Genomic DNA, 72,089 nt, shown 5'->3' on the forward strand with positions numbered 1-72,089 from the left:
AAGTGGCAGAGCTGGGACTGGACACAGTGTGTATTCCTCCTTGCTGCATCATTCATGCGCTCATGGTGTCACCAGATGTTCCTCTGTGCAGGCTTCGGTGACCCCACAGGTCAGCACCCTCTCTTCTCCCCTGGGAAGAGGTGGCTTATGGAACTGCCATTCTTGATTTGACATTGAAAAGCTTAATCACTGAGTACTCACCCCAGTCTCCAAATACTCCACCCAGAGAATCAAGGGAGCCACACTCCAAGGTGGGAATCTATATGTCATTAGTGACAAGCCCCATCAGGCACTTGATCTGTGCAGGTTCTCCTCATCCCTTTAGGCATTGCCCAGAATGTGGAGGGCTGGATATCTCCAGGTGAGAGCAGGGTTCTCTTCCTTCTGAGAGCCCAGGGTCTGGAAACTAAGGCTATCATTGGGAGCTGGTGGGATAATCCTTTTGTAAGAAACTTCTAAATTTCCTAATAGTGCTAGGACGCAATGTCGCTGAACATGTGTGCTCAGTCATTTCAGTCATGTCCGACTCTTTGCAACCCCATGGATTGTAGACCACCAGTCTCCTCTGTCTATGGGATTCTTCAGGAAAGAACACTGGAATGGGTAGCCATGCCCTCCTCCAGGGGATCTTCCTGACCCAGGGATTAAACCCGAGTCTTTTAAGTTTCCTGTGTTGACAGCCAGGTTCTTTACCCCTAGCACCACCTGGAAAGTCCCCACTGAACATGAGATGATATGAAAGAAGGTTCTGGCTGTGTTAATGAGGACGGTAGGCACGGGCAACTGCTTTATGCAGGGACTTTCTCAGTGATTCTACAGACTGGGGCATTCTTCCAGCTTGGCTCTGGGCTTACACTAGATGGTCAGTTAATACCTGTCGACCTATTTGTCCTAACAAGACTTGGCTTAATGGAGGTATGTGGCCAAACCCCTCACTGTTTCAAGGGCCCTGCTGTTGAGTAGGAGGAGCCCGGGAGCCTGGAGCTCACCACCGCAAGCCACATCAGTGATGATTCTGCAGCAGCTCTGCCATCTGAGTGGCCTGCCCTGCTACAGGAGGTCATGCTGGCTGAATGCAACTAGAAAAATAACCCCTCAATTTGTCACCCACAGGCCATCCCCCAGAAGAGCTCCATCAGTCAACGCAACTTCAAAACACAAGAAAAAAATAAAGGAACATCAGATTCTAGTAGAAACGCTGTATTCATTTTGAAGACTGCTATGTTTTAAGGCAAGAGTCACATATTGAAAACAGAGATGAACAGCATTACGACATGTTAGAGCAGGGGACACATCATCAGACAATGAGAGGGTGGCATTTTCCCCCAGCTGGGTCACTCCCAGTCTGATTCCTCTTTCGGACAGAAAAACAGGGAGAAACCAGGGAAAGGGGAGCGATCATCATAGGGGTTTTACATGGAAGCACCCTTGCCTAGGCCATGTGCTCCCCACACTGCACTCCCAGGTCCCGGAGAAAGTGTGTGCAGCCCCTGGGTCAGACTGTCCATGTTTTGTGAAATTCACCTTTAGGAACAGGAAAATCAGGATGCCAAATCCACACAACTTGCAGTTACTTCACCTCTGCCCCCAAATTCAAACTTGTTTAGACTGGAGCTAAAATACACAAACACACATGTAGATATAGATGCTAAACACATGTACACCCCACACGTGCTACACATATGTGTGTACACACAGAGTTACACGTAGAAGAGGGAAAGGTAAGATCCAGCGAAGGCTGAAAAATAATGAATGTTCACTTGCAGTTTGGAATCCAGCCATGTGATTATTTCTCCTTTAAAAACAGAAGGTATCAACAAACAACAAAACAGAGGGTAAAGGCTTCCATGTACTGCTGAGCCCAGCTCCTGGTCACTCCTGCTTCACAGGAGTGGCTTAGCTTGTTTTAAAGAGGGCTAGAGGGAGCAGGCCTGCCCACTAGCGGGGTCTTCCCTGGGCCCCTTGGCTCTTCCCCACCACTTCTGCTCAGGCCCATGCCCCATAATCTTAAAATAGGGGAGCTTCACTGTCTCTGTCCCTGCCCCTATTCTAGCTGTGAAGGGACACGCACCATAATGGTGTGCTCCCCTTCTGCAGGGCCTGGGTGATAGCAATAGAGAAAACAGGGGAATGAGCAAGGCTGAAAGTTTGGAAGCTTTGAATAATGGCCAGCGTCTGGTGGCAGAAACGTGCCTGGGTCTGGGAGTCACTGGGAGGCCAGGGACCCAAAAGTGGGCTGGGAGGTTAATTCACAAAAAGATGAAGGACAATAGGAAGAGGCTGCATTTGATGCTCACAAGACACTGCCAAGAGGACAAGTGATGTGATAACAGTTGCTCCTGCTCATAAAAGCTGTCCTCCCCAGGAGAAGGAGCCTCCTGGAGAACTTAGGTAACAGTGAGGAAGGTACTTAGGTATCACTTAGGTAACAGTGAGGAAGGGACGGGGTTAAGTGTTAGCACTTAATAGCCAAGATGCGAAATGGTCATTTTCCACAGATTCACTCAGTTTGCCTCACCAGATTCCTCTGAGGTAGGTAAAAGGCAGGTGACGTCAGCCCCATTTTATTGATGGGGTAAAGTGAGGCCCCAGGACTTGCTGTAGGTCACCCCACACACACACACACACCAACAACTACAGTGAAACAGCAGTCTTGTGTCTTTCAGGTCTTTCTTCCCTGCCCCTGGCAACACTGGTTCTCTCTATAAACCTCTTCTCCAAGGTTCAACCTGAGTCAGCAGGTATCAGGTAGACCATTTGACTGATAATTTTAAACTCTGATGTACTGGAGGAAAGGGAAACCATGGCTATCAAAATTAGCAAAAGCCAGGACATCTGGTTTCACCCCAGTGAAGGGTGGGTTTGTGGTTTTTTAAAAAAATTCGTTTTGCTTTAAGGGAGGGTCTAGTTGGATTGAAATCTATTGCTAGACCAGTCAGGGTCCTGAATGTAATGACCGTATCACACCTCCCCAGAGGCAGAGGCTCCTCTGTGGCCTGTTTGCCAAATCAGAGTGGAGGTGGATAAAGCTACAGTGTTGGCAGAGGTCCAGGTCATGAAAGCAGAAAACTTTCCGGGGCTGGGGCCAGATTGGGGACATTAATATACGTGTGTGTGCATATGTGAGTGTGTGTCCTGACCCATCGGGCTGCTTCCCTTTCCCCTGCAGGCTACACTCCCCCTCCTTTCTTTGACCTCAGAATGTAATTGTTTACTTAATGCCGCTAACCAGAGACACCAGCAGTGCTAACACCATGGAGTATTTCTAACTTGATGGGCACGCAGTGCCTCCAGCCCAGTGACCCAGAAGCCAGCCATGCCTAGTCAGAGACTCTTAACAACCTGAGTCCCAGCTCAGAGAATTCCAGCCAAGGATACGAATTTGGGAATTTTTCCAATTATTCTGGTTCACAAGGTGACAGATGACTGCCACCCGCCCAGGTCTGTCCAGGAAGTAATCAAATGCTGAACTTTCCTGGGTGCAATGAAGTAACATGTGCATCTTCCAAGCTTTAACTGCCAGGTCTCTGTGAGCCTGTTACTCTCCACCCCGGCGGCTCGAGGGTGTGTTTCCAGACAGAGCCGGGGTGCGCACAGTTGACCTGGACATGGTCGAGTGTCAGAGTGTCTTGGTCCTTGGGAATCGGTTCTCACTGGGAAACCCAAGCTTGTGCCGAGAAGTAACCCTCAAACCAGTGGCTGGGCCAAAGCACTGCTCGGGAGGCGAAAAGTTGGTGAGGGTGGTGCCAGGGCCAGGTGGCCAGACTGATGGGGCGGGCACCCCCGGTGGGTGAGCTGTAAGCCCAGCCCCATCACAGAACCGACTCCTTGGACTCTGGGGTGCTGGCTGCTGGGCCGGCGGGGTTCGGGTGTGTCACCAGGGGCGACGTCTCCTCCTCCGACTTGCAGTTAGGGACGGCCTCCACTTTGACCTCGCTCAGCTCCTGCTCCCCTCTCTTCATCGCCTTCTGATTCAGGTGGTGGAGGATGCCCGCACCCAGGGCATCGCCCTCCACGTTCACCACAGTGGTAGTGCGGTCCCTGCAGGGAGAGAACAGGCAGGCGTTACAGTCGATGCCGCCTGGAGCCACCAGGGGGCGGACGTCACTGCGGGCCGAGGTACCAGGAGGCTGTGACCCTGAGGGAGAGCAAGCTAAGGGCATGGGGTGCTGCTTGATGCTAAACTGATTCTCTCCAAATATTTTTCATTCTTATGAGACTAACAGACCCACTCATTGTAGAAAACTTGGGAAGAAGAGAAGTATAAAGGAAAAAACAAAAGTCACTCCCCCGCCATCCTCTGCACCCTTGAGTGAACCAGTAGTGACATCTGGATCTGTTTCCTTCCAGAGATCTCCCTATGTGTGTACTTCATGCGTGAAACACCATCGGGTAAAAGTTATAAGTAACTGGGATGACGAGGGCTTCCCTGGTGGTTCAGATGGTAAGGAATCTGCGTGCAATGCAGAAGACCTGGATTTGATCCCTGGGTTGGGAAGATCCCCTGGAGAAGGGAATGACAATCCACTCCCGTATTCTTGCCTGGAGAATCCCCATGGACAAAGGAGCCTGGCAAGATGCTACAGCCCACGGGGTTGCAAAGAGTCAGACACGACTGAGCGACTAAGTACCCAACAGACAACTGGGGTGATGGCGCAGATTCGGTCCTGGGTCCAGCTTCCCTCCCACTCACCGTTACCCTGTGGGAACCTCCCTCCCGGTCTCGCGTCCACACTGCATCTCTACTGAACTGTAACCTTCATGTGCTTCCCATGGCTGTCAAATACCATGTCACAGGGAACAGCACTGTCCTTTCCAGAAGCTTTGTCTTCCCAGAGCCCAACAACCAGCACTCCTCCCTGGGGCTCAGAGGAAGCATCATGCTCATTCTGAAGAAGGAGGGAAAACAGGAACTTGCCTGAGGTGCCGGAGAAGCTGAGGGTTGTGGAGTCAGAGGTTGTGGGTGGTGGGTCCCGCTTGGTGCCAGACCTCCCTTATCCTGACCAAGCACCCCTTAAATGCCTGCCTTCCCCATGGAGGGGAGCGGTGAGGAAGGAGGCGGGGTGAGGAAGGAGGCGGGGCCTCTGACACTGCCCTGGTCCCCCTCACTTACCACCGCAGGGACTGCGTCCCTCCGATGTGCTGTCTGAACACTGTGCATCTCCAAAGCACTTTTCATCCCCAAGAAGCTCAAGGAATTCTGAGAAGTCCCTTCAAGTTTCCAGGGCTTAAAAATAAGGTTGGAACCCAGCACTCCTAACCACCGTGGGCAGATCCACCAGCCCAGGGCCAGGCTCTAGTGGTCAGGATATCCATACCTGGCTCTGACCAGCCTGGCCAGGAGTGTCTTCCTAGTGCTGGCTGAAGGCACTTCCATGTGCTGCGCATGTGCTAACTTGCTTAATCTCCACTACAACTCTGCTGTAGGCCTCTGTTCTTATCCCCTTTTGAGAAGACTGGCAGACTAAATCACAGGCAGTTCATATCACACAACTAGTAAATGATGTGGAACCAGGCTCCAGGGCTCATTTCTTTTTTTTTTTTCAGGGCTCATTTCTTATTCACGTGCTCTACCTACTGTCCAACATCAGTCCCTCACTGACCTTCCCTATGATACAGGTATTGTTTGTATCTGAGAAAAGTGTCATGGGACTCAAGGCAGCAACATTTAGAGCCCTGGTGATGGTTACCCAGATCACAGCTCCTTTCTAACTCCGCCCCTGAGCCCAAGCCCAGGCACTTGCATTAGCAGCGCTCATCTTTTCTCCCCTTACAGAAATCACTCCTTGGACATTCCAGGCCAAGGACAATCATTCCCAAAGATTCACTGCTCCAGTGGTTATGACCCCTACGCAGCCAACAATCTTCACAGACCCTTGGGCCTCTGACTTTCCTCAATGTTCTAAGCAAGTTCTCAGTAATGGCATGTTTTAAGTTTCTCTGAGTGCCCCAGGCCAGTGCCAAGCTCCTAGGGAGCTCAATACAGACTTTCTTTTATTCAGTGCCCTTAGGACTTGCTACTTACACAATCCAGTCCACAGCCAGGATCAGAGAGAGGTCATGAGTGGGCAGCCCGATGGCCTCCAGGATAATGGCGATGGTGAGGACCCCTCCAGCGGGCACGCCTGCTGCTCCAACACTGGACGCCGTGGCGGTCACTCTAGGGGATGGGACAGCAGGATCAGCCATGAGCCCGGAGCACCGAGGGGACACACAGACATGCAGAACATGGCAGCCATGGCTTGGAACTGAAAACCACACAACCTGTCTGTCGGCTGCACCCTTGAGAGAGGATCTACTTTCTTCAGGTAACAAATTCATGCTGTCCTCATTTACAAATGAGACACCCGAGTTATGGTAAGATTGTATTCATGAAGTTTTTCAAAGAAAATCGCAATTAAAAAAATCTCAAAGTTTAAACCAGGCCTAAAGATGGACGAAAGAATACAGAACTTACAGAATGGTGAAAATCTGTCCAGCTCTCAGCTCCACGTTGTTGAGCTGGGCAATGAACACTGCGGCCACACACTGGAAGATGGCTGCGCCATCCATGTTCACAGTGGCCCCGATGGGGAGAATGAACCGGCTGATCCTCTTGTCTACACCATTGTTTTCTTCAATGCACTTCATCATAGAGGGAAGGGTTGCCGAGCTGGGAAATGCAAACAACCAAATAAGAGAATAGTCCTCCATGACCAGGCTAACCTATTACTCAGCTCAGACCCAGGAACAGAGCAATTAACACTATCCTAGGTTATGGCACTCTCCCCTTGAAAGAAAAGAAAAATCAGAATTGTTGCAATTTCTGTCACACATGGGGTTTTGTCAATTGCTTTCCCACAGTGTTCAAAATTGGGCTTTCTAGACTTATATTATTTTTCACCTGGATACACCCGTTCTAGATTTCCCAAGAACCACACATTGTCTCACAGTGCAAAATATTCTCAAGAGAACAAAAAACTATTTACGCTACACATGCATCTCCTCTCTTGAACATGTTCCCCTCCAAAACGGTAAAAGGCAAACTATGTTTTTTCTTCTAGGCCAAGAAGCAGAAATGTCTCTGACAGGACTTCCCTGCTGGTCCAGTGGTTAAGGCTCTGTGCTTCCACTGCAGGGGACATGAGTTCAATCCCTGGTCAGGGAAGTTCTGCATGTCGTGGGAGTGTGGCCAAAAAAAGAGAAAAAGAAATGGCTCTGAGAGTTTGGAAAGAGGAACTGCATCCCAAGATAATGAAGAATAAGACCCGCTCCCCGCAGTGGGTTCTGCAGACTCTGCAGTGTGTGGCTGGCATAGCTGAAGTAGGCTGGTTTCTGTCAAAGCTGGAGAAACTTACCTCCTTCATTCCTCCACACCATAATCCTGTCATAGACACTGCAGGGCAGGATGGTGGGAAACATGCAGCAGAGAGGCAAAAACTAAATGTGTGAATCAAATGATGTGCTGCCATCCTTTGAAAGTTTTCTTTGTATTTGGAAAGCCCAGTGTTTTTCTGGAAGAGTATCAGCCGTGACAAAGTCCATCTTTTGTGCTAAATTAGATAATCCCACAATATTGTGGACTCCTAGAGAGCTGAGCACACACCCCTCACCAGAATGCCTTGTGTCTTGGTCTTATTTTCTAATTCACCCATCCAAAGGGAGAACTAAGCAGGTATCATTCTAGAAACTTCCCTGCAATGCGTTTTGAGTCAAGTGATTGTCTTCTTTTACTCAGGCTGAGGTCTAGTTAGGGTGAGGACCCACAGCTGGGTAAAATTATGATCTAACTGACCTCTAAGAAGCGAGGAGGAGAAGGGAATGAGGCAATCTCTCATTCTGACAATCCTAAAAATCTACTTCCTTAAGAGCTATGGGGCTGGCAGTGCAAAAAAATCAGATGAAACCAATTTAGAGTTTTCAAGAAATTAAAATTTGTCAAGATGCTAGTTGTGCATCCACCACGGGCTCATCTGGTTCCAAGCTCAAGGGAAGCCAAGGGCACCTGAAAGCCACTCACCTGGAGCAGGTGGCAAACGCTGTTGCAAACGGTGTGAGGAGGCCCAGGAGGAACCTGAATGGATTTTTTCTCGTGAAGACAAAATAAATAAGTGGCAGAACAATTCCTCCGTGAATAAAATGGCCCAATATAGACGTGAAGATGTATTTCCCCAGGCTGGTCACCAGCATGATGATGTCCTTCATTTCTACAATCTTGCTTCCAACCAGGAACATGATGCCCACAGGTACATACCTAGGATGTGAGCACAGGGCACAGGTAAGCAAGGGTGGGGATGTTGGGGGTTGAGAGATGCAGGCCCTTCCTGACATGGGATTTGCGGACTCTCAACCAGGTGGTCTTCATCTCTCCCTGGGATGACCCTGAGACATAGAAAATGATGGGGATATGCCGTGCCTATTTTACAGGCCATGAAACTGAGTAAAAATAACATGATCGCTCATCGTGGGTGTGGAGTCAGGGCGAGGGCCCAGACTTCTTTCCCCTTGGATATTGTATGTTCTTAACAGCTGGATGCTCCCAACCACGTGGGCTCCCAAGTGGAAGGAACTCTCTGAGATTAAAGCCTCTGCGACTGTGGGCTTGACTTTCAGCTTTGCTCAGGCTTGCTCTGAGAACTCAGAAACATGAAAGACTAACAGCAGAATTGCTGTGATACAGAACTGAGCCAAAGCTGGAACTTTTGTGAAGTTTCAAATTCTCTGTGGATTGGAAAACATGATTCCGTGGGAAAAAGTCACTAACAATGACCTTCTGGGAACACTCTTGGAGCGTGAAGATTTTTTTTTTAATGGCCGGGTGGAAGGAAAGGAGGAAATGAACTATGGGAGCTACAAAGGACAAAAGTCTGCTGTTTTGAGATTAACTGAGGATGAATTTTAAAAATATTAAAAAGCAGAAACATTGCTGACCAAGGTCCATCTAGTCAAAGCTATGGTTTTTCCAGTAATCATGTATGGATGTGAGGGTAGGACCATAAAGAAGGCTGATCACCAAAGAATTGACGCTTTTGAACTGTGGTGTTGGAGAAGACTCTTGAGGGCTCCTTGGACTACAAGGAGATCAAACAAGTCAATCCTGAGGGAAATCAGTCCTGAACATTCATTGGAGGGACTGATGCTGAAGCTCTAATACTCTGGCCTCCTGATGTGAAGAACTGACTCATTGGACTGACTGGTTTGAACTGACTCCCTGATGCTGGGAAAGACTGAAGGCAGGAGGAGAAGGGGACAACAGAGGATGAGATGGTTGGATGGCATCACTGACTCGGTGGACATGAGTTTGAGTAAGCTCTGGAAGTTGGTGATGGACAGGGAATCCTGACATGCTGCAGTCCATGGGGTTGCAGAGTTGGACGTGACTGAGTGACTGGACTGAGCTGAAGAATTTTATAACTATTGACTTTATTTACAAATTTTAATTATATAGATAATAATGTCACACAGTTCAAATTTTGAAGGGTACAAAAGGATGCGGTCTACCTGCCACCTCTGTCCTCCCAAGTACCAGGTTTCCTTCCAAGGAGAGATAGCCAGTGTCACTGGTTTCTTGAGACTTCTTCCCAGAGGTATTCTAAGAAGCATTATTTTTAAATCCTATAGTAATACACGAATACATTCTCCTTTCAAAAACTTAAAACATGAAAACTAAGACCAAAAGCTTTAGGCCCTATCCTCAAGCCAGCCCCCTCCTCTAGTAACCAATCCCACTTCCTATTCTTTTAGATACATGTGTTTAAATCTGCATGTTTTTTTTAAACTCCCTAAAAACTACACTACACCAGGATGCCCAAGATGCTGGACCTGATTCGTATGATCATTTATAATGTTTTCTTGACTTCTTAGACCTCTGCATATAAATCAAATGCTTTTCTACCATAGGCCTGTTTTATGCTAGTTTTAGAAATTAATCCAATTGTCGGGTTTGTAGACATGTAAAAGCTCATTCTGTTTATACAAAAACTCTGTTAGACTTGTGCCATCCTAATGTCCTTAAACCATGGCAAAAGTCTGCTTCTAAATTGGAAAATGAAAAACAATAGCTGGAAATCAGAGTCAGGGCTATGGGAAATCCAAGAGGGCTGCTTGGCTTTTCCCAGCTCCCTGACAAACCTCATTTTTTATTTGATGGGTTAAAGCCTCCCTGGCTACAGGGCCTCCATAATGAAAAATCACAGAATATTAAGTTTTGTAAATTGTTGAATTAAGTTTATAGTTTTGTTAATGTCTAGTGTTTACTAAGACTCACTGCTGAGACAGTTCCTTGTTACATGATACTGCTAAAAGATTTAATTAAGTTATTAAAAAGGACACTCTAGGTTAGTTTCTCTTGCCTAGAAAATCCCATGGATGGAGGAGCCTGGTAGGCTGCAGTCCGTGGGATCGCTAAGGGTCGGACACGACTGAGCGACTTCACTTTCACTTTTCACTTTCACACATTGGAGAAGGAAATGGCAACCCACTCCAGTGTTCTTGCCTGGAGAATCCCAGGGATGGGGGAGCCTGGTGGGCTTCCGTCTTTGGGGTCACACAGAGTCGGACACGACTGAAGTGACTTAGAAGAAGAAGAAGAATTATGTCTTTGAGACCTTTTCATATCAATACATAGACATCTATCTCATTCTGATCTTTTTTTTTATCATGGTAAAGTATGCAAAACATAAAACTGACCATATTAACCATTTTAAGTGTACAGTTTAATGACATTCAGTTCAGTTCAGTCACTCAGTCATGTCCAACTCTTTGCGACCCCATGAATCACAGCACGCCAGGCATCCCTGTCCATCACCAACTCCCAGAGTTCACTCAAACTCATGTCTATTGAGTCGGTGATGCCATCCAGCCATCTCATTCTCTGTCGTCCCCTTCTCCTCCTGCCCCCAATCCCTCCCAGCATCAGAGTCTTTTCCAGTGAGTCAACATTAAGTATATTCAAAGTCTTGTGCAACTATCACCACTGTCTATCTCCAGAACTTTCTCATCATTGCAAACAGAAACTCTGTATTCAATAAATAATAACCCCATGTTCCCCCTCATTGCTGCCTTCAGAGACCACTGTTCTACTTTCATTCTCTATGAATTTGTCTATTCAAGGTGCCCTTATAAATGGAATAATACGATTTTAGCCCCTTTGTGTCTGGCTTATTTCACTTGCAGCTTCCCTGGTGGCTCAGACAGTAAAGAATCAGCCTGCAATGCAGAAGACCTGGGTTTGATCCCTGGGTCGGAAAGACCCCCGCAAGGAGAGCATGTCAACCCATTCATGTCTTTAAGGTTCCTCTATATTGTATCAGTTTTCAGAATTTCATTCCTTCTTAAGGCTGAATAATATTCCATTGTATGCATACACCACATTTTCCTTATCCATTCAGTTTGTCAATGGACATTTGGGTTGATTCCACCTTTATCCCATTCTTTTAAAATAGCATCCTCAGAACTATACTATAGATTATTTGCATTGCCCTGTTGATGAGCATTAAATTATTCCCAGGTTTTCATCACCACACAGAACACTGCAAACAGGCCTCTTTGTGCCATATGACTATGTTCCAGGTAGAGACATCACGAAGTGGGGCTACTGAGTCATGGGGCGTGTTTTAAAGTTCAGTAGATCCTGACAAATTGTTCTCCAATGTGGCTATTCTAATTCATGTTTCCAATGGCTTCTAGGAGAATAATCCTTTCCCTGCACCACCACTGCTGCTGCTGCTACTGCTGAGTCGCTTCAGTCGTGTCCAACTCTGTGCAATCCCATAGACGGCAGCCCACCAGTCTCCCCCATCCCTGGGATTCTCCAGGCAAGAACACTGGAGTGGGTTGCCATTTCCTTCTCCAATGCATAAAAGTGAAAAGTGAAAGTGAAGTTGCTAAGTCGTGTCCGACTCTTAGCGACCCCATGGACTGCAGCCCACCAGGCTCCTCCATCTATGGGATTTTCCAGGCAAGAGTACTGGAGTGGGGTGCCACTGCCTTCTCCCCCTGCACCACTGGTTCTCATGCAATGATGACTTTGTCCCAGGGGACATTAAGTAATATCTGGAGATAGTTTTGGTTGTCACAGCTTTGGTAGATGCTACTGGCATCTAGGGGCTAGAGGTGAGGGGCTAGGGGCTAGAGGCCAAGGATATGCCTAAATATACTATGGCGCACAAGACAGCCCCCCACATCAAAGAACGTCAAAAGTGCTGCTAATAAAGGGTACATTGTACAGCATAATAGCCAAATACTGGAAAGACAGCCAGTATTTTATAGTAACCATAAATGGAATATAATCTGTAAAGACTGAATCACCATGCTGTATACCTGAAACTAATATAACATCATAAATCAACTATTAGTGATTAAGTGAAAGTCACTCAGTCGTGCCCAGCTCTTTGCAACCCCATGGACTATTCTTCAGACCAGAATACTGGAGTGGGTAGCTAGCTGTTCCTTCTCCAGTGGTCTTCCCAACCCAGGGATCAAAGCCAGGTCTCTTGCATTGCAGGCAAATTCTTTAAAAGCTGAGCACCAGGAAAGCCCTAAATCAACTACATCTCAATAAAAAAGAAACAGGTTTTTATTGTTGAAAGTGGGAAATGCAGAAAAATGAAAATAAAAATTCCTGAAATTCCAAAGGGAAAAAAATAGTGCTGCTGTTGAGAAATCTTAACTTCACCCTTATCAGTGCCTGATAGAAGCAAGCTTTTCATTTCCCTGATTTCTAATAAATTGGCCATCTCTTAAAACGTTTACTGGTCATTTAGGTTTCCTCTTCCATGCACTGCCTACTCATTTCCTTTGTTCATTTTTTAAGAGTTTATTCAGTCTTTTTTTTCTTTTTCAGTAGTCAGGACTCTATATTAGTTCTTCTCAAACTATCTTTGGTGAAAGACTGGTTCATTTCTACCTAGTTGGTCATGGACCAGCATTCTTAGAAAAGACATACACACACAAAATAAAACAATAATCATGGCTCGGATGCTGAATAATATGAAACTGCTATAAAAGATTTTTAACACTTATTCTCAAGTTCTCTATTCATTTCACTACAGAAAGAGTAACCTTTTTGAACTTGTACGAGTCCTTTCAACCCCAATGCTTTGAGTGTGAGTGTGTTTGTGTGTGTACAGAGACTATCACTTTTTTTCAATAAGTGTCTTGTCTTATAACTTCATCCAAGGTATCCTTTCCATGCAAACATTTTTATATTCTGGTGGTATCAAATTTGGCAGCTTTTTATGGCTTTTCCTTTCTGTATTTTGTGTAGGAGGACTTTCTCTACCCCTGTGTTTTCTTCTTATACTTTCAGAGGACTCCCTTCCCTCCTTCCTCCCTGGACAATTTAATGCATGGGTTGGCACCATGAGTTTTACTGGAATACAGCCAAGTTCATTCATTTATAAATTGTCTATGACTGTTTTTGTCCTGTGATGGCAGCATCGGCAGTTATGACAGAGACCACATGGCCTGCAAGGTTTGCTGACCATCTACTGAGAAATTATTTCTATGAACAGTACAGGCTAGGCCGGTGCCTGATATTATAGAAGGTAATTAGTGAAGGAAAGAAAGAGCTACTACCGAAGATCCCTCCCACACCTGGGGGAGATCCTTTAACCAGTTGTGTGTGTGTATTTGTATATGTTCCAGTTAATAAGTCATGTCAGGCTCTTTCGGGATCCCATGAACTGTAGCCTGCCAAGCTCCTCTGTCCATAGAATTCTCCAGGCAAGAATACTGAAGTGGGTTGCCATGGCCTCCTCCAGTGGATCTTCACGACCCAGGGATTGAACCTGTGTCTCCTGCATTGCAGGCAGATTCTTTACCACTGAACCACCAGGGAAGCCCCTTTAACCAGTTAAGGCATCCTAAACCCCAGTTCTGTGTGGGATGCACTTTCTGGGCAACAGATATCCCACTGCAGTTAAGACACTCAGCTGGGTCTGCCTTTCCAAATGTCTGCTTCTGTAACTAACACGTCATGTTGAAGGAATGACTGTAAATTGGTTTCAGATTGAAAACAAATGTCTTCACATAGGAACATCACTTTCCTGCACAGTTTCCTTTAATACAACCTTTGGGAGGATTTCAGACTAAAAAAAATAAGCCAGGGAAAGAACCTAACAGGATGAAAATACTTTTTCCTTTCTGGAAAATATTTTTCTCCCCAGAACAACAGGAGTCATATGAAGTGTCATGTTTCTGATGTAGACTCAGACTCTGGAGTTTGGGGCTGAGCAAGAAAACTTGGTTAAGCAGGATAAACACTACTAGTGGAGGCTCTGAACTTGGCTTCCAAACCAATCTCAAGCTTTCCTACCAAATTCCAGGCTTCTCTCTTAAAATCAGTCCAGCTGCCATCCCAGTATCATCTGAGAGAGAGACATCCTAGGATATTTAAGGGTTGACAATAAGGAACAAGTTTTGTGCATGAAAACATAAACTAGTTTCTCAACGAGTAGGTAGAAACTAAAACCCGCCAAGTCTGGCTTCAGTAAAACAGCAGGATAAAGCTTACTGAAGCACTGGCGCTGAAATTGGTATGATTTCTGAGAAGTTACTTTGACAGATCTTGTCAAATTTTTCCTTGTTAGCCAGAAATCAATCTGGTGGTTTTTATTAAACAAGTACCTTTTCATTGCTTTTATATAAAGAGACATTCATGTAAAGACCATTCCAAGTTTACCTGTACGTATGGGGTAAAGATGGATTTGTTCTCCATGTTGTAATACTATAGTAAGGGGCCCTTCTGAAGCTTTAATCTAGTCTTTAAAGAGAAATAAGCCTTATTTTACATGGAATTCATTGCCCCACAAGATGTGGCAAGAATAATGGTGAGACTCATCAATAAATCATCAATGATAGAACCCCAGGGGTCACTGTGGGTGACAAGGAAGTGACTAGTAACCATGGTGCATGCCTATTTCTCTGAGATCCTTCAACCCTTGTACCAAGACTGGTCATGGTAATCATCCACAGACAGCTGGGCCAGGTGGCCCCACGGGGTGACCTGGAACGGCTAAGTGGGGTTCTTTTCTGGATAGCAGGAGAAATGAGAGAGAGTGGGTGGCAGGGTGACACTCACCACATAATCCATGACACCAGCACCATGGTTGCCTCATTGAAGGCGTTGAAAAAACGGATGAGCTCTTCTCCTTCAGAGCCGAGTTTCTTCAGGGCCACTCCTAATACCAGGGCAAAAAGGACCAATCCTAAAATGTTCATCCCTTCAATTTCGGTGCCAATGGGGATCTGTAGGATCAGAGGGGACACAGGGTCTAAGTTCACAACAGATGAGTGAGGACTAAAGAATGCCTTTGCTCAGGTCTCCGTCAGACTGAAACAGTGTGCCCAGAGAGAGGAAAGGCTCATGTTTCCTCCCACACTCAGTGATTTCACAGATCAAGGGGCCGGAAACTCAAGGGGAGACGGAGTCTCAGGATTTGAAAAGTCAACAAACAGGATTTTCACCTACTTGTTAACTGTGAAAGCTTTGGAAATGGGCACAGGTTGAAGCAGAAAGTACTGAGCCTCTCCTCACCGGATGTGCTCAGCTAGAGGCTAGACAATCATTTCAAAGGGTTGCTTTTAAAAGACAGGGCTTCCCTGGTGGCTCAGTTGGTAAAGAATCTGCCTGCAATGCAGGAGACCTGGGTTCCATCCCTGGGTTGGGAAGATCCCCTGGAGAAGGGAAAGGCTACCCACTCCAGTATTCTGGCCTACAGAATCCCATGGACTGTATAGTACACGGGGTTGCAAAGAATCAGACATGACTGAGCGACTTTCACTTCACTTCACTTTAAAAGACAAGCTGACTGGTGAAAAGGTCCTTCAGATCAAGAGTCAATGATTGTGAGGAAGTCCCTGATAGTCTGGGTCTAGTGATTAGGATTCAGTGCTTTCACTGCTGTAGGCCCCAGTTCAATCCCTGGTCAGGGAACTAAGATCCCATAAGCTTCAAGGGTGTGGCCAAAAAAAAGAGAGTCAGTGATTCTAACTTTGGCTACTAATTCTTTGTTGCTAGGTTCTTACCATAGTCTCCTCACTGACAAATTTCAAAAATGATGTTCAGAATCAACATGGATATTTTCAGGATATTCTTTCCTAAATCAGCGACTTAAAATGTATAAATATAATGTGTTCTTTTTTTTTTTCCAGCAGTACTGAATCTCACTACTATAAGCATATATGTTAGACAAACATTTTATTCCATCACAACAGATTATGAAATTCTGAATAGGAAACATGTCAGTGTGGTAAAAACTGAAAGAGTATTTTTACAATCATTCTAGTCGGAGCCCTAGTCCCGGCTCTGATAATAAAATAACTTCTCTGAGCTTCAGGTACTTCATCTGCAAGATGAAGTGAAAAGGACTAAACTATTAGCTTTCAACTTTCTTTAAAAAAGTAGAACTTTCCTTCAATCAAAAACAGGCTGGTAGAACTCAGAGCCACTTAGCCCTGGGGAGGTGTATGGGGGATAAGGGAAGGGCAAAGTTCCTCCTTCTTCCCATGGCAGCTTCATAGCTGGACTAAATAATCCTTGAGGTCCCTCGTCACTTTTAGCTCCAGCATGAATACTAGGACTTAGCTCAGTGTCTGGTAAACAATAGGCACTCAAGGGACTTCCCTGGTGGTCTAGCGGTTACTCTGTGCTCCAGCTACAAGGGACTTGAGTTCAGTCCCTGGTCAGGGAACTAAGATTCCCACATACATGCCTCGTGGTGTGTCCAAAAAAGAAAAACAAAAAACCATACACACACACACAACAAAAGAAACAACAGGTACTCAAAACATACTTGTGAATGAATGATGGTTATAGTGAGTTAAACCCCTAAGACAAATTCTATGGGCAAGGGTAGGTTAAATCACCTATTATTTATAGTTCAGAGAAACAGAAGGGATGCTACACAATTTTTTTTTAAGAAAGGGAACATTAGTTTCAATTCAATGAAATGGACATCCTAAAGATGGTAAACGGCCCAAAGAGCAAACCTAAACTGTGTGATTCAAACCCCAGTTTCAGTCCTGCTGAGAAAAAAATAAGCATCATATATGCTCCTTGCGCTCAGAAGCATTATTTGTGTTATAGGATTTGTCGTAAGTGATCTCACAAAAACCCTTACTTTTTCAACGGTCATGTTTCCGGTGCTTGTGTTGTGGGTCACTTCTCTGTAGTCAGTTGCATACTGTGAGTGAGAGAAAAAAAAAACCCCGTCAGTTCCCAGCTGAAGACCTTTCCCAAGAGGTATCCAAAGGACTGCTGGGCCCCTTGCTACTTTGTTGTTCTTCCCTCCAGGTCTGCTGGCATTCCTCACTTGCTTGGCTGGACAAGGGCCTCTGAGGACTGTACCAAAGTCACTTAAGATCAGGGTAACATGCACTCTAGGAGACCGCTGATTATTTAGGAACCCAAGGGAATAGAGAGAATTTCCTCGGTCCCCAGACCCTGGCTTGGAGAAGGTCTGTACGATATCAAGCTGATATCTTAAACAGCTGAGAATTCATATTATTTGAAGAAACTTGGTATTCACTCCATAATACTAAAGTTCATTTTTTTTGATGTGTCATTTTATTTTCATTCATTTATTTATGCTCCACTCTGTTTCAAAACTTACTTGAGCTTGACTGCTTTTCAGCATCTGTTTCTAATTCGCCTTCAGCCCTCCACCCCTCAAAACAAAGGACGGGGGGCAAGATGGTGTTTTCTGGCTGAGTCTTCTGGGAGACCCACTCATCAGAGGGGAAATGCCTTTCCAACTCTGGTCCTGTGGTTGACTTCACACACTGCTGCCTGACACACACAGGTGTCTCCCTGCAGCAGTGTGCACTAATGTTTAGGGACTCTGTTACATGACACCCTTCCTCACCCTTCTAAGGACACGAGACTTTTAAACTGTTAAAAAGGGGCCCGTGAGGCAGTTCAGACCCAGAGGCCCCTGCTTTAAACCTGCCTTTAAAGAGCTCTGGTCTCTCTCAGCTTTGACTTATCAAGCTTTCAGACAGGCAGAGATGATCAGCTGTCCTGTGATTAAGGGTGGCAGGGGATACAAAAGCCACCCCACACCTTCTATGGCAGGCAGTGAAAGCCACGACACTTTTCATTTTTCTGTTATGTCTATCTCACATTATACATACAAGCCACAGTTGTATTTTTACCCAGGGTTTTTTGGTTTGTTTTTTAAAAGAGCAGGACTGAGTGGAAACTGAAAAGACAGTGCGTGAAAAAGGCAATCAGTTTAGTCCATCTAATCGAGACCTTTATATTCCTTCTCTGTGTAAAGTTTGGCTGTAGGAACATTACATTCAGGATGGCTAAAGTTAGGGGAAAACTAGAAACAGCCATCCACATGGGACTGACTGAATAAAATTATGACATGTTCATACCACAGCCAGTAACTTATGCAGAAGGATGTTTACCGACATGAGAAAATGTTCACAGTAAGAGCTGGTTACTGAATAATATGTGTATACAGAATAACAATGTATGTAGTATTATTTTAAAATCCTGTGTGCCTGTGTGCAGCCGCACACACACATGTATAGAAAAAACATACCAGAGAGATGGAGAACAAGATGTTAATGGGTAGCTCTAGGTAGTCACTATGGGTGATTTTTATTTCCTTCTAGTCTTCTGTACTTTAATTTTTTTTGGAAAGAGCATATATTATAATCAGAAAAAAAAAAAAGATAAAAATGCATTTTTAAAAAAAATTCTAGGGAATTCCCCTGGCAGTCTAGTGGTTAGGATTTAGCACTTCCACTGCCATGGCCCAGGTTCAATCCCTGGTCTGGGAACTAAGATCCCACAGGCTGTGCAATGTGGTCAAAAAACTTAAAAAGATTTAAAAAAAATTAAAATTATAACTAAAGCTGAAACTCCAATACTTTGACCATCTTATGCGACGAGTTGACTCACTGGAAAAGACTCTGATGCTGGGAAGGATTGGGGGCGGGAGAAGAAGGGGACGACAGAGAATGATGATGAGGTGATGGCTGGATGGCATCACCGACTCTGTGGACATGAGTTTGAGTGAACTCTGGGAGTTGGTGATGGACAGGGAGGCCTGGCGTGCTGTGATTCATGGGGTAGCAAAGAGTCGGACATGACTGAGCGACTGAACTGAACTGAAAATTATAAAATATGTAAGAGCTCCATAAAACGTGATTTGAGGGTACCAGGTGATGCGAAAAGATGCTGGAACTAATGGGATATTTTGGACAATTTTTTGGTTTCTTGTTGTTTTGTTTGTTTTCACTCCAGGGGCCCATCTATAAAAATTTAGGCCAATGATACTAAGTGTACACAATCCTCCTTGTTCCACCTTACCTAACTCTATAGCAGTAATTTATATGCTATGAACAAATAACACCTAAAGTTTCCTATTTTTAGCAAAGCATCAAGCTTACCGTCTGGAAAGTTGCAACCACAAGATTTGAAGGAAACAGGTTTCTGTTGGAAAAGAGAGCACTCTGTCAGTATCCTTAAAATTTGTCATTCCACATGTTCACTTTAAGATGCCCACACCTGACAGCCTAACACACAGGGTTCCCTCTCTCCCCACATCCTGCAGGTATTGCCATCTTCTGCTTGATCCAAGCACTCAGCCGTGCCCTGGCTGAAGGGGCCCAATAGAGACTTTGAAGCGCTGACCTCTATCCTCATCTGCCTCGTGGTACCCTTGATATTTAGCTGTGTCCAAGCAAACCAGAGTAACTGCATCACTTTCCTTTCCCCTAGTGGCTAGGCCCTAGGGCAGTGGTTTTCAGTGGGAAGTGGCGCTGCCAACTTGTGAAATCCAAGGGAAGGCTTTGTTGTTACGATAACTGGGGGTGGGGGACATTCCTGGAACTGGGGGAGTATGTTCGGGCAGAAGTGCCAGGTGCCAGCTATTTGTTCTGCTGAGTGTGGCACAGTCCTGCGTAATAAATAATTTCAAGGCCCTCATACTTCCCAATGTCCTGTATGACACAAAACTGTAGAGGAAAATCTTATTTATAAATTATTTGAACTTAAAAACTTCAAAGCAAGGTATTTTTTTGTGCAGTTTGAATATACACTGAATTTTCTAGGACTGAAACTCCTGTATAAAATGTGGGATAAATTTTTTGTTTTGCTTTATTCAGAATATTTTCAAGAATCATACACTTTCTGGGAAATCACTAATGAAAAATTGTAGGATCTGGGCCCTTAATCACACATGCTAGTAACTGAGTATCAGTCTGAATTTAAAGTTCTCTCATTAATGGTGACTCTAAACTCCGAAGCAAGCACCTAACCATTTTGTTTTAGAGCATTCACATCTTGAAATACATTATTTTTACTATGAATTACTCTCCTTCAGTATTTAACTTTTAAAAACTTCACAGTATACTTTTTTTATTTCTATTTTTAAAAATATGTAATAATCCCTTCTACCTATTTATCCCACCCTCCACCATCACCTCTGGCAACCACCAATCTGGTATGTTTTTTATATTACAGTTAAGTCATAATGATGCTTAAGATTATGTGTAGGGTAAATTCTATTTAGGGATTTCATTTCAGGATGAAGGAAATTATAGAATTTTGTTATAAAAGGAGAGCAACAGAGCTGATCCAGTTACACTAGATTTTGAAACCAAAACCTTGGCAGGCAAATAGTTTTTATTGAGCCTCCTTTGGGTCAGATTTTGTACAGATGCTAGACTGATGTTGAAGCTGAAACTCCAATACTTTGGACACCTGATGCGAAGAGCTGACTCATTTGAAAAGACCCTGATGCCGGGAAAGATTGAGGGCAGGAGGAGAAGGGGATGACAGAGGATGAAATGGTTGGATGGTATCACTGACTCAATGGACATAGGTTTGTGTGGACTCCGGGAGTTGGTGATGGACAGGGAGGCCTGGCGTGCTGCGGCTCATGGGGTCACAAAGAGTCGGACATGACTGGGCAACTGAACTGAGAACTGAGTTGTGATATATGAAAATCCCACTGACAATCCATTTTTCTACTGAGTTCCTATAGTAAGTCTGGAGAATAAAAGCTTATCCTTTACAATCTGTGCCAAACATCCATTAATTCTTACTTCTGTGGATAAGTTATTCACAGTGTTAGAATCTCTAGGCAACTATTTGCATGTATTCAGTTTCAGAGGTCAGCAGGTCTGACTGCAGCCCAGCTTGGCAAGCAGAGGCCTCCTGGTAGTCACATCTTTGTGTAATACCCTCCCCTTGAGTGTGTGTCATGGTGGAGTGTGGGGGTGGGGGCTATGACTTGCTTCTAGTCAATAGAATGGCACTAGTAGTAAAGAACTGGCCTGCAAATGCAGGAAACACAAGAGTTGTGGGTTCAATCCCTGTGTTGGGAAGATCCCCTGGAGGAGGGCATAGCAACCCTCTCCAGTATTCTTGCCTGGAGAATCCCATGGACAGATGAATCTGGTGGGCTACAGTCCAAGGGTTGCAAAGAGTCGGACATGAATGAAGTTACTTAGCATGAACACGAGCACAAACAAAATACAGTAAGGGTAATGGGATATCACTCTTGTGATATGGTTATATAAACTTGTGGATTCTATCTTGCTAGAAGACACTCTTTATTGCTTTTTGGGATTGCATATTGATGAAACAAGCCGCCATGTTAGAAAGACTCATATGACAAGACACAGAGGACGGTCTCTGGCCAATAGTTAGCTAGGAACAGAGGCTCCCAGTGTGAACCTCAAGGAACTGAATTCTGCCAACAACCATGCGTCCTCAAGAGGGGAATGCTTCCTCAGTTAAGCCTTCAGGTGAAACTCCAGCTGTGGCTGATACTTTGATTGCAGCCTTCTAAGAGACTCTGAAGCAGAAAACCCAGCTAAGCCATGCTAGTATTCCTGACACTACAGATTCTATAGGATAATAAATGTGTGACTTTAAGCTGTTAAATGGTGGTAACTTGTTATACAAGAGATAATACACCCACCAACAGGGTTAACGAGACACAAAAATGACTTTGTTAGAACACTCAGGCTTCCAAAAGACAGCCAACAGCTAGAGACGGCAACTCATCATTCCCTCACTTGCTCGTCTATGAAACCTGAATTGCTTTCAACATACTTAAAGAATACCCGAAAGTGCATGACTGTATTTAAACAGACAAAACGTGATCTGTTGAATTAACCATTGCAAAATGGTGACCTGAAATTTGATTCCTATTACAAGCATTATTTATTTTAAAAGGAAGGCAGGAACAGACTAGGCATTGGTACTGGTTATTTGTTAATGTAGAGATGAATAGAACTTACTTTTGCCTACGATTTCCATTACAAAGCACCTTTCTCAGTCTTGTTTGGTATCTCATTTCCATTTGCTATACTAGTTAGAAGCAAAATCAGGCCCTGAGCCAAGGTTTCGTCCATTCTACATCCACCACAGTAATTCCAGACTGAGCTGGCCATCTGCTTCTCTCCCTAAAAGGACAGAGAAGTTAAGGAGAGAGCTGGGCTAGAAGCCCTCTATCTTCTCCATGGGGGATGATTTCCCCCACAATACTTCACATCCTTCAGAAATGAGCTGTTTCCTCACTTGGGGCAAGCACAGCCTCTCCCATAACCTTGAAACACACTCTCTTCCAAGGGTCACAGACCACTTGTTCAAACCCTAATATCTGGCCAGCCTGGTGTCTTTAGCAAAAGCAAACCCAATACTGCCTAACCCAGAATGGATCCTAACCCACAACTTCTAGACAAATCTGTTTTCAGTCTCCAAAATCCAATGGGAATAGAGGGGTACATTCAATACTAGAGTCAAAACGGCAACTCCAGCCAAAAGAATCAAATTCCTAAGAAGAACATGATGTGTTCTGGCAGTTTCTTATAAAGTTAAACATACACTTACCATATGACCCAGCATTTCTACTAGATATGAGCTATATGAATAACAGCATTATTCATAATTGCTCGAAATGGAAATGTCCATTTACTGATGAATGGACAAACAGCATTACAATAAATCCATACAAAGGAATTCTACTTGAAAATAAAAAGGAATCAATCTCTAATATACATAACATGGAGAATCTCAACAACACTGTGCTAAGCAAAAGAAGCCAGACAAAGAAAAGTACATACTGAGTGATTCCATTGCCATGAAACTCCAGAAAAAGCAAAACTAATCCATAGTGATAGAAAGCAAAACTTTCTATCCAAAGCTGCCCGGGGCCAGGGATGAAGTGTGGGAACTGCTGAGAAGGATCATGGGAGACAAAAATGCTCACTGTTTGGATTATGGTAGTGATTAAGCAGTTTATCTATCTGTCAAAACTCATTGAACTGCATCCCTGAAATGGGTGCATCTTTTGTATGTAAATCATATCTCAAAATTCCTTAAAAAGTTAGGACAAAAGATACAGTGCTAACTGCAAAGGAGGTCTGACAGCCAAAAAACATACGCACATTCAATTGGATGACTGAACTTTTTAGATTACACAACTCAGCTCTCAAATGTTAATCCCTTGGGAGGAAACGCCTGGGGGGATGAGTTGAACCCACTGAATTATTCTCCTTTAGTTCCCCTCGTTGCCACAGGCCAGGAGCAGGAGCACCCCCTCCCCCACCTGCCCTCCAAGGGGCAAGGGTGTGAGGCTGCAGGAGTAAGATGCAGGGGTTAACAGTCAGCCACCTGTTGCTCTGGCTAAATGAGAAAATCACCATGGGAAAAGAATAAAAGCAAAATACAGCAATACAGCATAACCCAAATAAAAGTACATTGGGTTGATCAGTTGGGATTATCATGCCCAGCTAAGCTAAGGAAAAACATAGTGTAGACTTTGGAATGCCGGGTCAGTGCAAGTTCAGAACACTGCTTGTGCACACACTAAGATGTTTTCCCAAGGCCTATGAGGGTCTATACCTCTAGCTAGGTGATAGCCCTTCTACAAGAAAATAACAAACATAGTTTAAAGTAATCAATAAAATGGGAGATGTGACCGGGGACACAGGAGGCTGACTTCATTGTAACACAACAGATACTTTCTGCTTGCCAAGACACTAAATAAAAGTGATGTGGCTCCAAGGAACAGGGCTCTTGACCCAAGAGGTCTTGAGTCCCCCGGTCCCATCTTTAAAACTTTAATCCTGTCTCTAGTTTCTTTTTCCCAAACTGTGCGTCGACCACTTTCGATCCCTACCTGCTGTGCTGGCCACAGCAGTAAGACAAAACATTTTTCTCTACTCTTCATAGATCCTGCCTTTGGTGTTGTATCTAAAAAGTCACTGCCATATCAGAGGTCATCTTATGTTATCTTCCAGGAGTTTTATAGTTATGCATTTTACATTTAGATATGTGATCCATTCTAAGCTGATTTTTGTGAATGGCACAAGGGCTGTGTTTAGATTCACTTTTTTTGCATGTGGATGTCCAGGTGTTCCAACACTATTTGCTGAAAAGATGATTCTTGTGCCATTCTACTGCCTTTATTCTTTTGTCAAAGACCAGTTGATCATATTTGGGTGGGTTGATTTCTGGGCTCTCTACCCTGTTTCACTGATGTATTTGTCTGTTCTTTTGCTAATACCACACTGTCTTGATCACTGTAGCTTTCTCTGTAATAAGTCTTACAATCAAGTGTGTCAGTTCTTTGATTTTGTTCTCTCTGCACTCTTCTTTCCCCTCTTTCACTGGCTTTTAGACACAGATGCTGCAGTGAACTCGGGCTTTTTCTTGCTGCTGAGCTCTCTTGTATTGAGGGATTGGCTGCTCCATCACACAATCAGTTTTTCCCCCCAGAGCTCTGTCTCCAGGCACTTTTTCCAGCTCCTCACATTGACAGAGTAACCTTGGGTGCTTTCAAAATGAGGAACAGGATCTTAGAGTGATCAATTTAACCCTTCATTTAGTGTCCAGAGATAGGAATTCACTGTATCTCCCATTCACATTCCATACAGACCAGCACCGTCCAACAGGACTTTCTATATTTATGCTGTCCAATATGCTAGTTGTGTGGCTACTGAGCACTTGAACAATGGCGAGTGCTACTTAGAGTTGAATTTCTTATTTTATTTACATTTAAACTAGTTAACTTTAAATAGTTACTTGTGGCTGGTGAGTTGTGGACCTCACAACTCCAGGAAAGATTTGAAGTTGTAAGATCCACCATCTGGAAACCAGAAGGATCAAATGCTCCTCAGGCTTACCTCTGCAGAGCACTCAATTTCACTGGGTACTCAGTTCAGTTCAGTTCAGTTCAGTCGCTCAGTCGTGTCCGACTCTTTGCAACCCCATGAATCACAGCACGCCAGGCCTCCCTGTCCATCACCAACTCCCAGAGTTCACTCAAACTTACGTCCATTGAGTCGGCGATGCCATCCAGCCATCTCATTCTCTGTCATCCCCTTCTCCTCCTGCCCCCAATCCCTCCCAGCATCAGTCTTTTCCAGTGAGTCAACTCTTTCGCAAGAGGTGGCCAAAGTATTGGAGTTTCAGCTTTAGCATCAGTCCTTCCAATGAACACCCAGGATTGATCTCCTTTAGAATGGACTGGTTGGATCTCCTTGCAGTCCAAGGGACTCTCAAGAGTCTTCTCCAGCACCACGGTTCAAAAGCATCAATTCTTCGGCGAGCAGCTTTCTTCACAGTCCAACTTTCACACCATACATGACCACTGGAAAAACCATAGCCTTGACTAGCCTTGGCAAAGTAATGTCTCTGCTTTTTAATGTGCTATCTAGGTTGGTCATAACTTTCCTTCCAAGGAGTAAGCATCTTTTAATTTCCTGGCTGCAGTCAGCATCTGCGGTGATTTTGGAGCCCCCAAAAATAAAATCTGACACTGTTTCCGCTGTTTCCCCATCTATTTCCCATGAAGTGATGGGACCAGATGCCATGATCTTAGTTTTCTGAATGTTGAGCTTCAAGCCAACTTTCTCACTCTCCTCTTTCACTTTCATCTGGGTACTAGTATGCTTCTTAAACACTGGGCTCTTCATTTGATTCAAATTCTCAAATATGTCCTTTTTTCTGTTATTTGATTCTGAGAAATGTTCTGGAATTACATAATACCAGCTGTATTTCCCAGCTCTAAGGAGCACCCTATAAAAGATGTAATGCATTAGACAGAATATAAAAGAGCAGCGTGCATCAGCACTTAAAATGTGGTTTTGTGGAACTTGTGTTTCAGGTTGTCTATGTGGAGGTGGGGGTGTCTATATGTGCATGCTATCATCTAAAATGTATTTCTCATAGTGCGTCTAAGTCAAAAACATCTGCAAAAGTGTCAAGACTGTATTACTACATCCAGAGACCCGAGTCAGATCAAACTGGGAGAGAATGAATGGACAAGTCTTGCCAGTGCTTTAGGAACATTTGGACACATAGTTTAAAGCAAACAGAAAAACTGGTATAAGCCAAGGCCAACCTGGCAAAAGCAGAACTACTGTGAGTGGTACTGAACACACTCGTGCAGCTCACACCATAAAAACTTCACAAATGTTCCTTCTTTATACATCTGGTCCTGTTTGTTCTTCTGATCCTATTGTCAAGGATGGTATGTATTTCCCTGTTCCATATGAGAAGAATGTAAAGCAATTTACTTTTGCTTAGGTATATATTTTTTGTTCCAACAGCATTTCCTTTCATTTAACTTCAAACAGTCGTTAGCGAACTTATGAACATTTCAAAGACTCTTCAGAACAGGATATGACACTGTATGTACACCTGATAAATATTTATCATCCGTAGTGTTCATTGTTACAGAGTTAGCTAACAGGGGTGTGTACCTTCAGATCTTGGTACCCCCAACAAGGTCAGAAGCAGAGGGAAAGCTGGGGGTGATGGGCCCACACTATGGAGACAGTAGGGGGTGGGGGAGTAACCTATCCTTTTTGAGGCCCACATTCAGTTTTAGATTCCTGCTGGAAAGCCTAATGCTGGGCCCCTGGGGTGGGGGGTGTTGGAGGAAGCAAGGCTAAGAGGACCACTCATTCTCTGTATCAAGTAGCCTTCAGCTGTCCCCTAGAGGCTAACACATGCTAGAATATTAGAGAGATACTCATATACTAACTCTTTCAATCCCTGTAACAAGTCTGGGTAGTAGCTACACTATTATTAGCCCCATTCTACAGATAAGGAAACTGAGGTACAAACAGGCTTAATGACAGTCCATACAGCTAGTAAGTGGTAGTGAAAGTGAAGTGAAAGTATCAGTTGCTCAGTCATGTCTGACTCTTTGAGACCCCCTGACTGTAGCCCACTCCTCTGTCCATGGGATTCTCCAGCAAGAATACTGGAGTGGGTTGCCATGCTTTTCTCCAGGGGATCTTCCCAACCCAGGGATTGAACCCAGGTCTCCCACATTGCAGGCGGATTATTTACCATCTGAGCCACTGGGAAAGCCCGTGGTGGAAAAGCTGTATTCAAACTTGGGTAGCTGACCTCAGTATCTGTACTTCATCACTATCCACACTGTCTCTCTGGGTTTATGTTCTTTAGGCCTGGTGTCAAGCTAAAGAAATTAGTTTTAAATTACAAGCTGCCAGTTTCAGTGACTAGGTAGGCTGAGAAACCTCCATTAATTTGGATCCACGTTCAATTTGCTAGGAGTCGTCATCTAGCCTACAGAAGGGCGAGACGTAGGTCAGATAACCTGCTATGGTCAACATTTAAATAAAAGATTCATCATTCACTCCCTTGACTATGATCTAGGGACTCATATCAGATCTTAGTCGCTGACAGTTTTCTTCACATCTACTGAAGAAATGCGTTCTTTGCAGGCTGAGAGGCCTCATAGTCACCCAGTTCTTGGGGAAAAAACTAAGGACCTAGAGCCTCCTTCCAGCAGGGAAAGGCTCCTAGCACTGTCCACTGTTGAGGAAATGAGCTCAAGAAAAGCAATAGAGCCTAGAAAACTGGGCAACAGGCAAAATCTCAGTTGTCTTTACCAGGCACACAGCAGCCATGGGTGCACTTCTGCAAGACAATGGCCCAGGGCCATTCTCCAGGCTGCCAGTGCAGACGGTGCCTTAGACCCTTGCCTCCTTGGCACATCAGTGTCTGGTTTCCCATTTGAAAACCACAAATATTAGCACTCAAGGGAAGGTTACCTCAATCCTTTCCATTGACAGGTGAAGAGACCTGAGGTCAACTTTGGAGACCAGACACATGTCATGCAGGGGAAAAAGAAAACAGATATTGGGGAGGATATGTGAGGATTTCTGCCCCATTTCAGAATGGAAGGCTCTTCTGTGTTTAGTTTTGATTTTCTCCATTTCCCATATGTTCCACTTTGTTGATTCTGTTAGTCCAAAACATAGCCACTGTTCACCAGGATTTTTCTCCAGGCTCCACGTGGTTCTCAATATACCCAAAAAGCTCCATTAACTTCAGGTCATCCTGAGCTCTCCAAACATCCTTTTCTTCCCACCCACTCTTTATTTCAGAGTATGAAAAGACAGCCGGGCTTCAGAGGTGGTGCTAGTATAAAGAAAGTGCCTGCCTATGCAGGAGACATAAGAGACACGGGTTTGATCCCAGGGCTGGGAAGATCCCCTGGAGGTGGAAATGGCAACCTACTTCAGTATCTTTGCCTGGAGAATCTTATGGACAGAGGAGCCTAGAGAGCTACAGTCCATGGGATTGCACAGAGTCAGACATGACTGAGCCACTTAGCACACACATAAAAAGAGAATCATCCCCATTAACTCATGTGAACCGGAAAAACATCATCACTCATAATCTTGCTCCATTATAACAAGAGCAAGCATTAATGGGTCAGTCCTATTGTTAGAGTTTTACAAACATAACCCATTCAACCCTCATCACAATCCCAAGAGGCAGGTGTTCTCATGATCACCATTATAAAGACGAGGAAGCCAAGGCACATTTACGGACATGTCCTAGGACCCACAATCAGTAAGCAGTTAGAGACCAAGAATTCCACAATGATTGGGTCCCTGCTTAAGTCACTGTGGGTCACATCCAGTAATGAGTTCTGACATTCTCCCAGGTTCCTAAGCATGGCACTCAGAAGGAAACCGTAACTTTCCCACCTGCCAGCTACTGTCACTGTCCCTTCTCAGCTCTCTAAGGGCCTGCTCTAGCCTCATCCCCACACTCCAGTCTGCTGTGTTATTTCTAATTCATTATGTTGGGAAATCACAACACTTGGCAATGGCATTCTGAATTTTCTAAAAGGCTCAATCAGTATCTATTAATTTCATTTCTTTCTGACTTGAAGTTCCATCTTGAAAAAATAAATTAGAAATCATGGCAGAGAGATCCAGTGGGAGTTTGGGGCATCTCCACCATCCAGAAAGATCATGGACTTGAGCAAAGCCTTGGACACAGCTGCACTAAATCACCTGAGGCTTTTTCCAGTCCTTCCAGGTGTGTAAGTTGTAGGCAGTTACCAGGGGGCGGGCCTGCAGAATCACCGAGGTGTTTGCCTGCAGTCTCATTTCATCCCTCGCTTGCAAGGCAGAAAGGACTGCACCCTGCCTTTGCCAGGGAACATGCCTGGAGTCACATGAAATTGGCATCCGTGAGGTTTCTTTGAAGGAAGTAATTTTTTTTTTTTTTTACCTTTTGGCCACACACTGCAGCATGTGGGATCTTAGTTCCCTGACCAGGGATTAAACTCGCACCCCCGGCATTGGAAGGTGGAGTCTTAACCAATGGACCACCGGGGACCAGGGAAATCCCAAGGGAAGCAATTTTAAAGCATTTACCCAGAGGGTCCCCAGACTCAGGGAGCACTTCCACGTGACTCAAGATTCTGTTTCTTCTCACATGGGCTCAAAGAGAATGTCAGATTCAACCCACATACTCGCTTTCCTTCACTGAAGGGGCTCGACTCCTCTGCTTACAAGAAGCGAGTGTCATACACTACCTGGTTCCTGGTCAGCATCTGCAACAGGGCAAACATTTCTGAGATGGGACTAGACCAGAAGCATGGCCTCATTACTATGGTGTGCTGATTTAGGGAAGGAAAGAGTGGGAGAAATAGACCCCTGAACCAGAGGGGAACCAGACCCATATTTATTCTCTCCCTCTTTTGATAAATCACTCTGTGGCCTTGAGCAAATCATTTAATGTCTCAGTTTTCTGAGTGGTAAAATAGGGTCTACCACCTACCCTACCTTTATCTGTGAGCTGCTGGATTAAATAAGGTCAGCCACTGGAAGCATCATGAAACGCTACCTACTTCCAACAAGCCATGACAAAGGTTGTCTTGGTTCTTCCCTGTGTTTTCAGCCCAAGTCACTGAGAGTCTACACTTATACTGCCCACTAAGTCATGATGCCAGGTCATTCACTTCAGAAGTAGGAGTTGAAGAGACTCAGGTCTAAAACTAGAAAACTATGATCAGGAAGCAAGTCCCTTCTTGGGCTCGTGGTAATATGGTAACCCCTCACTTCTCCCCCTACACCCTGTTTCTTAGAAATTGCCTCTCTCTTGGAGACAAAAGAGTGCTACCAGTCTCCCTATGGGGTACCACCAACACGTCAGAATGTCTACACTCTTTGAGCCACTGATCCCTGCCAAAAGACTCCTTTAAGCCCACAATCGTGCTCCCTCACTGATACATTGAAGGTAATAAGTCAAAGGCACATGAAACACTACCTGCTTTCAACAAGCCATGATGAAGGCTCACTTGGCCCTTCTGTGTTTTCAGCCTGAGCCACTGAGAGTCTGCACTTACACTGACTGCTAAGCCATGATGCTTAGCGGTCAGTGTAAGGGACCACTACTCTCAACCTCAGTAGACTTTTTCAGTACCCACCTAAAAGTCCTCAAACTATAACAATCTCTAAAGACTCCAAATAACAAGCTACCAGACACTAGATAAAGGCCATATCTCATCAAAGTTCTAATAGGCCACCTCCACCTATCTTTTTGGTAAGAACTTTTTGGTCCCCCTTATCAGAGAGGTTATGGGGCTTTTTTTTTCCCAAAGTAAATGCCTTTGACTTTTTTTGTTGTTACAACTTTAAATGAACACTCTCTCTTAAGTGGCAATCATCACATTTTCCAGAAGGAGAAATGGAAACAGCAGGAAGTCAAGTCACTTTGCCCAGTGTTTGCTGTTTTTCACAGCCTCAGCAATGAGGAGCTTTGCTTCAGTGACTCAAGACAAAACATATGTCTAAGGCTCTGATTCCAGAATTATTGAAAACCTGGAGAGGGAGCCAGCCAAGCTCTCCCCACTCAACTGAACCTGGCCACATCAGTAAATGCCTCCAGGTTGCAGTTTTCCCATCTGTGAACTCTGGGCTAACCGAGAAACCAAAAGAAGCTGAGGCTTTGGTGAATCCACAAAAACTACACTAAATTTCTAGGGATGAAATGCAACTTTAGAGTCCCCAAAAGCAGGCAAAGTTAACTGAAGATGCTTCTTTCTCCTCCCTCTCTAGAATTCACTTCTTCCCACAAATAAAGCCCCTTGAAACTCACAATACTCTACAGTGGTCCTGACTATGCAGGTGGAGAGCAACCTGTCCCAAGCCCCACCGAGAGGCATGTTTCTGGGCAATGTGCCCTGCACAACTAACTCCAGCCTTGTTATTCTTGGGTCCACTGACAACCCTTCAAAAAAACTGCCAGCTTCTTCCCAGCCAAAGGGCTGAAACAGACGCCATAGATTACAGGGGAGAATGGCCCACCAGGCAAAATTTAACCAATGCTCTCAGAAGCTTCTTTGCACCACTGGGGGAGAAAATTAGGTGAGAATATAGGGGCGTGGTTGGAATGTTTTTCCCTACAGAGGGCAGCCAAAGCGTATAAGCAAACTACAGGTGGAGACCTCTGCCTCTCTCTAGCACACTCCAACCTAATGGTAGGATGGGTCTTGCTAAAAGACGGAGCCCTGGTTCTTGAAAATGTCCGGTGCGACCCGGGTGACGTTTGCACAGGTGTGGTCAACACGCAAAGTCTGTAGGCGTTATTTTGACATTTAAAACTGTTAAAGGCCACCAGCAGCCAGTTAAGAATGAATATGGGGGCATATGAACTAGAGTGCATTAAAGAGCTGGCGTCTCCCACTGAGGCTCAGGGAGGTGGGGTGGAGGTCCCGGGGACATTACCTGGTCAGGTCAAGGAAGGAGTCCACTGTCTCTTTGGGGACCGGTGGGGGCCCCGAATCCTCCAGACCCAGGTCGCTGGACTGAAGGGTCTGCGCGCCAGATCCAGGTTTGATGATGAACGCCAAAGCGACCGCGAGAGCCGAGGCTCCTAGCGTGGTGAGGCCGAAGTAGGCGATGGCGATGCCGCCCAGGCGCCCGAGAGAGCTGGCGTCGAGGGAGGCGGCACCCGACACCAGACTGCAGACCACCAGCGGCAGGATGATCATACGCAGCATGCGGAGCAGCATCTCGCCCGGAAAGGCCAGGTAGGTGACCTGTGTGCGATTCAGCTTGAGTCCACGCAACGCCGCGCCCAGGCCGGCACCCGCCACCACCCCGGACACCGTGAGCAGCACGAGCCCGTGGCGCCGCAGGAAGCCGGCGCAGCGCCCCGCGCGTCCAGCAGTGGTCCCGGGCTCGCCAGGCCCCGTTGCAGGCCCCTCCTGGGCGCTGTCTAGGTAGCCGTTGGTCTCGCTGCTTTTCTCCATGGCGCTGTCCGCGGCTTCCAGCTGGAGGAGGCGGGGGACTCGGGCTCCGGGAAAAGACTCGGCTCTCAATGAATGGATCCCGTGGAACAGGCGAGGTCCCCTAGCTGTGCCTAGCGGATTCTCGGAGTCGGCCCGCTGGGGTCCCCCGGCCTTAGCGCTGGAGCAGGTGCGGGAAGGGCCAGGACAGACGCGGGAGACCGAACTAGAGCCCCGGCCTGAGTGGATCGCGCCGCGCCCAGCCTTTCACTGCGGCCACTGGCTGAAGATGATGCAATGAGGGAGCTCCCTGAAGCCGAGAAAAACCCGAGTGCAGAGCGGCCTGGGCCCGCCCCCTTCACACCCACCGCCCCGCCCCCTGCAGCTCCGACCAATCAGCATCCGAGAGGCGCCGCCGCGCGCCGCGCGCTGCGCGCCGGGCTCCAGGCCACGGGCGCGGGGGGAGGGGCGGCCGCGCCGGGGCCGCCGCCTGAAGCCGCTGGGGCGCGGGGCGAGCCGGAGTCCCGGCGCCCACAGCCTCCGAGGCCCCGCTAACCGAGGCGGGCTCGCGGCGACCGCGGGGCGGGCCGCGGCCTGAGGGACGGCCCGGGCTCGTTGGCACCTGCCGGGGCCTCTCGGGCCGGCCGGGGTCTGGGCCCTGGCGGCCAGAGGGTCGGGGAGAACGTGGAACGCCGGCGCGTTCCTTGCCCTGGGGGTTGGGGGAGGGGCTGCCGGCCCCGTGGTGCTGTCGCTCCGGTGCCGCCCGCCCCTCCTGCGGAGGGGCCTCGCGCGGTGGGGGGATTCTGGGCGGTCCTCCCACCACATCTTACTCCTGCGTCAAGTCCCTCCTCTAGTCCTGTGGGGTTGCCTGCGATGAAGCCTTGACCCGGCGCAGGCCTTGACGTTGAGACAAAGGATAGATGGGTGGATAGGCAAATGCAAAAGCCTTGTCACCCTCCCAAGAAGGGATCTGACAAAGCTTTACTCGTAAGTGAAATGGGGTTCTTAATTTAGCCCCTACACCCCGCCACTTGGCGCACTCGCGTGCTCCAAGGCGCTTGGCCTGAGGCCACCGGGATAGGCCCTGGGTCGCCCGGCAGCTGTCTTCCGTTTTGTGAGCTGAGGTCCAAAACTTGGAGAAGAAACAGAGCTCTCACCACCACTTATGTGTGTTTCTACCTTGTACCTTCAGCTGAAACAAACATGCCACTGGCTTTTAACCTTTTCCATACCCTGCTCCCCAGCCATCCCATGAAAGTAGTGCACACAAAGAGTCAGCCTGCTGAGATGTTTCCCTAAGGTTCACATTAGATTCGTTTCCTTTTTATTTCAAGTTTTATTTAACAACTGCTCTGGTCGTGGCAGATATGAGAGAAGTCTATGCAGAGGCGTCTTACTGTCACATTTATTAATTAGATTTTCATATTCTCTCCTGCTTTTGAAAGGAATTGTTCTTTTAAGACATCTGTGGAAGGTCTTCTTATGTGTGGCTAACCTGAATTAAGGAGGAAGACAGTTTACTATAGATTTTTGGTGAAAAGGAGTCGTTTTGAACATGTGAGCACGCTATCTGTGCAAATCATAATGCCTTAGTAAAGAATTTTAAGGAGCTGTCCACATTTTGAGACAGCGAGGATTTGAAGCCAGCCAGCTTGTAGGGTCTTTTGAGGGAGGGGGTATAAATCAAGTGAAGAGCTTACATATTTTTATCTGGTTTTGCAGAGCAAAGTTTATTTCTCTGTGTGCACTGAAGAAAGAGGAATCGCTGTAGACACACTCTTTATTTTGCCAACCAGCCCCTCCCTTCATTTTGACTAGCACTTTTATGCAAAGGGCTCTCAAATCAAGCTGCAGAAATGAATTTCCAGTGGCCTGCTTTACATCTCCACCTGGATATCTTGCAGGCATTTCAGCTCAGTATGCTCAGGACTGAACTCCTAGTTGCCTTCCTCAAGGATGACTCCTTATCCTGCTGATCCCCCTATTTCTGTTACCAATATCTTTGACTTCCCAGTCACCTCTGCTTGAAACCTCAGAATGACCTTTGATTCTTCCTGGTGTCTCCTCTCACCTGACCTATTGCCAAGTCCCACAGACTCTCCTTTCGCAATATTTAGCTCATCCACCTTTCCCATCTGTTCCCAAAGCTGCCATTCTGGCTCAGTTCTTGTTTCCACACTTCTTATCTTCACCATTGAGGTGTTCTCCTAATTAGTCCTCCCACCTCCAATGCTACTCTGTTCCAGTCATCAGGTGTTTTGTCTTGCCCCAGGCCAGTCTTCCTAATAAATAATATGCACATTAGGATCTGGTTGGGCTTCTATCCAGAAGGAAAAAATAAGGAGCAAAGCCTTCTCCCTCCGAGAACACTTCCTAAAAGTTGCACACACTATTTCATTTCTATTCCATTCACCAGAATCTAGTTACATGAGCACACCTAGTTTCAAGAGACTTTAGGAAATTTGCATAGGCATAAACCCAGTTAAAAACTGGGGTTTCTGTTACCAAAGAAGTAGGCAAGAATGATCTCGGAGGGCAACTCCTTCAGATCACTTCTTGTTCAAAAGCTCTCAGGGCTCCCACTGAAATAAGATGCTTTCCATCCTGCATTCAGAACTTACCATGATCAGGCCTCAGCTCATTCTCCAGCCTTGTGCCCTCTATGAGTGCATGTTCAGTTGCTTAGTTTTATCCGACTCTTTGCCACTCCTTGAATTGTATAGCCTGCCAGATTCCTCTGTGCATGCGATTTCCCAGGCAAGAACGCTATTAACAACTGTATTGAAAAGGTTAAATTTCTGGAAGTGGTTAGCCATTTCCTTCTCCAGTGGATATTCCCAACCCAGGGACTGAACCCGCATCTCCTACATTGGCAAGCAGATTCTTTACTGCTGTGTTCTCTGTACATGCAACAAAATCAGACTGTGCTGCTTCCACATTTTCTGGCTTCTGTACCCAGTCCCAGTTCAGATACCACTTCTCTCCCAAAGCCTTTCCTAATGCCTGTTGCTCTAAGTCTGCCTGCTGCCCATAGCTTTGGGGGCTATTCCCAAGCACTTCACAGCTGTGTTAATAGTTAACCCTCCTTTGGGAATGGGGAGCTCCCTGCACTGTTAGCACTTTCATTGGGTATAACTGTGGTGCTGAGTGGGAGAGCAGTGTTTGTGGGTGCCTTATGCTCTGCCACATGCATCTGTCATTTAACTAGCAAAAGCTCCCTTTAAAGAGGAACTGGTCTGTTAGAACTTCTTACAAAGACTGGTTGCCTAGCAGTAGTACTGCCTACAAATGAAGTAAACCGAGAAACAGGTGTCCACTCATGTCCCCAACAGCTGATAAAGGGTTTCACTTTCTGCCTTCTTTTTCTCTCCTTATTTCTTTTTTTAATCCCCTCCATTGGCTCACCTATTACATTTATTTTGTCTCTTCATAATTTTTAAAAATTTATTTAATAATATTTTATTTTATTTATTCATGTGGCTGTGCTGCCTGCATCTTAGTTGCAGCATGCTGAATCCTTAGTTATGGCATATGGGATCTAGTTCCCCAACCAGGGCTCGAACTTGGTTTCCCTGCGTTGGGAGTGTGAAGTCTTAGCCACTGGACCAACAGGGAAGTCCCTCTTCATAATTATTCATTCCTCCTTCTTGTAGGGATTTAGTATCAATAAATCAATAGAGGGATTTCCCTGGTGGTCCAATGACTAAGACTCCACACTCCCAGTGTAGGGGGCCTGGGTTCGATCCCTGGTCAGGGAACTAGATTTCATATGCTGCAACTAAGAGTTTACATGCCACAACTAAAGACCTTGTATTGCATGATGAAGATTGTGTATGCCGCAGCTAAGACATGATGCAGCCAAATAAAAATAACTAATAATAAAGATTTTTAAAAATAAATGAATACATATTATAAATCGATAGAAATTGATAAATAGAAATATTTATCTAACTTCGTATCTGATAACAACATCATATTTTCCACATTGTTTCACTGAAATTGCTAATGAAACATCACTAGAATCATATCATCTGGCAGGAATTATTTTCTACTGAATGGAGTGAAAAAGGAAAGTTGTATCCTTAATCACAGGCAAATTTGGGTTCTAGAGGGCTCCTTTTCATTTACTAAGAGACACCAGATATTTTAACAACCGTTTTGAAAAGGTTAAATTTCTGTGTAATTCTTTCTACGGTAGCAAAACATATCTTTGCGGAAAATCTAATGTGATTTTCAAAAATAGAATATTTGCTTTTCAAATAGATCAGATTACCTAGCAAACAGAGCAAGCAAGTTGAAAAAACAAAATAAGTTCTTTTTCTCCCATGATGAACAACTTAGTTCAAAGTGGCATACTGGAATCAGAGTGTGGATCACTTCTCAACCTGTAGTCATTCCTCTGGGCTCCCCTCTACATCATCTCTACCCACCAAAAAGGAATAAAAAACAGGGGGGGTGAGGGGAAGGGGGCCATAAAGATGTCCCTAGAACCAAAAGGTCAGGCACAGACTCAGATAAACAATTTGAGTCAACACTAAAAGGGAATTTGGTCAGAGTGGGAGTGAAAGGCAGGGAGAGCAGAAATAAGATGCCTGTTTCTATGGTTTTAGAGAAAAGCTAAGACTGTGAATGGACATTTTCTTCTGAGAGAACTGGTGAAATAGGAGCATTGAAAGAGATGAGTTAACCCGGGGCGGATTCGTGTCAATGTATGGCAAAACCAACCAATAATATTAATGTAAAGTAATTTGCCTCCAATAAAAAAATAAAAAAGAGATGAATTAAAAGATGGGAAGGTAAATTCGTTTGGTGTCTGAGTTTTGTGGACAAGGGTTCTAAGAATGGAGGTTTAATTCAGCGACACAAGCAGAGGTTTACAGAGTTGCTTACCAAGAGTAAATCACTCTGAACGGCCCATACGGTGAAGCACAAAAAAGGGAGTATGGACTATCTAGGGAGCTGATTAAAATGCATACTCCTGTGTCCAGAGGAAGACCTAGGAATCTGCCTTGCAACAAGCCAATCCTTCCCTTCCACACCCCTCTACTCCCATGCTAGATTATTCAATTAAAAAATACTTATAAGGGCAATGAATTAACAGAATTTGGAATTAAAGAGAAGTCTAAGATAAAGTCTAAGGCTAGGCTTTCAAAACCTGCCAGTCAAGTGGTGCGTATAATGTTAAGAGGTGAGAAATAGGTGAGATTTGAGGGGACGGGCAATGGTTAGGGAAGAGAAGAGATGGATATCAATAATAATGGGGTACAGTTCTCCCAACAGTTTATTACTCCCGTTAGAATTCACTGAAGAATTCACTGAAGTCTGTTTGGGAAAACAGCCACAGACAGCTGAAAAGATAATTAGAACTCAGTGATTCCCAAGCTTGACTCTCATCAGAGTCATCCAGAGAGAACTTTCTTTTTTTTTCTTCAGGAAGTTTTTTTCTTAAAGATTCCTGGGATCTAATCCTGGAAATTTTGTTTCTGTAGCCTTAGGGTATGACCCAGACATCTATTTTTTATTCTTCCCGTTAAAAACAGATTAATGAGATATAACAACTAAATGCAAAAAATAAAAAAATAAAAAATAAAAACAACCAAATGCAATGGGATCTGGATTAAAAGAAAACTACAGCATAATTTTGGTACAATTAGGCAAAATTCATGTGCATGGAATGTTGGACTTAAATGTTGAGTTTCCCAGGTGTGACAATGGCGTCCTCAGTAAGAGGATAATGACCTCATTCTTGGGAAAAGATGGAGAATTATTTAGGGGTGAAGTGTCACGGTGCTTGCACACCGCGCTTGAACGGCTTGGTAAAGGGGGAACATGTAAATATAAAGAGAGCACTGTAGTATAGGAGGTAATTTTTTCAAAATTACAAAACATTAATTTGTTTTTTTTATAAGAGAGAATGAACGATGGAAAGGGAAGGCTCCATTCTTGATTTTCTTGCACACAGATTGAGCAACCTTAGTAGGAAGGTATGGGTTACAGGAGCTCAGAGCAGAGAAGTCACTCTGGTTCTCCACTCATTCTCTGCTACAACACACATGACAACTGATGCTTATACACAATACCCACAGCCACGGGTGCAACTAGGCTTAGAGGTAATTCCTGGCTACTGACCTGTAACACAACAGGTTTTCCTACTTAAGAAAAAATACAAGTAAGTGATATTACCATAATTTTGAATTATTCAAATTTATTTTTAAAATAATAATGTCTAACCATCTCTAATTTTGTGTGGAAGAGGTTTGACAATTTAATAGATTACTCTGAATTACAAAAAAATGTCAGTTATTTGCTATCTATATCTGATCTAATCTTTGTCACAGGCAGTCACAGGGAGTCACAGGGTCATTGCAGGGAGGAGAAAATGATTTCAACTTGACAATGAATGTACAGGAAATATTTTCTAGTTTAAATAACTTTGTGTGGATAATTCAGAGTCTTTTGGTAAATACTCAGACTTCCTCTCTATCAATAAGTGGTTCTACAATGCTGCGGTTATAATTTTTTAAAAACTCGAGTGGTAGTTCACTAATAACAAAAATGCATGGACATTGTGATAGATTATAGAAATAGTCCCATTCTTCACCTCTCCTTGAATCCCGACCCTTTGTCATGTTGCTTTTCAGAGTCCTCTGATTCCATCTGGGCTCAACTATATGATTTTCTTTAGCCAGTGGGTATAACTTATCCTTTGCTTTTGTGTTTTGTTAAGTTGCTAAGTCATGTCCAACTCTTTGTGACCTTATGGACTGTAGGCCACCAGGTTCCTCAGTCCATGGGATTTTCCGGGCAAAAATACTGGAATGGGTCGCTATTTCCTGCTTCAGGGGCTCTTCCTGACCCAGGGGTCAAACCCAAGTCTCCTGCATTGGGCAGTGGATTCTTTACCACTGAGCCAGCTGGGAAACCCATTGCTGACCCTGCTGCTGCTAAGTCACTTCAGTCGTGTCCGACTCTGTGTGACCCCATAGACAGAAGCCCACCATGCTCCCCCGTCCCTGGGATTCTCCAGGCAAGAACACTGGAGTGGGTTGCCATTTCCTTCTCCAATGTGTGAAAGTGAAAAGTGAAAGTGAAAGTGAAGTCGTGTCCGACCCATAGAGACCTCACGGACTGCAGCCTACCAGGCTCCTCCATCCATGGGATTTTCTAGGCAAGAGCACTGGAGTGGCTTGCCGTTGCCTTCATAGCTGACCCTAGGCAAGCACAATTTGAAATAGGTTTATATATTGGGCTTTTCCCTTGTGCTTGCTCCATTGCCATCAGAACACACTGGGCCTAGCCTACTGGAGGATGAGAGATATGTGGAGTCCAGCTGAGTCCCCAGTCATCACAGAGGAGGTGATCCTAGATCAGCTACTGGCCAGTCAGCCCTGATACAGGAACAAACCCAGCCATGGTCAGTGAGCTGTCTAGTCAGCAGTCCCCAGAAACAGGAGCCATAAACACCTAGTGTTGTGTGTCATGGAGGCTTGTGGTTTTTTGTTACTATGTGACTCCAAGTCCTCTAAGAAGCACAAGATAGGACAAAATGTACAAAGATTTTACTAGGGAGACATTTAGGAGAGAAAATAGAGAAGGAGCAGAACTAGCAGAGCTGTCAGAGAGCAATGAGAGTCTGACCCCAAGTGAAGGAAAGAGGGGAGCAGGTTGGATGGAAACATCCTAGCCTGTTGTGCAGCCAAGAAAAGTCAGCGAAGCTACTGGGGAACCTCAAGGTGAAGCCAGCAGTCAGAGGCATCTCAAGCCTTCTAGGAACAAGTTGGCCTTCATATCCCACTGTACTCAGCCATTGGCTGGAGCAACTTGTGGGATGCATGGCCTTGGCATAAACTTGGCAGTGGGTTTCAGAGCACACTAGTTAGCCAATCAGATTAATAAGTCTGCAGGGTTTCTTCCTCATGCTTGCCACAGTTACACAGCTTTATTGGTTAGGACTTAAGCGACAGAGGCAGGGAGGCTACTGACTTACAGAACAACAGTTCTTAATGTGGGAGGTACTGCATCCTAGAGGGCATTTTGAAAATGTCCAGGGGCATTGCTTGACTGGTGTCATGACTGAGGAGGTACTACTGGCATGTAGTGGGCATTGGCCAAAGAAACTAGATGTCTTGCAAATCCCTGGACCATCCAGCATGACAAACCATCCCACGTGTTCACTAATTTTCGATGCCCTATGGGGGAATAATCTTTAAAATGATCTGAGCCAAGAACCTAATTCTGTTTTACACAGAAACATCAAGGATTGGGGGACTTCCCTGGTGGTCCGGTGGCTAAGACTCCACACTCCTGATGCAGGGGGCTCGGATTCAATCCCTGGTCAGGGAACTAGATCCCACATGCTGCAACCAAGAATTCACATGCCACAGCTAAAGATGCTGCATGCTGCAGTGAAGACGGTAGATCCCACAACTAAGACCGAAAGCAGCCAAATAAAAACTTTTAAAAAAAAAAAGTATATCTTGCCCAGCATAAATATGCACTGTATTTCTAAGGTTATAATTGCCATGACATTGAAAACTGACTGCTTTGCTTCAAACTTCACTGTGTTGGTTACTCACATTAGGAAGTCATGCCACCAAGCAACACTATTTGTGCTATTCAAATCACCATACAACGCTCCTGACACATTGTCCATTTGTGGCTGTGGTCACCGTGAGCAACATGCAAAAACATTTGATGATTTTGTTATGTGCAACCTGTATGATTGTTCTCAGAAATTTACTCAATGGAATATTTTATTGTACTGATTTTCCTGAAACTGTACAGTAGACAGGCTAAATTGCTTATGAATTTCATTTTAGAATGAGAGAAAGTGCTAGGTCAGACATGGTTAAGAATCACTCTTATAGAATGAAAGTGTACAGAAGGATTATGAGAGAGAAGGGAAACATACAACTGTGTTCATAGCAGGATTGCACGCAATAGCCAAAGAAGAAGTGACCCATGTCCACTGACGAATGGATAAACAAAATGTGGTGTTTGTGTGTGTATACATGCATATGTAACAGAATATTTAAAAGTCTTAGAAAGGAAGGACACTCTGATCTGTGCTGCAACATGGATGAACACTGAAGACATTATGCTAAGTGAAATAAGCTAGTCACGAAAGGACAAATATTGTATGCTTCCACCTAACATGAAGTAGCTAGAGTAGGCAAATTTGGAGAGACAGAAGGTAGGACGGTGGCTTCCAAGGGCTGGGGCCAGGGGAGGGTTGTGAATTATTGTTTGGTGAGTACAGAGTTTCGGTTTTGCCAGATGAAAAGATATCTGGAGGTTGGTTGCACAACAATGTGAATATACCCAACATTGTTGAAGTGTATACTTAAAAATGGTTACGATGGTAAATTTTATATTATGTATATTTTACCACAATAAAAGAGAGAGAGAGTGGAAGGGAATGTAATTCCAGCCTAGGTCAGACTCTGAGTAAAATAAGTAATAGTGTCCTTCAATGTTATATTGATATTTAACTACATAAGTTTATATGAATGTGGGTACATACTTATTTAATATATAAGATTGATAAGAAATGATATGACCTTTGGAGAAACTAGTAACTCAGTAATTTGTTTATACCAAAACAAGATTTTTTTTTTTTAAAGAGGACTTAAAGAAGTTGCAGTTTATACAGACACAGAAAACAAACTTATGGTTACCAAAGGGGAAAGGAGTGAAGGGGACAGATAAATTAGGAGCTTATTTTACAGATACAGACTACTACTTATAAAGTCAATAAATAATAAGTTCTTACTGTATAGCACAGGGAACTATATTCAGTATCTTTGATAAGTCATAATGGAAAAGAACATGAAGAAGAATATATCTGAATTGCTTTGCTGTATGCCAGAAACTAACACAACATTGTAGATCAACTACAATTCAATTAAGAAAAAGAAGTTGGAGTTTCATTGGAAGTTCTGGGTGACCTCATCAACTCTGCACTGATTATCCTCTATTATCACCCCCTCCAGGCTACCCTTTCTGTGATCTTGGGGCTGAGCCATACTTCCTACTTTCCCTTGCCAACTGGCTTCCTATGGGTCTGGAGGCACTGGTGGGAACTGGGAGGGTGCAAGTAGGGAAGAGAAGGCTGTTTTCTTGTTCCTCTCTCCTGTCAGGAGCCCTGTACAGCTCTAGCTCAGCTTCTAACTTCTTTCTGCAGCCCCAGCGCTAGCCTCCAGGGCCCCGTGGAGGTGCCCCCATCAGTGGATCCACAGACTTCCTCATTATCCAGAGTCCCACCCTCTTGAACTATCATCCAGGACTCTGCACACGGGTGAGGACAGGTCTGGGTGTCAGGCCTGTCCAGCCTCCTCTGGAATTCTGGTTTCTAGTAATACCTCCTCTTCCCTTCTGCTCCTCAGACCAGTGGCAGCTATGCCCTCAGCTAGTAATCTCTGGTTTACCTCAGCATTCCTGGTTTGCTTTTCCCCCAACTACCTAACACTTCTGTTATTAATTGTCTATTTTATATCTCTCTTATTGGAAATTCCTAGTGCTGGTGTGATTTCTGTTTTCTTGACTGGATCTTGACTAATGGAATCTTTTAAAGGCACACATCTCCCTGTAAATAGTGTCTAGTAGTGATGCTATCCGGAGAAGGCAATGGCAAGCCACTCTAGTACTCTTGCCTAGAGAATCCCATGGATGGAGGAGCCTGGTAGGCTGCAGTCCGTGGGGTCGCTAAGGGTCGGACACGACTGAGCGACTTCACTTTCACTTTTCACTTTCACACATTGGAGAAGGAAATGGAAACCCACTCCAGTGTTCTTGCCTGGAGAATCCCAGGGAAGGGGGAGCCTGGTGGGCTTCTGTCTATGGGGTCACACAGAGTCGGACACGACTGAAGTGACATAGCTGCAGCAGCAGCAGCAGTGATGCTATCTCCACCTGTGTTCCTAGGGAACAATCTGGTATCCATACCTAAAGCAGCCAGGTTTTGATCTCTATTATTCAGTTCAGTTCAGATCAGTTTCTCAGTCATGTCTGACTCTTTGTGACCCCATGATTCACAGCACGCCAGGGCTCCCTGTCCATCACCAACTCCCGGAGTACACTCAAACTCAAATCCATCGAGTCGGTGATGCCGTACAGCCATCTCATTCTCTGTCATCCCCGTCTCCTCCCGCCCCCAATCCCTCTTTTACAGTGAGTCAACTCTTCGCATGAGGTGGCCAAAGTATTGGAGCTTCAGCTTTAGCATCAGTCCTTCCAATGAACACCCAGGACTGACCTCCTTTAGGATGGACTGGTTGGATCTCCTTGCAGTCCAAGGGACTCTCAAGAGTCTTCTCCAGCACCACAGTTCAAAAGCATCAATTCTTCAGCGATCAGCTTTCTTCACAGTCCAACTCTCACATCCATACATGACCACGAGAAAAACCATAGCCTTGACCAGACGGACCTTGGTTGGAAAAGTAATGTCTCTGCTTTTTAATATACTATCTAGGTTGGTCATAACTTTCCTTCCAAGGAGTAAGTGTCTTTTAATTTCATGGCTGCAGTCGGCATCGCAGTGATTTTGGAGCCCAAAAAAATAAAGTCTGACACTGTTTACCCATCTATTTCCCATGAAGTGATGGGACCAGATGCCATGATCTTCGTTTTCTGAATGTTGAGCTTCAAGCCAACTTTTTCACTCTCTTCTTTCACTTTCCTCAAGAGGCTTTTCAGTTCCTCTTCACTTTCTGCCGTAAGGGTGGTGTCATCTGCATATCTGAGGTTATTGATATTTCTCCCGGCAATCTTGATTCCAGCCTGTGCTTCTTCCAGCCCAGCGTTCCTCATGATGTACTCTGCATATAAGTTAAATAAGCAGGGTGACAATATACAGCTGTGACGTACTCCTTTTCCTATTTGGAACCAGTCTGTTGTTCCATGTCCAGTTCTAACTGTTGCTTCCTGACCTGCATACAGGTTTCTCAGGAGGCAGGTCAGGTGGTCTGGTATTCCCATCTCTTTCAGAATTTTCTACAGACGGCAGTCTGAGGAGGTTTTACAAATAGCTGTGAAAAGAAGAGAAGCGAAAAGCAAAGGAAAAAAGGAAAGATATAAGCATCTGAATGCAGAGTTCCAAAGAATAGCAAGGAGAGATAAGAAAGTCTTCCTCAGCGATCAATGCAAAGAAATAGAGGTAAACAACAGAATATAGAGGAAAACAACAGAATAGAAAAGACAAGAGATCTCTTCAAGAAAATTAGAGATATCAAGGGAACATTTCATGCAAAGATGGGCTCGATAAAGGACAGAAATGGTATGGACCTAACAGAAGCAGAAGATATTAAGAAGAGGTGGCAAGAATAACCAGAAGAACTGTACAAAAAAGATCTTCACAACCAAGATAATCATGATGGTGTGATCACTGACCTAGAGCCAGACATCTTGGAATGTGAAGTCAAGTGGGCCTTAGAAAGCATCACTACGAACAAAGCTAGTGGAGGCGATGGAATTCCAGTTGAGCTATTTCAAATCCTGAAAGATGATGCTGTGAAAGTGCTGCACTCAATATGCCAGCAAATTTGGAAAACTCAGCAGTGGCCACAGGACTGGAAAAGGTCAGTCTTCATTCCAATCCCAAAGAAAGGGAATGCCAAAGAATGCTCAAACTACCGCACAATTGCACTCATCTCACATGCTAGTAAAGTCATGCTCAAAATTCTCCAAGCCAGGCTTCAGCAATACGTGAACCGTGAACTTCCAGATGTTCAAGGTGTTTTTCAAAAAGGCAGAGGAACCAGAGATCAAATTGCCAACATCTGCTGGATCATGGAAAAAGCAAGAGAGTTCCAGAAAAACATTTATTTCTGCTTCATTGACTATGCCAAAGCCTTTGATCTCTATTATTACTTTCTACTAAAAGGAACCAGGGCTCCTTGGAGAGTGACTATTATTCTATATTCAGAGCAGAGAAAGCAGAAATGTTAGAAAATCTTACTAATTTGAAAAAGCAAAAATCCTTGCAAGGATCTCTGAGACTCCCACTGGCCAGATTGTGACAACCTGAGCACTGAAAAGGAACAAATATTCTCTGTAAAACATGAGTAAATAACGATACTCAAAAGGAATAGCAAGAGACTTCCCCAGTGGTTCAGTGGCTAAGACTCTACACTTCCAGTACAGGGACCCAGATTCAATCCCTGGTCAGGGACTTAGATCCCAGATGCTACAACCTAGAGTTCACATGCCACAACTAGAAAGATCCCACATGCTCTAACTAAGACCAGATGTAGCCAAATAAAAAACCAAAAGTTAAAAAAATAAAAAGACTTTGCTTTTGTCAGGAGTAAAATGGAGGGCTGCTGCAGGATTTGGGATGGAATTTGAACGTTTTAATATGATCTGCTGCATTAAGAATAAGACTCTAAGGAGGTTCTTGAACAGAAGAGGTGAGACCTGTTGGGAGGCTGTTGTACTTATCCCAGTGAGACATGATTGTGACTTAGGTCAACGGGGTGGCACAGGACGTGGTGAGAAATGGTTCAATTCTGAATATGCTTTGAAGGTAGGGCAAAGGTATTTTCTCATGGATTGCACATAGGATGTGAGAGAAAGAGAAGAGACAGGATGGCTCTGAGGTTTCTGGCCTAAGTAATTAGGATAGAATTGACATCCCACTGAGGTGGGGAAGGCTGAATGCGCACAGTTTTTAGGGGGGAGTTAAGAAATTCAGCTGTGGGCCTCTTGGGTTTGAAATCTCTGTCTTGACATCCCAATGCCATTGAGTCAGTATCTGGAATCTGCATCTGGTGTTCAGGAGGAAGATGTGAGCTGATAAATATTAGAATGGGCAAAGCTAGGCTGCAGTAACAAAAATTATAAAATTTCACTGGGTCAACTCAACAAAATTGGATGTCTACTGTGAAGGGCCCCTGTTGCTCCATCTCTGCGGATTTCTCAAGGCTAATAATGTCCAGCCCATCCCAGCTCCTCCACATAACTGACACTATTCTGACTGGCCTATCCTCCATCATGATGGATGGATGTCTCTTCTGATGGGCTGGAACTGAACTAATTTTCAACATTTTGAACATTGTTAGTTATTTGAGATTATGGTCATGCTCCATGCCTTTTTATTTTTTGGTCTCAAAGTCATCACATGCTGAAATTCTATATCCTGAATTGAGATCTCCTCTACATAGCCAGCTCTCTCAGTACCACTGAATCTGGACATGGACACGTGGGAATTTCTGGATCCCCAGCACTTCTGGGGATAAGTTAACCAACAGTGAGATCCTTTTGGCCAGGACTCCGTTTTATTCGTCTTTCTACTCTTGGCAGCTTGCAAGTTGCTGGGAGTATTGAAGACACTATTGTATGCCATATGGGCTTGCTTAGTGGGGTAGCAGTATGGTGGGTGGTTAGCTGAACACTGGAGGAGTGGTGTAGTTGTTTTTGAATAGTATAGAAATGTGGTGTAGTGATCTGATCAACTGTGTAGCAGTATGGAGTGAGAAGTCAGACTGTATTTATAGCCTTCTTGGCCAGTTATTAGCTATGTGATCTTGGGCAAGTTACTTAACTTTTCTATGGCTCACTTTATCCTCTAGAATATGGGGCAAACAAACTCATCAAGTTGTTGAGAATTAAATGAGGTATGTACATAAAATAATTAGCACAATTCTGAATGCATTGTACAATGTGAATAAATGTTAACTGAAATCATGTTATATAACATACTTTTATTATTATTTTGTGTGATCTAATTCAGTTACTTGAACTACTCAGTGTGTCAGAATAAAGAGAGGGAAGAAAAACAATGTTCCAAACCCTAATTGTACCCAATGAAAAAGATTTTGATGATATTATATATAGAAAACACTAGAGACTCCACACAAGAACTACTAGAAATGAGGAATGAATTAGGAGTCGGACATGACTGAGCGCCTTCACTTTCACTTTTCACTTTCATGCACTGGAGAAGGAAATGGCAACCCACTCCAGTGTTCTTGCCTGGAGAATCCCAGGGACGGCGGCACTTGGTGGGCTGCCGTCTATGGGGTCGCACAGAGTCGGACATGACTGAAGTGACTTAGCAGCAGCAGCAGCAACAGCAGTAAACAAGATTAACATATAGAAATTGTCTGCTTTTCTTTACACTAATAATGAAGCATCAGAAAGGGAATGTAAGCAAAGCATTCCTTTTAAAATCACATAAAAATATACTTAGGAATAAACGTCACCAAGGAGGTGAAAGAATTATATGCTGAGAACTACAAGACATTAGGGCTTCCCCGGTGGCTCAGATGGTAAAGAATTTGCCTGCAGTGCAGAAGACCCAGGTTCAGTCTCTGGGCACGGAAGATCCCCTGGAGAAGGTAATGACTACACACCCCAGGATTCTTGCCTGGAGAATTCCATGGGCAGAGGAGCCTGGCAGGGGGTCACAAAAAGTCAGACATAACTGAGGGACTACACTTTCACTTTTCACAAAACATAAACAAAGGAAATCGTAGATGATTCAAAGAAGTGGAAAGATAGCCCATGCTCTCGGATTGGAAGAATTAATATAGTTAAAATGGCCATGCTACCCAAAGCAATCTACATTTAATGTGATTTATTTAATGTGATGGAGAAGGCGATGGCAACCCACTCCGGCACTCTTGCCTGGAAAATCCCATGGACAGAGGAGCTTGGTAGGCTGTAGTCCACCGGGTCGCTAAGAGTCGGTTGGACACAACTAAGCGACTTCACTTTCACTTTTCACTTTCATACATTGGAGAAGGAAATGGCAACCCACTCCAGTGTTCTTGTCTGGAGAATCCCAGGGATGGGGGAACCTGGTGGGCTGCCGTCTATGGGGTCGCACAGAGTCGGACACGACTGAAGTGACTTAGCAGCAGCAGCAGCAGCATTTAATGTGATTCCTATGAAATTACCCATTGACATTTTTCATAGAACTAGAACAAATAATCCTAATTTTATTTGGAACCATTAAAGACCTAGAATCACCAAAGCAATCCTGAGGAAAAAGAACAAGGCAGGAGGTATAACCATCCCAGACTTCAGACAATACTACAAAGCTACAGTAATCAAAATAGTATAGTGTTGGCACAAAAACAGACATGTGGATCAATGGAACAAAATAGAGAGCCCAAAAGTAAACCCATATTCTTATGGCCAGTTAGTCTTCAACAAAAGAGGCAAGAATATACAATGGAGGAAAAACAGTCTCTTCAGCAAGTAGTGTTGGAAAAGTTAGACAGCCAAATGTAAATCAATGAAGTTAGAACACACCCTCTCCCCAAACACAAAAATAAACTCAAAATGGCTTAAAGACTTAAATATAAGACATGACACAGTAAAACTCCTAGAAGAGAATGCAGGCAAATAATTCTCTGATATAAATCATACCAACATTTTCTTAGGTCAGTCTCCTAAGGCAACATTGTATAAATAAAAGCAAAGATAAACAAATGGGACCCAATTGGACTTACAAGCTTTTGCACAGCAGAGGAAACCATAAACAAAACAAAAACACAGCCTATGGGCTGAAAGAAAATATTTGCAAAGGACGTAAATGACAAGGGATTAATTTCCAAAATATACAGCTCATATAACTCAATAACAAAAAACAAACAACCCAATCAAGAAATGGGCAGAAGACCTAAACAGACATTTCTCCAGACAAGACATACAAGTGGCCAACAGGTAAGTGAAAAGATGCTCAACATTGCTAATTATCAGAGAAATGCAAATCAAACCTGCAATGAGGTACCACCTCACACTGCTCAGAATAGCCGTCATTAAAAAATAAACAAATAACAAATATTGGAGAGGGTGTGCAGAAAAGGGAATCATCCTACTTTGTTGATGGGAATGTAAATTGATACAGCCACTATGGAAAACAATATGGAGTTTCCTCAAAACAACTAAAAATTTTAAGAGTTGTCATGTGATCCAGCAATCCCACTCCTAGACATACAGCCAGACAAAATTATTATTTGAAAAAATACATACACCCCTATGTTCATGCAATGTTCATATCTGTATTATTCACAATAGCCAAGATATGGAGACAGCCTAAATGTTCATTGACAGATGTGTGGATGAAGAAGATATGGTATCTATATATATAGTGGAATATTACTCAGCCATAAAAAATAATGAAAGTATACCATTTGCAGCCACATGGATGGACCTAGACATTCTCATACTAAGCAAAGCAAGTTAAAGAGAAAGACAAATATCATATAATACCACTTAAATGTGGCATCTGAAACACAACACGAATGTATCTATGAAGCAGAAACTGTCTCATGGACACAGAGGACAGATTTGTGGTTGCAGGGTGGAGAGAGAGGGAAGAATTGGGAGTGTGGGATTAACAGATGCACACTATTATATAAAGAATAGATAAACAAGAAGATCCTACTGTGTAACAGGGAACTATATGCAATATTCTGTGATAAACCATAATGGGAAATAATATGAAAAAGAATGTGTGTGTGGGCATGTGTGCTCAGTTGTGTCCAACTCTTTGCAACCCCATGGACTGTAGCCCACCAGGCTTCTCTGTCCATGGAGTTTTCCAGGCAAGAATACTGGAGTGGGTTGCCATTTCCTACTCCAGGGGATCTTTCTGACCCAGGGATTGAATCGACAACTCTTGTACTTCCTGCATTGGCAGGTGGATTCTTTGCCGCTGTGCCACCTGGGAAGACCCCCCCGCCCAAAGAATATATGGATGACTAAGTCACTTTGCTGTGCAGCAGAAATTGACACATTGTAAATCAACTATACTTCCATTAAAAAATTTAAAATAATTTATAAAGTGATTATAAAAGAATCTAAATTCTTGTTCATGATATGTTTGAATAAAGTAAGGAAGAGTCCAGCAAAAACCTCACAGTGTAACAGAGGGGCAGGTTAGACTGGTGAACTTGTCAGATCTATTTTGTTCTATTCTTTTCTCTTCCTTTCGTATTCTTGCCCAGCTTTTCTGGACTCTTGCTGCCTCCGAGAGTACTGGGTAATGAGTCACCACCCACAGAAGGCATTTGCAGAAGAGATTGGGTTGAAAATTCCAAGCTGCACCATGAAAGGTCAGCACCAATGGATAGGAAGAAGACTGGGCACTTGGCCCTACTTGGCTGCTGACTTTGGTCCTTGGCAAGCCTCCCAGGTGGGTTTGTCATGTTGTCAAAGTTGGCAGGTCAACCTGACTCTTCTCCACCCGCCTTCCACGCTCAGGGCCAGTGTGAAGGTCACACATTTGTCTTGTGAATCATTTCAGTGTTTAGGCTCCCAAGTCCAAGCTAACTGGGGATACTGACTGTTATGAATTGGAATCAGATCCCTGTCTGGACATCAAAGGCAGCAGGATTCCATTTAGCGGTATGTGAGGGATGGTTAAATCTAACTGGGAGCCAAGGTTAATATCAACAGTGATACGTCATACTGATAATTCATCCCTGGTGGCTTCAACGGTAAAGAATCCATGTGCCAATGCAGGAGACACAGGATTCTTGGGTTTCATCCCTGGGTCTGGAAGTTCCACTGGAGAACAAAACAGCTACCCACTCTAGTATTCTTGCCTAGACAATTCCATGGACAGAGGAGCCTGGCAGTCTACAGTCCATGGGGTCACAGAGTCGGACACAACTGAGCGACTAACACTTTCACTCTTTTTTCACCCTTAACGTGATGTAAAGAGGGTGGCACTTTACTTCTATGGTTTTCCATTCAAAAATTCACTACCCTGTGTAGTCATGAAAAGAATGCCAAACAAATTCCAACAGACGATATTCTACAGAATACCTGATCTGTACTCCGCAAAACTGCTAAGGTCATCAAAAAACAAGGAGAGTCTGAGAAATCGTCACAGCTGAGAGGGGCTTGGAAAAGGAGTACGTCAGGGTTGTATATTGTCACCCTGCTTATTTAACTTATATGCAGAGTACATCATGAGGAACGCTGGGCTGGAAGAGGCACAAGCTGGAATCAAGATTGCCGGGAGAAATATCAATAACCTCAGATATGCAGATGACACCACCCTTATGGCAGAAAGTGAAGAAGAACTCAAAAGCTTCTTGATGAAAGTGAAAGAGGAGAGTGAAAAGTTTGGCTTGAAGCTCAACATTCAGAAAACAAAGATCATGGCATCTGGTCCCACCACTTCATGGGAAATAGATGGGGAAACAGTGTCAGACTTTATTTTTTTTGGGTTCCAAAATCACTGCAGATGCTGATTGCAGCCATGAAATTAAAAGACGCTTACTCCTTGGAAGGAAAGTTATGACCAACCTAGATAGTATATTAAAAAGCAGACACATTACTTTGCCAACCAAGGTCCGTCTAGTCAAGGCTATGGTTTTTCCAGTTGTCATGTGTGGATGTGAGAGTTGGACTGTGAAGAAAGCTGATCACCGAAGAATTGATGCTTTTGAACCGTGGTGCTGGAGAAGACTCTTGAGAGTCCCTCGAACTGCAAGGAGATACAACCAGTCCATTCTAAAGGAGATCAATCCTGGGTGTTCATTGGAAGGACTGATGCTAAAGCTGAAGCTCCAATACTTTGGCCATCTCATGTGAAAAGCTGACTCACTGGAAAAGACTCTGATGCTGGGAGGGATTGGGGGCGGGAGGAGAAGGGGCCGACAGAGAATGAGATGGCTGGATGGCATCACCGACTCGATGGACATGAGTTTGTCGCAAAGAGTCGGACACGACTGAGCGACTGAACTGAACTGAACTGAACTGAACTGAGAGGGGCTTAAAGAGACACGATGACAAAATGTTGTGTGGTTTCCCGGTTGGGATCCTGACCAGAAAAGGACTTTAGGTAATAACTAAGGAAATCTGAATAAACTGTCAGTATTTGTTCATTCATTGTGACAAATGTACCATTCTATAGTAAGCTGTTAAAAACAGGAGAAAGTGGGTATATGTATATAGAAACTCTCTGTATTATCTTCATGATTTTTCTGTAAATCTGAGACTATTTTAAAATGAAAATTTATTTTTAAAACTTTGTGTAGGAGAGGTCTACAGAGCAACACCTTAGCCTGTTAACCATCGAAAGGGATGCTGAAGCCCTGCTGTGTGCAAGGGATTGGAGAGACAGAGGTCAATGAAACAGGCATGGCTCATCTTCCAAAGTCTACAGTCCAGCAGGGAGGGACTTTGTGCATTTCCCCACTGTTGGAATTTCTCTCAATGGATGTGACATACTTTCGTAATCTGATTTCTTATGAATTAAAACAATACAACAGGATGCTGAATAAAAGTAATAATTAGTAGGTTCTCCTTAAGAATGTTAACTTGGATTTCCTAGGCCATGCCAACTCCTATTCTTGGACTATGATTTTTAAAAGTTTTTTTGGTGAGACTAGAGATAGATCAGTTTAGCATGGTGTTTCCCAAACTTACTTAACCTTGACCGTGGTATACATTAAAAATGATAATGTATTGACAGAACACTAGCAGACATGTATTCACTACAATGAAAACTGGCTTGAAAGAAGGCAAAGGTAAAGGGTCTCACAGATGTATTTCCTTAAGGAAAAATGTGAAAGCAAAACATCTTTTTATTTTACATGTTCTTATAAAATGTTTAAAGTAGTTTGTACATATTCCATGTCTTCTGTGTATCTGTGTTTTTAAATGTTTGTGTATTTTTGGTCTTTCAGATATTTGTATTTTGAATATTTTTGTCTTTTTAAAATCCCCTGTCTGTCTATTGGAGACAGTCTTGTGGCTGAGAGGTATTAGTGTGATATATCAGATGCTGCTGCTGGTGTTGCTAAGTCACTTCAGTCATGTCCGACTCTGTGTGACCCCATAGACGGAAGCCCACCAGGCTCCCCCATCCCTGGGATTCTCCAGGCAAGAACACTGGAGTGGGTTGCCATTTCCTTCTCCAATGTGTGAAAGTGAAAGTGAAGTCGCTCGGTCGTGTCTGACCCTTAGCGACCTCACGGACCGCAGCCCACCAGGCTCCTCCGTCACTGCATATTCATTCAGTCCTGTGTGTAGTGAAAAGTCCCGCTTCCCATTTACACTGGAGCAAAGAGGGAAACGATGTGAGTCACATGCCGTGCGATACTCGTGTCCTCTTGGTTTAGTCTACTCCATATAGTGGTCATTGTTTCTTCTTGGGCAACACACATCTGGGGTTTTTGGTTTTTTGGCCATGCCACAAGCAAGCATGCAGGATCTTAGTTCCCCACCAGGAACCAAACTTGTGATCCCCACAGTGGAAGCATGGCGTCTTAAACACTGGATGGGAAGGTCCCCTAGATTTTTTTTTTTTTCCTTTTTGAAAGTTAAAGCTCAGATTACTCCTCTTCACTTTAAAGTATTCTAAATTTGTGTTGGTTCAGATACCATTTACAACCCCAAGAACTTCTTATCATTTAAATCCTTATCACTTTAGCCATAGATCTGGAGAGAACACGTTAGTATTGGATAATTATTTAATATTGAATGTTGTTGTGGTTCAGTTGCTCAGTCATGCCAACTCTTTGTGGCCGCATGGTCTGCAGCATGCCAGGCTTCCCTGTCCTTCACTATCTCCTGGAGTTTGGTCAAATTCGTGTCCATTGAGTTGATGATGCCATCCAACCCTTTAATCCTCTGTTGTCCCCTTCTTTTCTTCCCCTCAGTCTTTGCCAGCGTCAGGGTCTTTTCTAATGAGTTAGCTCTTCACATCAGGTGGCCGAAGTATTGGAGCTTCAGCTTTAGCATCGTCAGCAAAGCGGTGTCTCTGCTTTTTAATATGCTGTCTAGGTTTATCCTTTTCTTCCAAGGAGCAAGCATCTTTTAATTTCATGGCTGCAGTTACAGTCTGCAGTGATTTTGGAGCCCAAGAAAATAAAGTCTGTCACTATTTTCATTTTCCCCCCATCTATTTGTAATGAAGTGACGGGACTGAATGCCATGATCTTAGTTTTTTTGAATGTTGAGTTTTAAGCTAGTTTTTCACTCTCCTGTTTCACCAAATATTGCTTAACATCATGGATATCTGCTGAAATCATGTGACTAGGTTTGGGACGTTATGGCAATCAATCAAAAGATGATGCACATGGGTGTACAAACCCAGGTGCATTTGGCTGCATGTAATAGGAATTATATTTGGCTACATGTAGTAGGACTCTGACAACAAAGGCTTAACTGAATAGCTTTCCCCCCTTTATATCAGGGAATTTAGAGGTGAGCAATACACCTCTAAACTGGTACAGTAACTCTGTGATGTTGTCAAGGACCCCAAGTTTGACCAGCTCCTTGGGTCACTACTTTAGCTTGTGACTTTTGTACTCTAGGTCACAAGTTGGCTGCTGCAGCTCCAGATGTCAAATCTGTATCTCATGCAGGAGAAAGGAGGACAAAGACAAACAGCAAACGGTACAAGGCAGCTGGGTCTTTCCCTTTCACCAGGAAAACATCTTTCTGGAAGTCAATTTAGCAGACATCCCCTTACATCTCATGGTCACTACTAGCTGTGAAGAAGCTGAGAAAAATCAAGTCTGTACCTGGCCTTGGGCACCCTGAACAAAATCAGGCTTCTACAGGTAAGGAAGGCGAGGAGAGTAGATATTGTGCAGACAGTTTCAGGACTGGCCACCAGGAGCTTGAAAGTAAGTTGGTGGTAACTGCTGCCCATACATCAAAGCACAGAGCAAATGTCCTCCAGGGACTACTCCAGCTGTTTCTGCTAAAGACAACTTAACTACAGAATTAAAATGATATTTATTTAGTTGATTTTTTACATGTATACTTTCATATTTTTCTTTCTTTTAAAAAAATATTTATTTTTATTTATTTATTTGGCTGCGCTGGGTCTTAGTTGCAGCACACGGGATCTTTGATCTTCATTGCAGCACGTGATCTCTTACTTTCCCTTCAGTTCAGTTCAGTCGCTCAGTCGTGTCCGACTCTTTGCGACCCCATGAATCACAGCACACCAGGCCTCCCTGTCCATCACCAACTCCCGGAGTTCACTCAAACTCATGTCCATCGAGTCGGTGATGTCATCCAGCCATCTCATTCTCTGTCGTCCCCTTCTCCTCCTGCCCCCAATCCCTCCCAGCATCAGAGTCTTTTCCAGTGAGTTAACTCATCGCATGAGGTGGCCAAAGTATTGGAGTTTCAGCTTTAGCATCAGTCCTTCCAATGAACACCCAGGGCTGATCTCCTTTAGAATGGACTGGTTGGATCTCCTTGCAGTCCAAGGGGACTCTCAAATTAGTGGGATCTAATTCAGGATCGAACCCAGGCGCCCTGCATTGGGAGCATGCAGTCTTAGCCACTGGACCACCAGGGAAGTCCCCACACATGTTTTTCTAGAAGAAATTTTTGTATAAAAAAATAACATCAGAATCACTTATTTTCATGGGACACATATTCTATTTCTTCAGAGCACAGTTTAGGAAATTCTGGCCTAAGTCATAGAAATAACCCAGTTGAAATGACAGATACATTTTACATTACTGCTACTGCTGCTAAGTCGCTTCAGTTGTGTCCGACTCTGTGCGACCCCATAGATGGCAGCCCACCAGGCTCCCCCGTCCCTGGGATTCTCCAGGCAAGAACACTGGAGTGGGTTGCCATTTCCTTCTCCAGTGCATGAAAGTGAAAAGTGAAAATGAAGTCGCTCAGTCGTGTCCGACTCTTAGCGACCCCATGGACTGCAGCCTACCAGGCTCTTCCACCCATGGGATTTTCCAGGCAAGAGTACTGGAGTGGGGTGCCATTGCCTTCTCCAACATTTTACATTAAGAAAACCCAAAACTTTAAGATTTATTTAAATCATCTCCTCTCTTAGTTAAAAAAAAATTCTTAATGTAATTAAGATTTAAAAATTGATGTATATATCTCAGCATAAAACATCGTATACTACCTAGGTCTACAAATTTTCATTTCCAAATTCCAAATGGATAAATAGGAACACACTGTACACTCCTACAGTGTACAGTTAACACTTCTAGAAACAATAATGCTCATTTGTTAATCTGAATCTGTTTAGTACCTGCTTCATTGATTTGGTCCCTACTCCCTGCCACTGTTACAAAGTCTTCTTTTGCTCTTTTTACTGGCACTGGTTCACTTCCTGAGTGAAATGAATCCTTCTTTCCTGCACTCAATTCTGAATGTCTTCATTTAAAACATTTCTTTTCTTGATTGAATTATAGTTGATTTACAATGGCATGACTTCAAATAATGCCTGTTACTATTTTTAAATAATACAAGCTCATTGCAAAAAAAAAATTACAAATATGTATGTCTTAGCTGGCACAAAGTTCCCTCTAATAGATAGCTGTTAACATTATTTATATTCTTGCGGAGTTTTTGAATGCATGTTAATTTTTAATATGTAAAAATATACAGATAGAAGATACTGCTGACTGTTTATGCCACATTCACTCTTGTTCTTTGCTAAACAACTCTATTTTGTTGAAAAAATTCAACGTATTATTCAAGCCTTTTAATCAAAGCCTTGGTTCCTTTGTCTGTGAAATGGGCCAAACAAACCTATCCTCTAAAGGTGTTGGAAGGACTGGAAATGATGCCTAAAAGCACTTAGAATAACTCCTGGCACTTAGTGAGCATTGTATAAATATTTGTTATTTCATTTTTGATACAATTCCAAAATAAATTATCTGGTTTCCAAAACTGCACAAAATCATATAAAAATAGAAAATTAGAAAGTATGCAAGTACTTACAGGCATATTATTGTTTTCAAGTTCCTTCTGAAAGATGGTGGGCAAATGGGCCTCATGGAAATCAAATCTATTTCACAGATGCCACAAAGCATGAGTGCTTCTGGAGTGTGATATGGGTTGTATCATTGTTTCCCTCCACTTAGCCATCACTATATTTTCTCGTTTTTTTTTTTTTAAATAAGAGATTCACCTTAGGATGTTTACCATAAAATATAGAGACTATAGTAGGCTGAATGCTGCTGCTGCTAAGTCGCTTCAGTCGTGTCCGACTCTGTGCGACGCCATAGATGGCAGCCCACCAGGCTCCCCTGTCCCTGGGATTCTCCAGGCAAGAACACTGGAGTGGGTTGCCATTTCCTTCTCCAATGTGTGAAAGTGAAAAGTGAAAGTGAAGTTGCTCAGTTGTGTCCGACTAGTAGCAACCCCATGGACTGCAGCCTAGCAGGCTCCTCCATCCATGGGATTTTCTAGGCAAGAGTACTGGAGTGGCTTGCCATTGCCTTCTCCCCCAAATATGTCGGAATCCAAATCCTCAGAACCTGTGAATGTGTTATATTACAAGACAAAGGGGAATTGTAGCAGATGGAATGAGGCTGCTAATCAGGTCACCTTAAAATAGGGAGATTAGCCTGGATTATCCAGGTGAAAGTGTTAGTTGCTCAGTCATGTCCCAGGGACTGTAGCCCTCTAGGCTCCTCTTTCCATGGGATTCTCCAGGCAAGAATACTGGAGTGGGTAGCCCATTCCCTTATCTAGGGGATCTTCCCAACCCAGGGATTGAATCCAGGTTTCTCGAGTTGCAGGCAGAGTCTTTACTGTCTGAGCCACCAGAGAAGCCCTTATCCAGGTGTGGCCAATGTAATCACAACGTCCTTCTATGGGGAAGAGGGAGGCAGAAGACAGTGTCAGAGGGACATCCTGTGAGGACTTGACTGGTCATTGCTGGCTGTGAAGTTGGACAGGGGTCATAAAGCAAGAAATGCAGGTGCCTCTTAGAAGCTGCAAAAGACAAACAAACGGATTCTCCCCTTAATCTTCCAGAAAGGATAATGGCCCTGCCAAAACCTTGATTTTAGTCCATAGAGATTTATTTCGGATTTCTGACCACTGGAACTGTTGAATAACATATTTGTGTTTTTCAAGTCACTAACTTTCTGGTAATTTGTTACATCAGCAACAGGAAACATACAGGGAAAGAATGTCATTTCAACTCAGGCAAAAAAGGACATTTGGGACCCTCAGATACTCTTTCATGTCAAACCTTGACAAACAAAAAGGCAAACGCTAAACAGCTAACACGTGTCACAGAGTTGTTATCATGAGATGGCATTCAAAATCAAATCTCACTTCTACACCAGGGTCCAGGAGCCTATCATGATCCCAACAATGCATCTTCAGTGAAGAAGAATAAAATAAGACATTGCCATTTTATTGAAACATGAGAATAAGATGGAGTGAAAGCCAGGGTATTGATTAAATCAGAAAATAATAACTGGTGTGTGGCAACAAAGGAGGACACAGTAAAATGGCAAGAAGCAGAAACAAAGGATAAGGATGTCAGAACCAAGAGTGCTCTGGGGCCATTTCACGCCTGGGAAATAGATGAATAATCTCACTTCTAGTATTGATGGCATGGGCATTCAAGGCAATGCTGCACGCACATCAGTGAGAAACTGCATGAGATTTTTGTGGTGTGTTTAAGATGGCAAGGAAATAGGCAAGATAGTCGAGGCAGGAAAATTCATCCACAGTGATTATATTTTCTTTTTAAATATATTATATTTCCTTTAAGGCTTTGCAGGGAGTAAACTTGATCACTCAAATTACATCTCACATCATATCCCCAAATGAGAGGCAAATTAGGAATGGTGGTGTTGGCAGGAGGGTTGGCTCAGCACAACAGTGAGTTCAGTCTCGTTTGGGGTTCAAGGCTTATCAAGTTTTTGCTTCAGCCCCAGTACTCTGTACTTTGTGAGCCTTCTAGATGCTTGTGTGGCTTCCTAGTTCAGGCAAATGAAGCCTGCCCAGTGACGGGGGCTTTGTGCAGGAATGGAGAGAAACCTTCCTGTTTTGTTTCAAATAAAGTATTATCATGTCAGACTCTCTGATGAGGGGATGAGATTCCAAGTGGAGTGTTATGTTGACCAGCCCTTTACTTATATTTCCTTCCACTTTTGATATTTTGGTTGTTGGTCCCTGAGGAACCTCTATTGAACCACTTCTTAAATATTTTTCAACTATTATCCAGTTATTATCCATCATAATTTAAGATTTTATTAAAGGTCCATCTTAACCTAATTTTCTTACCACCTTCGTTATTTCATATTGACATGGTGTTGCCTAAAATAGCAAATCCCTGAACTCTTAACCATTTTTCCAATATGGCCCACATATCAAAGCTATGAATAATGATAACTAGTTTTCACCAGGTCCCTACATTGTACAAAGGACCAAGCTTTATATGACTTAATTTTCCCAGAATTCTGTATGATAGACCCCTTTATGATCATCATGTCACATATGAGAGAACTATGGAGTTGTTCAACTCACAGCAAACAAAGTGATTGTCAATTAATTTTATCAAACAACAAAGTTTTTATAATGAACACTGGGTTAGCTGGAACCTTCAAGTAAACATGATTTTCTTAACTCTAAAATTATGGGGAAAAAGAAAGTCATCTGACAGTAAACCCAATTAGGAATATAACTAAAATTAATGAACTCCCAAACCAACTCACAGTACTGGCATAGGTCACCACTTCAGCCCATGCTCATCAACTGCACTTACATTATATTGATGATCTAAACTTACATCATGAGGACGCCAATTAAGAAAATGGCAAGAAGTTCTAGAGATGGATGGTGGTTATGACTGTAGAACAGTGGGGATCACTTAATGTCATAGAATTGTATACTTAAAATGGCTGAAGTGATAAATTTTATGTTACAGATGTTTGACCACAATAAAAAAAGAATATGGTGAGTCACTGACTTTCTTGGCTTGGTATGTATTATTCCTGATGGTTAGATAAGTCACTTTGGTTGCTATAGAACCAATAGTAGCTAGCTTGAGCCAAAAAAGGGGAAGTGCAAGGATACAATGGCATATCTCAGAAATCAAGGGCAAGAATACTAAAAGATCTCGGAGGACTAGAGTCAGGAATTGTAAGGCCACAGGGATTCTTCCTTGTCTCTTCTTTCCTCTGTGATTCTTTTTCATCCTCCTTCTCTCAACTACCTGATTTCTCTGTCTCTCTGGCTCACAGAGTGGAATGTACTCACTGCCTTCCTCTCTTCATGACTCCCAACTTTACTTGGCCTGTTGTATTCTTGTGTTGAGAATAACTGGCAGTCTCTCACTCCTAATTCCACATGCCCATAAAAGGGAAATTTCCCTGGTGGCTCAGATGGTAGAGTCTGCCTGCAATGCAGGAGACCCAGGTTCGAACCCTGGGTCAGGAAGATACCCTGGAGAAGGAAAGGGCAATCCACTCCGGTATTTTTGCCTGGAGAATCCCACAGACAGAAGAGCCTGGTGAGCCCCAGTCTGTTGGGTTGCAAAGAGTTGGACACAACTGAACGACTAACATTTTTAACATGACAGTGAAGCTGATTTCACATCCTGGGTCAGGTGACCTTCCCTGGTCCAGTCAGCCCTGGTCACGGAGTAATATAAACATGGCCAATTCTGAGAGACCCGTGACTGAGCACATATCTCAAATAGTGTCTTAATATTTGGAAATATCCACCCCACTAACCCAAGTAACGTTCTCCCCTCCAGTTCTCAGCATGGTTGCATTCAGTTCAGTTAAAATGGAAAAACATACAGTGGTATGAATTATGTGGTTAGTAGATGAGTCAGGGTCACTTCCTCCTCCTCTAGAGCCAAATTCTTCATCTTGGGAGAGCCTTGAAGCCGTGGGTGAGTTTTTTTTGGGGGGGGAGGGGAGTGTTTTGTTTCCAGCTGTTGTGCTCCAGCCCTGAGGGAGCACGGCAGGTGCTCCAGGTTTGACCCTCACATGCTAAATCGTGAGACCACAGTCCTGACCAGTTGCCCTGCTTTCTCTGAACTCACAGACCCCACACAGTACTGCCAGACTTTCTTCTGGTAAAGGGCATCCTTTCCATTTGGCCTATTTCCTGGGTGTTTCTCTTTGTTTCTGGCCAAGACATGAGTCTCTTCACCTCTTCAGAGGGCTTTGTTCTTTGAGCCTCTGTGGGTCCCTTTCCTGCAATGCCTCTGAGTTGCCAGGAAGTTACAGGGTTACTTTTGTCCATAGTCAAGTCTCATAGGTATACATTTTCTTAACAACGCTCAGGTGTAAAAACATTGTATTTCTTCTTTTTAAAAAAATTCAACTAATTCATCCAGCTGTGAGATCTACCTGCCAGCTGATGAGAAGTCTGATGTGGCTATTACTGGAGCTGGCCTGCATCTCCATGGGACCAGCTGGGATCCTGGAGGTTATGTGATGCCAGGAAGCTGTGAGGACCCTGATCCTTGGTCCAAGGGAGTGGTTGGCAGTGTAGTTACCCACTTTGCTGCAGGAGGCAGTGCTGAGCGGGTCCCAACCCTGCTGCCCTGAGTGGGTTCAGAGAAATCCTTCCTGACTTGTGGGGTCACAAGGACTCCCGCAGGTCTCAAGGCTCCCAGGGCTTTGTAGGGGGTGTATGCCAGCCTCAAGACTGTGGTGTCCCTCCATCTCCTGGGTCCTCCAACTCCAGAGCGCATGTCTCTCCTCTGTTCAGGTCAGATCCACCCTTTAAGCTTTATGGCCTCACCTCACACCCGTATGACCTGAACCTGAGCTTTAGAAAGACAAGAAAAGTTTCTGCTTCCAGGATATAGGCGTGGGGTGGCAGATGAACAGGCAGAAATGTGGGTACCGTTTATTTTAGACAAGCAGAAAGGTGGATACCATTTATTCTTTCATGAGTCTTGGAAACTGGACACTGTTGATTTCTTCATCAAGAGAAGCTGCAAAGAAATATGCCCACTCATTTGCACAGCCCCTCACAGTTTCCCTACCCTAGAAAGGAGAGAAGGGTGTCCACCCAGATCACAAACCACAGAAGGGAATGGGGAGATCCCCGAAGGGTACCTCACTTGCAGCAGTCACCCTGACAGCAGCACTGAACCCTGAACTGAGGAACCCAGCAGCACTGAGGAACCCCTGAACCATGCAGCTTCCTACCAGAAGTGGTGAGCATGGGGAGGTTTTTTTTTGACAAAGTGTAAGTGTCCTAAAAATGCAATGCTTTCTTTATAATGATTATCTGTGATGATTAAGTATTAAATCATAGCATTTGCTCTAACTCATAATAAATGAGAGGCATTACATGATGCAGACAGCCTTCTCCAGAAAATGAAAGACTTGAGTTTTCAAATTTTCTATTCCAACTCCTCTAAATTGTAAGCCCACAAAAGTCACTGACTCCAGTCTTAATCCCCTCCGTCCTCCATCCTCAGACACTACAGGACTCCATAATGACTCAGTGAGTTGACTTCTTTCATTGAAGTGCCCAAGGAGAGATAAAAGAAAGAAAACCTTCCCCACCATTTCCCTGTGGACCTGTGGGGAGGAAGGACTTGTGATGTTTGTGTCTGAATTGAGAATGGGGGAAACAACTGCCAGGGGAATTCCATGAAAAATGGGTGGGGAGTGTCTGTAATCTTTCCAGGGAGTATGGAGTTAGCTCCTAAAATGAGCCCACTGGACACAGGCAGGTCCAGAACTGAGGCCAGTATCCATCCAACCGATGGAGATGGTTTCCTCAAAGAGGGAGACCATCATTTCTCTCCAGCCAGAGTGAGTGAACTCTCACTCTCCAAGCGTTTGCTGTAAAGATTTAGCAACATTTTTACTCAAAATTCACTATGTGAATCAAAAATCATCCCATTATAGAAAAGAATCAGATAAAGGATTTAACTGAGTCACAAAATATAGACACTTGCTACCTTTAAATCTCCAGGGTATTTTTAGGGGCAGAATACGTTCAGGTCATCCATCACACCTGTGCTGCCAACTTGCAGCTTCTAGGGGAATTTGTTGGGAGCCACCTTCTCACCCAGCAGGCCCACATTTGAGGCTGAGCACCTTCTTCTGAGTGATCCTTTCTGGGAGAGAACAGCCTGAAAGAGACTTCACAGCCCTGCAAGGAAAAGAGAAAAAAGCCCTGCCTTCTGCTGCAAGGCTGAGAAGGCCTTTCATTGCTAATGAAAACAATTTGGAGAACTTGGCCAGGAGCCTGGAGCTGGGGCAACAAGAGCCATGGGTAAGTTACTAAGTACCTTATAAAGGTCCCTCTGGGCAATTGAGAGAGTCCCTGACTTGGCTATCAGATGCAACCATGGGGCCTGAGGAAGCATCAGGTCCCAGCCTGGATGCAATTTGGTGTCACTGGGGCCAGCACCAGACCAGGAAAAAGGAGAGAAAAAAAGATAAAGAGAGAGATTGGCATTTTCAGCTTGTAGGATGCCAAATGGGGATTCAAACATGTTGGAGAATGGAGCAGGGTAGGGAGCATTTATTTGCTCAAGGAGTTTCAGCAATTCTCGCCTCTCTTACCCAAGTATCATTTTCCAGAATTCATCACCTGCTTTTTGCATCATGTCTGGAAACTGAGGTTTCTTCTTGGTATTAATTCAGAAGATGTGCATGTTCAAGCTTTCCCAGCCTATGAGAGGAGCTAGATAGAGATTCTGGGAAATAAGATGCGGGTATTTCTACCTCTGTGTTTCCTTAAAGGCCACAGTATCCATGCTGATGTTCCTGAATTCTATTTATTAGTGTTGGGTCTGCCCACTTGGAAAATGAGACCAGAAAGACCTGTCCTACCGACTGGCAGGAGGGTGTTGTGGGAATCGTTTCACTCTGAAGAATAAATGAATGATTTGAATATTTATACAGAATGGGAGTCTTTGCGTTTTGAGACCCTTTGAGTTCTTAGCTCCTCAGGCGGGCAGAGGTTTGTCTAGTCTATAATGACATCCCCAACTCTTAGAACAATGGTTGAATGCAGCAGGAGCTCAAAAAATTGTGTTGAATAAATAAATGGGAAAAAGTGGAAAGCACGGAACTCTAGAGTTTAACAGCTGGAGGGATTCCTTGGGTCAGTCTCAAATCTTGGTTTACAAGCCCCGGTGAGGTTTACGCTTCTTTTCAGACTATTGCAATCTCAAGGGTGGAAAAGTTGAGCAGGCCTTCATGATGAGAACGATTAAGTCTCACATTCAGGTTCTCTGTCTGCTTTGCTGTAACATGAAACTCACTTTGAAAAACAAAACAAAAATAACTTAAGTTCTAATTATTAGCCCTCTTTTTGGCAAGGGAAAAAAAATTCCAATCCAGCACTAAGCATGACATGTCTGGTCCTATTCACTCTTAAGTTAAAGAAAAAAAATTGGAAATTTTCTTGGCATTCTATGTCCTCACCCCCAGGTTCATGGAGAGGTCACAGGAACCGAAAACACATATCTGTGAATGCCTTCTGGGTCACAGCTAAAGACAGCATGGCCTCCCAAAGGCCTCTCCAACATCTGGGACTCATGGCATATCAGCTCTTCGCTAGAACAATCTGAGTGACAATCATCAATCAGAAAGGGATGCAGAGGTCTTATGGTTCCTTCATCACATGGCTCACCATAGTCACCCAGTCTGATAAGGGGAGACCCTCCCCATGTTGCAGCTCAAGACACTTCTTGTTAACTGACCCTGGATGCCCTGCAGACCACAGGGCCTGTCAGGAGAGGGTGTGGGTGGCGAAACCAGCAGGCTGTGGGCTAACGGTCAGGGAAGTTGCACATCTCCCTCCACAGCCTCCGACTGAATTCCCCTCGCCCAACAGCACCAGGATCTGTTCATGTGGCACCCCTGACTGATCCAGCCTATCCCAGACTTCCCCTGGCTCTTCCCTCAGCATCGGAGCCGTTGTGTGTGTTGTGAGCAGAAGCAAAGATGCTGAAAGATGGTTATCATCTGTCAACAGTGGTCTTCTTGGGCACTGCAATTGAAGGGGGCAGGTGGAAATGATTAAACTTTTCCTTTATCCATGCCTGTGTGGCTCAACTTGTTACAACCAGCATCTATTAAACATACAATTTTTTTAAAAAAAATCCAATAAAATTAAAAAGCAAGTTGCAAAAGGCTGCATGTCATATGATATCATCTATGGAAAATCCCAAACAATGAAAACTATGCATTGTTTATGGAGCTATACCTTGGTAGTAAAAGCCCCAAACCTGCCCAAACAGTTCAGCTGGATCTGTGACAGCTTGTTTCCTTAAAAAAACGAGAAAGACCTCAAAGTAAATATTTGTTGTTGTTGAGTCTCTCAGTCTGGTCTGACTCTTTGCGACCCATGGACTGTAGCCTATCAGGCTTTTCTGTCCATGGAATCCTGGCGTGAGTTGTCATTCCCTTCCCCATGGGATCTTCCCAACCCAGGGATTTAATCCATGTCTCCTGCATTGGCAGGCAGACTCTTTACCTCTCAACCGCCAGGGAAGCCCTCAAAGGGAATATAGCAGAAGGTTAATGTTCATTGGGGTAGGGAATGAGTACTTGGGAAACTGTTATAGTATTCTTCATAATTTTCTATATGTTTGAAATACTTCATGAGCTAAAATTTTAACCACAATAAAGGTTAAAATTTATTTTTACTGTCTTTATCTATAACTTATCAACTTAGAAACTTGCTATACATTCTCCAGATATAAAAAGAGCCAAAAGAAGGAGGAAGGATCGTGAGTCTGGGAGAGCTAGACAGCTTTTCTGATTTTCCTTATCCTTTGTCTTAGTTCAAGCTGCTGTAATGAAGTACTATAGACTGGGAGGGGTTGGGTGGGGGCATAAACAACAAATACTTATTTCTCACAATTCTGGGAAGTCCAAGAAGAATCTGTGTCTGGTAAGGGTCCTCCTTCTGGTTTGCAGAAGGCCACCAACTTATAAGCTCTTCTTATAAGGGCACTGATCAATCCTGGGTATTCATTGGAAGGACTGATGCTAAAGCTGAAACTCCAATACTTTGGCCACCTCATGCGACAAGTTGACTCATTGGAAAAGACTCTGATGCTGGGAGGGATTGGAGGCGGGAGGAGACGGGGACAACAGAGGATGAGATGGTTGGATGGCATCACCGACTCGATGGACATGAGTTTGAGTGAACTCCGGGAGTTGGTGATGGACAGGGAGGCCTGGTGTGCTGTGATTCATGGGGTCGCAAAGAGTCAGACATGACTGAGCGACTGAACTGAACTGAACTGAATCCCATCATAGGGGCTGCACCCTCATGATCCCATCTGAACCTAATTACTTCCCTTAAGGCCCACCTCTGGTACCATCACACTGATGATTGGGGCTTCAACATATGACTTCGGGGGACACAAATATTCAGTCCATACTGTTCTTGTACAGTGCCTTATTTGGCAGCAAACGAGGGAGAAAGGCAAATTTAATGTCCTCTGGCTAAATGGATGGATGGACAACTAATAAACCAACAGCTGCCAGGTTCTCTGTACAAGTTGGAATCTGCCTTCCTCATGAAGGCTTGCAGAGGCGGTCCCCCGAGGCTGTGGAACTGCTCACTGCTCACCTCTGGCTCTAATACAGTGCATTCATGAAATTGGTACCCTTATGCTTTTGCCTGTCAGACCACAAGAACCTACATGTGTAACAAGTAGTTAGAACACAAAGAGCTCTTGCTACTGATTTTCCCCCTTGTGCCAGGGGGCAGGAAGACAGGGGGTGAACATTCCTCATGTCTTTCCCCTGTCCTGAATAGAGACCTGCAGCTGTGGCTGTAGGGACCCAAGGGGACAGTGGCTCCCCTGCTCTCAGAGACAGGAAATAATAATGATCTGTGTGGCCATCCAAATGTACTACCTTGGTTTTTATCCCTCCCCCTCCACCCCGCAAAAAAAATAGTCTCTGAGAAATAGTTAGTAGGGCAGGTGTTTTTCATTTTACCCTTTTCTTAGGTGGTGTAACCTGGGTCTAGGGAGTTGAGGGCCTGACTGGGGTCACAGTTAAGAGCATGTCCCCTGGCTCAGAGAACAGAGCACCACCAGCCTCTAGCAGCTGGTGGAGAGGAAGTGCCCAGCCCACCAGGACAGTCAAAGTTTGCTGAGCAGTTCCTACATTCCAGGTGCCATGCACATCAGCCGATGTTTACTGTTCGCAACAACTTTGAGTTAGGTGAGCTCTGTGGCTGGCAGGTCAGGTGTGTACAAGTGACCCATTGGGAATGACCCTGCTGAGGGAGGTGGGGACTGGGCCAGAGAGGACCAGACATCTTGCTAAGTAAGGATCCATCCTCCAGGTGAGCGGGAGCTATCCAGGGCTTTCAACAGGACAGTGGCCAAACCTGACTTGGTTTTAGGAAAAGTCCTGTGGCTTCAGGGTAGAGGATGAATTGGAAGGGCACGAGTGGAGTCCAAGAGGCAACTGTGAGGACGCTGCTTTGACTGGGTATGAGCAAAGGTGGGGAGGACTAGTGTGGAGACCTTGGCAAAGGGGTATGACTCCAGATCTGGAGTAGAGGGGCAGTGTGGAGGATTGCAGGAGAAAGGAGCTGGAGGCAGCAGTCAGACAAGGAGGAGGAAATCATAAATAGGGGCTCTTGCTTGAATCAGCCACCAACTAGCCTTAGGGCTTTGCACAAGTCACAGCATCCCTTTGGGATTCAGTTTCCACTTCTGTAAAATGAAGAGGAGAGGCAGCCTCTCCCACTGCAATGCTTCTGGGTCCTAGTGCCTGGCACCAACAGGAGTGCCAGAGAAACTGCCAAGGCAGCAGGGAGTGGTGGGTTCCCAGGAGCCAGTTGGCATCCTGGCAAGCAGAATGGCAATGCTGAGGCAAAGGGTGAGCAAGAGCTGCCAGGCTGGCCCATGTGACCGGGACACCGAAGTCATCACAGTAGGGCTCCAGCCAGGCATGGGCAGGGCTGGGCCTTGAACCGCATCCTCTCTCTACATAACTGCCTTCACAACAACTTGTTTTCTCAGTCGGGTGGTGCCAGGCGTCTGATCGAATGTCTTTTGCAATTACTGACTGTCTGAGTCTGGTCTAGGGAGCAGGAAAGAGCACACAGCAAGGTGGCCTCAAAATCTTCCCAGTCCTCTGGCGCAGTCTCTTTGTGTGAGTCAGGGGTGGAGTGGATCTTCTCAAAGTCCCTCTTGACCCCACAGTTTTAGGAGCCTCTGCTTAGGACCCTGACTTGGAAATCACTCTGAGCTGAGGATGGGGGTGGGGAGCAGGGCGCTCCCATTCTCTGAGCTGAGAGTCTTGTGCTTTTCCAGGTGCTGCCTCATGTCAGATATGGGAGAGGCTGTCAGGGCTGAAGGATAAACACTGCCTGGTAATACACATTTTACCTGTTTCCAGTTGTGTGGCCATGGGAAGTGCCTTAAACTTGCTGTGCCTCGGTTTCCTCGTGCCTGCAGAGAAAACTTGATGGGGCCCACAGTAGTCTTCTCCACTGGGGATGACAATGCTACCAACTTTGCTCTTCAGTCAGTTCAGTTCAGTCGCTCAGTCGTGTCCGACTCTTTGAGACCCCATGAATAACAGCACGCCAGGCCTCCCTGTCCATCACCAACTCCCGGAGTTCACTCAAACTCATGTCCATTGAGTCGGTGATGCCATCCAGCCATCTCATTCTCTGTCATCCCCGTCTCCTCCCACCCCCAATCCCTCCTAGCATCAGACTCTTTTCCAGTGAGTCAATTCGTCACATGAGGTGGCCAAAGTAATGGAGTTTCAGCTTTAGCATCAGTCCTTCCAATGAACACCCAGGATTGATCTCCTTTAGAATGGACTGGTTGGATCTCCTTGCAGTCCAAGGGACTCTCAAGAGTATTCTCCAGCACCACAGTTCAAAAGCATCAATTCTTCAGCGATCAACTTTCTTCACAGTCCAACTCTCACATCCATACATGACCATGGGAAAAACCATAGCCTTGACTAGACGGACCTTGGTTGGCAAAGTAATGTCTCTGCTTTTTAATATACTATCTAGGTTGGTCATAACTTTCCCTCCAATTAGGAATATTAATATTAGTGAACCTTTAACACAGAGCCAGGCACGCTTCAGTTTGCAGTTACTAATAGCTATGACCATAAGTATGCTTTGACTGTCAGTCAACACCATACCAGGCTTGGGGGACATGAAGAAAGTGAAAGTGTTAGTCGCTCAGTAGTTTCCAACTCTTTGTGACCCCATGGACTGTAGCCCACCAGGCTCCTCTGTCCATGGGGATTCTTCAAGCAAGAATACTGGAGTGGGTTGCCATTCCCTTCTCGAGGGGATTGTCCTGACCCCTGGATTGAACCCAGGTCTCCTGCATTGCAGACAGATTCTTTATCAACTGAGCCACCAGGGAAGCCCCAGGAGACATCAGTTCATTTCAGTTCAGTTGCTCAGTCGTGTCCAAGTCTTTGCAACCTCATGGACTGCCAGGAGACATAGCGCTAACATAGCCTGGCAAGCTGGGCCCCATCCTCAGAGCTGCTGTCTGGAGGGGAGGCAGACAGGTTAACCCACATGCTTTAGCTATTAGGGTGCACTCTGCTAGGAATGCAGGGGAGTGCTTCAGGAGCTCATATGAGTGGCACTAGCCCCAGAGTTGGGATTCCCAGTCCCCAGCAGCCTCCCTCCTGCTGTCTGGAGTGCTCTCCCCTGGCTGAAAGATCCACACCCCCACTCCCTGTTGCGTGGCTCACTCTCCCTACTAGTTAGTGCGTGCGTGCCGGGTCACTTCAGTTGTGTCTGTCTCTGCGACCCTGTGGACTACAGCCCACCAGTCTCCTCTGTCCATGGGATTCTCCAGGCAAGAGTACTGGAGTGGGTTGACATGCCCTCCTCCAGGAGATCTTCCCGATTAGGGATTGACTCCATGACTCTTACATCTGCCTGTGTTGGCAGGTGGGTTCTTTACCACTAGCACCACCTTGGAAGCCCCTGCTAGTCATTACTCTGCTCAAATGTCACCTCCCCAGCCCGCCCCAAGGAGCCTTCCCTGATCTTTCTGTCTAAAATAAGCCAGTGCACCTTGCCCCTTCATTATCCTATACCCTTATCCTGCTTTCTTTATAATATACTCTCCACTGCTATACCCTGGATCTGTTTCCAAAAATGTGTTTATTGACCATTTACTTATTATAAAGTGAGCGTGATGAAAGCAGAGACTTGGCCTGTCCTCTCCTTCCCCAGTGTGTGGAACAATGCCTGGGCTACTGTGAACCATTCATAAATGTCTCTGATGAATGAGGGGATCTCTAAGCTTGATCCTGAAGGACGAATAGGAGTTGGCCAAGAAAGGGTCAAGGAGGAAAGAGAAGATCTTTCAGATGGAGGGAACAGCACGTGCAAAGGCTGGGGAGGAGAGCAGGACACTGTGGCAAGTAATTCAAAATGGCAGGTCTGTTACTTCAGGTCCTCTGAGAAGCAGAGGCCAGGACGGGATTAGGCATGCAAGAGTTTTATTGGGAGAAAATTCCTGTGAAAGATAAAGGGGAAGGAACAGGAGGAGACAGGGTGAGTTTTCAAACCACAATGCTGGCCTGCACCTGTAAAAGGATCTGGGAAAAGAAGGAGGGTTGGAGGGGAGAGTCTCAGACTGCAGTTCAGTTGAGTAAATTTGTAGCCGGTGGCTCACTGGTAAAGAGCCCGCTCACCAATGCAGTAGATTCAGGAGACATGGGTTCCATCCCTGGGTCAGGAAGGTCCCATGGAGAAGGAAATAGTAACTCACTCCAGTATTCTTGCCTGGAGAAGTCCATGGACAGAGGAACTTGGTGGGCTACAGTCCATGGGGTTGCAGAGAATCAGACATGACTGAGCACGCACACATTGCACACAGCCACAGCAGATCTCTGTGGCACAATTACATGACTGCCCAACAAGCATAGAGGGCAGGGGAGGAGGTGGGGAGAGGTGAGTCTAGAGAATCAAGCAGAGGCCAGACCCTAAAGGGTCCTCCAGAATCTCTCAGAAGGTTGGGCTTCATCCTGAGGGCAGCAGGATGCCATAGTACGGTTTTTCACAGGCAAGGAGTATAGAATGACTAGATTTGCATGTTAGAAGGATCACCTTGGTCACAGTGAAGAAGATGGAAACTACAGCCTGTTACTTGTCTAGAGCAGTAGTCCAAGCTGTTGGGCTTTAGGGGATCAAAGAATAGTGACTTTTCCCCCCTCCATCCTTGTTCTGAAGTACTTTGAGAAACAGACACTGGAGGCCAACTAGCAGAGGTCAGACAACACCTTGATTCCTGGTAAAGCTGTTAGTGAATGTGCCTTGGTGATATGGGTCAAACAGTTTTCCTAGCACTTGCTGCCCAGTTGTCCTCCAGTGTCAGCCTTAAGACAGCCCACTCAGGCATCCGTTTGGGTTTCCTCTACTGCCTCACTGTGGTCCATGGTGTGGAGGGAAAGAAGAAACCGAACTCCCACCACTTACTCTGGTCTTTTCGCTGTTTAGCCTCACCCAATGGAGAAACAGGTATCTGGCACCCAAGGATGGGGGTAGGACCATGGATTTTAGTCTTAGAAGCATGAGGATGGGAAATCGGTTTTCCCCATGGTCACAAGGAGTGGCCTGGGCCAGGGTAGTGGTGCTGGAGTTGGAGACAGGACAGGGAGAAGGGTCAAGACTTAGTAGCTGGGTGGACTGTGGGGGTGGTGTGTCTGTGTGCTGATTCTGGGTGTTCACAGAGAGGTCAAGGTGCGGCCCAGGTTTTTGATGGGTGGGATAATGGTGGGGCCATTGAGTTCCACTTCCAGTTCTCTTCCAGCCCATAACTTATTGTGATGATTAATTTCATGTGTCAACTTGACTGTGCTCAGATGGGCCATGGTGTGCCCAGATGTTTGATCAGACATT

General features: G+C 44.6%; 1 protein-coding gene across 1 annotated transcript; it reads right to left on the bottom strand.

Annotated features, from left to right (window-relative positions):
• Positions 1-366: 366 nt before the first annotated feature.
• On the bottom strand, positions 367-32,844 carry SLC1A4 (solute carrier family 1 member 4). The gene is made up of 8 exons (XM_055400264.2): positions 32,020-32,844; positions 19,387-19,429; positions 17,103-17,165; positions 15,062-15,228; positions 8,000-8,233; positions 6,458-6,652; positions 6,026-6,160; positions 367-4,041 (listed from the first exon to the last, which is right to left on the bottom strand). The coding sequence occupies exons 1-8, from the start codon at positions 32,544-32,546 to the stop codon at positions 3,813-3,815; spliced, it is 1,593 nt and encodes a 530-aa protein (XP_055256239.2). The 5' UTR covers positions 32,547-32,844; the 3' UTR covers positions 367-3,812.
• Between the last annotated feature and the right edge of the window lie 39,245 nt (positions 32,845-72,089).

This window comes from Moschus berezovskii, chromosome 11, assembly GCF_049115385.1.
Source record: "Moschus berezovskii isolate FMDL1 chromosome 11, NW_MosBer_1.0, whole genome shotgun sequence".
Taxonomy (NCBI): Eukaryota; Metazoa; Chordata; class Mammalia; order Artiodactyla; family Moschidae; genus Moschus; species Moschus berezovskii.

Bases quoted from the DNA above. Each gene is read 5' to 3' on its own strand.
- SLC1A4 (XM_055400264.2), bottom strand. From the start codon at position 32,546: ATGGAGAAAAGCAGCGAGACCAACGGCTACCTAGACAGCGCCCAGGAG. The intron at 17,166-19,386 runs GTAAGCTTGATG...TCTCACTCACAG, and splicing joins TGGTTGCAACTTTCCAGACG to TATGCAACTGACTACAGAGA. The intron at 8,234-15,061 runs GTGAGTGTCACC...CTCACATCCTAG, and splicing joins CTGGTGTCATGGATTATGTG to GTATGTACCTGTGGGCATCA.